Genomic DNA, 72,089 nt, shown 5'->3' on the forward strand with positions numbered 1-72,089 from the left:
GTCTTGGGGGCCTCAAATGCATGCTGCACATGATGGGGGACCCAAATGCATGCCACATGTCATGGGGGCCCCAAATGCATGCCGCATGTCATGTGGCCCCAAGTGCATGACGCATGTCATGGGGCCCCTTGTGCATGCCACATGTCATGAGGGCCCACATGCATGCCACATGTCATGGGGGCCCCAAATGCATGCCGCATGTCATGTGGCCCCAAGTGCATGACGCATGTCATGGGGCCCCTTGTGCATGCCGCATGTCATGAGGGCCCACATGCATGCCACATGTCATGGGGGCACCACATGCATACCGCATGTCATGGGGCTCCACGTGCATACCGCATGTCATGGGGCCCCACGTGCATGACGCATGTTATGGGTGCCCCAAATGCATGCCGCATGTCATGGGGGCCAAAAATGAATGCCACATGTCATGGGGGCCACACGTGCATGACACATGTCATGGGGGCTCCACGTGCATGCCAAATTTCATTGGGGGCCCAAATGCATGCTGCATGTCAGAGGTCACAAATGCATGCTGCATGTCATGGGGCCCCACATGCATGCCCCATGTCTTGGGGGCCTCAAATGCATGCTGCACGTGATGGGGGACCCAAATGCATGGCACATATCATGGTAGCCGACACGCATGCCGCATGTCATGGGGGCCTCAAATACATGCCACATGTCATGGGGGCCCCACATGCATGGTGCATGTCATAGGGGCCCCACATGCATGCCGCATGTCATGGGGCCCCACATGCATGCCGCATGTCATGGGGGCCTCAAATGTATGCTGCATGTCATGGGAGCCCCAAATGCATGCCGCATGTCATGGGGTCCCCACATGCATTCCGCATGTCATGGGGGCTCTACATCCATGCCGCATGTCATGAGGGCACCAAGTGCATGCCGCATGTCATGGGGGCCCCAAATGCATGCCGCATGTCATGGGGGCTTCAAATGCATGCCGCATGTCATGGGGGCCCCAAATGCATGCCACATGTCATGGGGGCCCCAAGAGCATGCCGCGTGACATGGGGGCCCCACGTGCTTGACGCATGTCATGGGGGCCCCACATGCATGCCGCATGTCTTGAGTACCTCAAATGCATTTCGCATGTCGTTTGGGCCCCACATGCATGACGCATGTCATGGTGGCCCCAAATGCATTCTACATATCATGGAGGCCCCACATCCATGCCGCATGTCATGGGGGCCCCAAATGCAAGCCGCCTGTCATGGGGGCCAAAAAAGCATTCCGCATGTCAAGGGGACCCCAAATGCATGCCTCATGTCATGGGGGCCACAAATGCATGCTGCATGTCATGGGGCCCCACATGCATGCCCCATGTCCTGGGGGCCTCAAATGCATGCTGCACGTGATGGGGGACCCAAATGCATGGCACATGTCATGGTAGCCGACACGCATGCCGCATGTCATGGGGGCCTCAAATACGTGCCACATGTCATGGGGGCCCCACATGCATGGTGCATGTGGGGCCCCACATGCATGCCGCATGTCATGGGGCCCCACATGCATGCCGCATGTCATGGGGGCCTCAAATGTATGCTGCATGTCATGGGGGCCCCAAATGCATGCCGCATGTCATGGGGTCCCCACATCCATGTCGCATGTCATTTGGGCCCCACATGCATGACGCATGTCATGGTGGCCCCAAATGCATTCTACATATCATGGAGGCCCCACGTCCATGCCGCATGTCATGGGGGCACCAAATGCATGCTGCGTGTCTTGGGAACCCCAAATGCATGTCGCATGTCATGTGGCCCCACGTGCATGTCGCATGTCATGGGGACCCATGTGCATGCGGAATGTCATGGGGGTACCACGTGCATGCCACATATCATGGGGTCCCCACATGCATGCCTCATGTCATGGGGGCCCCAAATGCAAAGTGCATGTCATGGGGGCCTCACGTGCATACCGCATGTCATGGGGACCCCCAAAGCTTGACTCATGTCATGGGGGCCCCAAATGCATACTGCATGTCATGGGAGCTCCACATGCATGCCGCATGTCATGTGGCCCCACGTGCATGCCGCATGTCATGGGGGACCCAAATGCATACCGCATATCATGGGTGCAACACGTGTATACCGCATATCATGGGGCCCCACGTGCATACCGCATGTCATGGGGGTCACACGTGCATGCCCCATGTCATGGGGGCTCCACATGCATGCCACATGTCATGTAGGCCCAACGTGCATGCCGCATTTCATTGGGGGCCCCAAATGCATGCTGCATGTCAGGGGCCACAAATGCATGCTGCATGTCATGGGGGCCCCAAATATGTGCCACATATCATGGGGGCACCAAATGCATGGGCCATGTCATAGGGGCCCCACATGCATGCTGCATGTCATGTGGTCCCCACTTGCATTCCGAATATCATGGGGGCTCTACATGCATGCCGCATGTCATGGGGGCACCAAGTGCATGCCTCATGTCATCGGGGCCCCAAATGCATCACGCATGTCATGGTGGCTCCAAATGCATGCCGCATGTCATGGGGGCCCCAAATGCATGCCACATGTCATGGGGGCCCCAAGAGCATGCCGCATGACATGGGGGCCCCACGTGCTTGAGGCATGTCATGGGGGCCCAACATGTATGCCGCATGTATTGGGTACGATAAATGCATGTCGCATGTCATTTGGGCCCCACATGCATGAAGCATGTCATGGGGGCCCCAAATGCAAGCCACATGTCATGGGGGCCAAAAAAGCATGCCGCATGTCATAGGGGCCCCAAATGCATTCCGCATGTCATGGGGGCTCCACGTGCATGCCGCATTTCATTGGGGGCCCCAAATGCATGCTGCATGTCTGGGGCCCCAAATGCATGCTGCATGTGATGGGGGCCCCAAATGCATGCAACATGTCATGGTAGCCCCACATGCATGGGCCATGTCAAGGGGCCCCACATGAATGCCGCATGTCATGGGGGCCCCAAATGCATGCCGCATGTCATGGGGGCCCCACATACATGCCGCATGTCATGGGTACCCCAAATGCATGCCACATGTCATGGGGGACCCACGTGCATGCCGCATGTCATGGAAGCCCCACATGCATGCCGCATGTCATGGGGGCCCCACATGCATGCCACATGTCATGGGGGCCCCAAATGCATGCCACATGTCATGGGGGCCCCAAATGCATGCCACATGTCATGGGTGCCCAAAATGCATGTCGCATGTCATGGGTACACCAAATGCATGCCGCATGTCATGTGTACCCCAAATGCATGCCCCATGTCATGAGGGACCCACGTGCATACTGCATGTCATGGGAGCTCCACATGCATGCCGCATGTCATGTGGCCCCACGTGCATGCCACATGTCATGGGGCCCCATGTGCATGCCGAATGTCATGGTGGTACCAATTTCATGCCGCATGTCATGGGGGACACTCATGCATACCGCATGTCATGGGGGCAACACGTGCATACCGCATATCATGGGGCCCCACGTGCATACCGCATGGCATTGGGGCCCAAAATGCATGCCGCATGTCATGTGGCCCCATGTGCATGCCACATGCCATGGGGGCCCACATGCATACCGCATGTCATGGAGTGAACATGTGCATACCGCATATCATGGGCCCCACGTGCATACCGCATGTCATAGGTGCCCCAAATGCATGCCGCATGTCATGGGCCCCATGTGCATGCCACATGTCATGGGGGCCCCAAATGCATGCCACATGTCATGGAGGCCCCAAATGCATACCGCATGTCATGTGGCTCCACGTGCATACCGCATGTCATGGGGCCCCACGTGTATGACGCATGCCATGTGTGCCCCAAATGCATGCCGCATGTCATGGGGGCCAAAAAAGCATGCCGCATGTCATAGGGGCCCCAAATGCATGCCACATGTCATGGGGGCCGCAAGAGCATACCGCATGACATGGGGGCCCCAAGTGCTTGAGGCATGTCATGGGGGCCCAACATGCATGCCGCATGTCTTGGGTACCCCAAATGCATGTCGCATGTCATTTGGGCCCCACATGCATGAAGCATGTCATGGGGGCCCCAAATGCATTCTACATATCATGGAGGCCCCACGTGCATGCCGCATGTCATGGGGGCCCCAAATGCAAGCCACATGTCATGGGGGCCAAAAAAGCATGCCGCATGTCAAAGGGGCCCCAAATGCATTCCGCATGTCAACAGCTGGACCTTTGGATTTTGGAAATGTTTGCGTTTTTTGACCAGATTCGCGTCAGGCGCTCCCACACTCGTCCCGAGGGGACGAGCATCTCCGGAATTTGCGATTAAGCCTCGGCGTCCGCGCTACAGTTTTCTGGCTCTGGAACGCACGCGGTTTGGAGCTGGACGCCGATATTCGGCGTGCTGCACTCCTATCACATGCCGGACGCGCTGTACTTTTTTCGTAACGTTTCGAGATGAAAAGATTTTTCCAAAGAAATCCTCTCTGCCATCTTCTTTAATAGCCAGCTCTCACCTACAATAGCCAGCCCTCACGAAAAAACTTTGCCGCTGGACGACGCAACGCTCGCCATTTTACAGATCCAGCCCGGGAGATGCTCTGCACGCCGCCCCGGGTCGATCCGACGCCATTAAGGCTCCGAAAAAAGGCTTGCAAAAACCTCGTCTGTTCCAGGTCCGAAAAACAAGCCATTTAGCCAGCCCTCACAACATTTCATCACTTGGAAATGACCACCAGATGGCATCTGTGCTTTAAATATCATTCATTACTTGTCAGCCAGAATTCAGCTGCATTTCTGGAAATTGAACACTGGATGGCAGCTGTGCTTTAAAAGCCATTCACTCGTTCATGATAGACCCTCACAGGAAACACACAATAAGGAGATTTTTCACTTATCCTTCGGTGGAAAGGCTGTGATGGGGGGAGGGGATGATGATGTAGCATTTTTGTCTCTGTTGTTTCACTGAGATTAGGACTTTCAATGTGCTGCTGCCTGACCTTGTAAAACACTAACTCTTTTAACACAGATTGTGACCATATAATCAAATGAGAATAAGGAGTTTAATTAAAGGCATTTAAAAAGTTGCAATTTTATTACATCATTATTTAAAAAGACACAAAAATGGCAGCAATAATCACTGGTATTGAGGCCAATAATCACATCCATAGATGGAGCCCATATTTCATATCAAAAATAGGTAAAAGTAAATAGAGCATGTGACCATGTTGTAAAACACTTAAAGTTGTGTAAAAACCGTGGCGTAGGAACGGGCGGTGAAATAAGCGCGCCAAAAAAACTATAAAGTTTAAGGTTTTTTTCCGTAATTCATCAGATGAGCGTGATAACGGACGCTGCACTGAATGGCGGCGCGTAGGAACGGGCGGTGAAATAAGCGCGCCTAAACAACTATAAAGTTTACGTTTTTTTTCCGTAATCCATCAGATGAGCGTGATAACGGTTGCTGTGCTGAACGGCGGCACGTAGGAACGGGCGGTGAAATAAGTGCGCCAAAAAAACTATAAAGTTTACGTTTTTTTTCTGTAATTCATCAGATGAGCGTGATAACGGACGCTGCGCTGAACGGCGAAGCGTAGGAACGGGCGGTGAAATAAGTGCGCCAAAAAAACTATAAAGTTTACGTTTTTTTTCCGTAATTCATCAGATGAGCGTGATAACGGAAGCTGCGCTGAACGGTGGCGCGTAGTAACAGGCGGTGAAATAAGCGTGCCAAAAAACTATAAAGTTTACTTTTTTTCCATAATTCATTAGATGAGCGTGATAACGGAAGCTGCGCTGAACGGCGGCGCGTAGGAACGGGCGGTGAAATAAGCGCGCCAAAAAAACTATAAGGTTTACGTTTTTTTTCCGTAATTCATCAGATGAGCGTGATAACGGAAGGTGCGCTGAACCGCGGCGCGTAGGAACGGGCGGTGAAATAAGCGCGCCAAAGAAACTATAAAGTTTACGTTTTTTTCCATAATTCATTAGATGAGCATGATAACGGAAGCTGTGCTGAACGGCGGCGCGTAGGAAAAGGCAGTGAAATAAGCGCGCCAAAAAAACTATAAAGTTTACGTTTTTTTTCCGTAATTTATCTGATGAGCGTGATAAGGGACGCAGCCCTTAACGGCGGCGTCAGAGCGACTTTTTTTTGTTGCAGATTGAATTTTAAGTGCTTTTGGTATCATCAAACCTGTAGCCAGCTCTCATCCTCATTGAGCTATTCCAAGGGTGAGGGCTGGCTACGGGTCGCCCTGGAGGCACCTGTAGCCAGCTCTCATCCTCATTGAGCTATTCCAAGGGTAAGGGCTGGCTAGGGGTCGCCCTGGAGGCACCTGTAGCCAGCTCTCATCCTCATTGAGCTATTCCAACGGTGAGGGCTGGCTAGGGGTCGCCCTGGAGGCACCTGTAGCCAGCTCTCATCCTCATTGAGCTATTCCAAGGGTGAGGGCTGGCTAGGGGTCGCAATGGAGGCACCTGTAGCCAGCTCTCATCCTCATTGAGCTATTCCAACGGTGAGGGCTGGCTAGGGGTCGCCCTGGAGGCACCTGTAGCCAGCTCTCATCCTCATTGAGCTATTCCAAGGGTGAGGGCTGGCTAGGGGTCGCAATGGAGGCACCTGTAGCCAGCTCTCATCCTCATTGAGCTATTCCAAGGGTGAGGGCTGGCTACGGGTCGCCCTGGAGGCACCTGTAGCCAGCTCTCATCCTCATTGAGCTATTCCAAAGGTGTGGGCTGGTTTCGGGTCGCCCTGGAGGCACCTGTAGCCAGCTCTCATCCTCATTGAGCTATTCCAAGGGTGAGGGCTGGCTACGGGTCGCCCTGGAGGCACCTGTAGCCAGCTCTCATCCTCATTGAGCTATTCCAAGGGTGAGGGCTGGCTAGGGGTCGCCCTGGAGGCACCTGTAGCCAGCTCTCGTCCTCATTGAGCTATTCCAAGGGTGAGGGCTGGCTACGTGTCGCCCTGGAGGCACCTGTAGCCAGCTCTCATCCTCATTGAGCGTGATAACGGACGCTGCGCTGAACGGCGGCGCATAGGAACGGGCGGTGAAATAAGCGCGCCAAAAAAACTATAAAGTTTACGTTTTTTTTCCGTAATTCATCAGATGAGGGTGATAACGGACGCTGCGCTGAACGGCGGCGCGTAGGAACGGGCGGTGAAATAAGCGCGCCAAAAAAACTATAAAATTTACGTTTTTTTTCCGTAATTCTTCAGATGAGCGTGATAACGGAAGCTGCGCTGAACGGCGGCGCGTAGGAACAGGCGGTGAAATAAGCGCGCCAAAAAAGCTATAAAGTGTACGTTTTTTTTCCATAATTCATTAGATGAGCGTGATAACGGAAGCTGCGTTGAACGGCGGCGCGTAGGAACGGGCGGTGAAATAAGCGCGCCAAAAAAACTATAAAGTTTACGTTTTTTTTCCGTAATTCATCAAATGAGCGTGATAACGGACGCTGCACTGAATGGCGGCGTGTAGGAACGGGCGGTGAAATAAGCGCGCCAAAAAACTATAAAGTTTACGTTTTTTTTCCGTAATTCATCAGATGAGCGTGATAAAGGATGCTGTGCTGAACGGCGGCACGTAGGAACGGGCGGTGAAATAAGTGCGCCAAAAAAACGCTAAAGTTTACGTTTTTTTTCTGTAATTTATCAGATGAGCGTGATAACGGACGCAGCCCTTAACGGCGGCGTCAGAGCGACTTTTTTTTGTTGCAGATTGAATTTTAAGTGCTTTTGGTATCATCAAACCTGTAGCCAGCTCTCATCCTCATTGAGCTATTCCAAGGGTGAGGGCTGGCTAAGGGTCGCCCTGGAGGCACCTGTAGCCAGCTCTCATCCTCATTGAGCTGCTCCAAGGGTGAGGGCTGGCTACGGGTCGCCCTGGAGGCACCTGTAGCCAGCTCTCATCCTCATTGAGCGTGATAACGGACGCTGCGCTGAACGGCGGCGCGTAGGAACGGTCGGTGAAATAAGCGCGCCAAAAAAACTATAAAATTTACGTTTTTTTTCCGTAATTCATCAGATGAGCGTGATAACGGAAGCTGCGCTGAACGGCGGCGCGTAGGAACGGGCGGTGAAATAAGCGCGCCAAAAAAGCTATAAAGTGTACGGTTTTTTTCCATAATTCATTAGATGAGCGTGATAACGGAAGCTGCGTTGAACGGCGGCGCGTAGGAACGGGCGGTGAAATAAGCGCGCCAAAAAAACTATAAAGTTTACGTTTTTTTTCCGTAATTCATCAGATGAGCGTGATAACGGACGCTGCGCTGAATGGCGGCACGTAGGAACGGGCGGTGAAATAAGCGCGCCAAAAAAACTATAAAGTTTACGTTATTTTTCCGTAATTCATCAGATGAGCGTGATAACGGATGCTGTGCTGAACGGCGGCACGTAGGAACGGGCGGTGAAATAAATGCGCCAAAAAACGATAAAGTTTACGTTTTTTTTTTGTAATTTATCAGATGAGCGTGATAACGGACGCAGCCCTTAACGGCGGCGTCAGAGCGAATTTTTTTTGTTGCAGATTGAATTTTAAGTGCTTTTGGTATCATCAAACCTGTAGCCAGCTCTCATCCTCATTGAGCTATTCCAAGGGTGAGGGCTGGCTAAGGGTCGCCCTGGAGGCACCTGTAGCCAGCTCTCATCCTCATTGAGCTGCTCCAGGGGTGAGGGCTGGCTACGGGTCGCCCTGGAGGCACCTGTAGCCAGCTCTCATCCTCATTGAGCTGCTCCAGGGGTGAGGGCTGGCTAGGGGTCGCCCTGGAGGCACCTGTAGCCAGCTCTCATCCTCATTGAGCTGCTCCAAGGGTGAGGGCTGGCTAGGGGTCGCCCTGGAGGCACCTGTAGCCAGCTCTCATCCTCATTGAGCTGCTCCAAGGGTGAGGGCTGGCTAGGGGTCGCCCTGAAGGCACCTGTAGCCAGCTCTCATCCTCATTGAGCTGCTCCAAGGGTGAGGGCTGGCTAGGGGTCGCCCTGGAGGCACCTGTAGCCAGCTCTCATCCTCATTGAGCTGCTCCAAGGGTGAGGGCTGGCTAGGGGTCGCCCTGAAGGCACCTGTAGCCAGCTCTCATCCTCATTGAGCTGCTCCAAGGGTGAGGACTGGCTAGGGGTCGCCCTGGAGGCACCTGTAGCCAGCTCTCATCCTCATTGAGCTGCTCCAAGGGTGAGGGCTGGCTAGGGGTCGCCCTGGAGGCACCTGTAGCCAGCTCTCATCCTCATTGAGCTGCTCCAAGGGTGAGGGCTGGCTAGGGGTCGCCCTGGAGGCACCTGTAGCCAGCTCTCATCCTCATTGAGCTGCTCCAAGGGTGAGGGCTGGCTAGGGGTCGCCCTGGAGGCACCTGTAGCCAGCTCTCATCCTCATTGAGCTGCTCCAGGGGTGAGGGCTGGCTAGGGGTCGCCCTGGAGGCACCTGTAGCCAGCTCTCATCCTCATTGAGCTGCTCCAAGGGTGAGGGCTGGCTAGGGGTCGCCCTGGAGGCACCTGTAGCCAACTCTCATCCTCATTGAGCTGCTCCAATGGTGCGGGCTGGCTAGGGGTCGCCCTGGAGGCACCTGTAGCCAGCTCTCATCCTCATTGAGCTGCTCCAAGGGTGAGGGCTGGCTAGGGGTCGCCCTGGAGGCACCTGTAGCCAGCTCTCATCCTCATTGAGCTGCTCCAAGGGTGAGGGCTGGCTAGGGGTCGCCCTGGAGGCACCTGTAGCCAGCTCTCATTCTCATTGAGCTGCTGCAAGGGTGAGGGCTGGCTAGGGGTCGCCCTGGAGGCACCTGTAGCCAGCTCTCATCCTCATTGAGCTGCTCCAAGGGTGAGGGCTGGCTAGGGGTCGCCCTGGAGGCACCTGTAGCCAGCTCTCATCCTCATTGAGCTGCTCCAAGGGTGAGGGCTGGCTAGGGGTCGCCCTGGAGGCACCTGTAGCCAGCTCTCATCCTCATTGAGCTGCTCCAAGGGTGCGGGCTGGCTAGGGGTCGCCCTGGAGGCACCTGTAGCCAGCTCTCATCCTCATTGAGCTGCTCCAAGGGTGCGGGCTGGCTAGGGGTCGCCCTGGAGGCACCTGTAGCCAGCTCTCATCCTCATTGAGCTGCTCCAAGGGTGCGGGCTGGCTAGGGGTCGCCCTGGAGGCACCTGTAGCCAGCTCTCATCCTCATTGAGCTGCTCCAAGGGTGCGGGCTGGCTAGGGGTCGCCCTGGAGGCACCTGTAGCCAGCTCTCATCCTCATTGAGCTGCTCCAAGGGTGCGGGCTGGCTAGGGGTCGCCCTGGAGGCACCTGTAGCCAGCTCTCATCCTCATTGAGCTGCTCCAAGGGTGCGGGCTGGCTAGGGGTCGCACTGGAGGCACCTGTAGCCAGCTCTCATCCTCATTGAGCTGCTCCAAGGGTGAGGGCTGGCTTGGGGTCGCCCTGGAGGCACCTGTAGCCAGCTCTCATCCTCATTGAGCTGCTCCAAGGGTGAGGGCTGGCTAGGGGTCGCCCTGGAGGCACCTGTAGCCAGCTCTCATCCTCATTGAGCTGCTCCAAGGGTGAGGGCTGGCTAGGGGTCGCCCTGGAGGCACCTGTAGCCAGCTCTCATCCTCATTGAGCTGCTCCAAGGGTGAGGGCTGGCTAGGGGTCGCCCTGGAGGCACCTGTAGCCAGCTCCCATCCTCATTGAGCTGCTCCAAGGGTGAGGGCTGGCTAGGGGTCGCCCTGGAGGCACCTGTAGCCAGCTCTCATCCTCATTGAGCTGCTCCAAGGGTGAGGGCTGGCTAGGGGTCGCCCTGGAGGCACCTGTAGCCAGCTCTCATCCTCATTGAGCTGCTCCAAGGGTGAGGGCTGGCTAGGGGTCGCCCTGGAGGCACCTGTAGCCAGCTCTCATCCTCATTGAGCTGCTCCAAGGGTGAGGGCTGGCTAGGGGTCGCCCTGGAGGCACCTGTAGCCAGCTCTCATCCTCATTGAGCTGCTCCAAGGGTGAGGGCTGGCTAGGGGTCGCCCTGGAGGCACCTGTAGCCAGCTCTCATCCTCATTGAGCTATTCCAAGGGTGAGGGCTCGCTATGTGTCGCCCTGGAGGCACCTGTAGCCAGCTCTCATCCTCATTGAGCGTGATAACGGACGCTGCGCTGAACGGCGGCGCATAGGAACGGGCGGTGAAATAAGCGCGCCAAAAAAACTATAAAGTTTACGTTTTATTTCCGTAATTCATCAGATGAGGGTGATAACGAACGCTGCGCTGAACGGCGGCGCGTAGGAACGGGCGGTGAAATAAGCGCGCCAAAAAAACTATAAAATTTACGTTTTTTTTCCGTAATTCATCAGATGAGCGTGATAACGGAAGCTGCGCTGAACGGCGGCGCGTACTAAGCGGCGGTGAAATAAGCGCGCCAAAAAATCTATAAAGTGTAAGTTTTTTTTCCATAATTCATTAGATGAGCGTGATAACGGAAGCTGCGTTGAACGGCGGCGCGTAGGAACGGGCGGTGAAATAAGCGCGCCAAAAAAACTATAAAGTTTACGTTTTTTTTCCGTAATTCATCAGATGAGCGTGATAACGGACGTTGCGCTGAATGGCGGCGCGTAGGAACGGGCGGTGAAATAAGCGCGCCAAAAAAACTATAAAGTTTACGTTTTTTTTCCGTAATTCATCAGATGAGCGTGATAACGGATGCTGTGCTGAACGGCGGCACGTAGGAACGGGCGGTGAAATAAGTGCGCCAAAAAAACGATAAAGTTTACGTTTTTTTTCTGTAATTTATCAGATGAGCGTGATAACGGACGCAGCCCTTAACGGCGGCGTCAGAGCGACTTTTTTTTGTTGCAGATTGAATTTTAAGTGCTTTTGGTATCATCAAACCTGTAGCCAGCTCTCATCCTCATTGAGCTATTCCAAGGGTGAGGGCTGGCTAAGGGTCGCCCTGGAGGCACCTGTAGCCAGCTCTCATCCTCATTGAGCTGCTCCAAGGGTGAGGGCTGGCTACGGGTCGCCCTGGAGGCACCTGTAGCCAGCTCTCATCCTCATTGAGCTGCTCCAAGGGTGAGGGCTGGCTACGGGTCGCCCTGGAGGCACCTGTAGCCAGCTCTCATCCTCATTGAGCTGCTCCAAGGGTGAGGGCTGGCTAGGGGTCGCCCTGGAGGCACCTGTAGCCAGCTCTCATCCTCATTGAGCTGCTCCAAGGGTGAGGGCTGGCTAGGGGTCGCCCTGGAGGCACCTGTAGCCAGCTCTCATCCTCATTGAGCTGCTCCAAGGGTGAGGGCTGGCTAGGGGTCGCCCTGGAGGCACCTGTAGCCAGCTCTCATCCTCATTGAGCTACTCCAAGGGTGAGGGCTGGCTAGGGGTCGCCCTGGAGGCACCTGTAGCCAGCTCTCATCCTCATTGAGCTGCTCCAAGGGTGAGGGCTGGCTAGGGGTCGCCCTGGAGGCACCTGTAGCCAGCTCTCATCCTCATTGAGCTGCTCCAAGGGTGAGGGCTGGCTAGGGGTCGCCCTGGAGGCACCTGTAGCCAGCTCTCATCCTCATTGAGCTGCTCCAAGGGTGAGGGCTGGCTAGGGGTCGCCCTGGAGGCACCTGTAGCCAGCTCTCATCCTCATTGAGCTGCTCCAAGGGTGAGGGCTGGCTAGGGGTCGCCCTGGAGGCACCTGTAGCCAGCTCTCATCCTCATTGAGCTGCTCCAAGGGTGAGGGCTGGCTAGGGGTCGCCCTGGAGGCACCTGTAGCCAGCTCTCATCCTCATTGAGCTGCTCCAAGGGTGAGGGCTGGCTAGGGGTCGCCCTGGAGGCACCTGTAGCCAGCTCTCATCCTCATTGAGCTGCTCCAAGGGTGAGGGCTGGCTAGGGGTCGGCCTGGAGGCACCTGTAGCCAGCTCTCATCCTCATTGAGCTGCTCCAAGGGTGAGGGCTGGCTAGGGGTCGGCCTGGAGGCACCTGTAGCCAGCTCTCATCCTCATTGAGCTGCTCCAAGGGTGAGGGCTGGCTAGGGGTCGCCCTGGAGGCACCTGTAGCCAGCTCTCATCCTCATTGAGCTGCTCCAAGGGTGAGGGCTGGCTAGGGGTCGCCCTGGAGGCACCTGTAGCCAGCTCTCATCCTCATTGAGCTGCTCCAAGGGTGAGGGCTGGCTAGGGGTCGCCCTGGAGGCACCTGTAGCCAGCTCTCATCCTCATTGAGCTATTCCAAGGGTGAGGGCTGGCTACGGGTCGCCCTGGATGTACCTGTAGCCAGCTCTCATCCTCATTGAGCTATTCCAAGGGTGAGGGCTGGCTAGAGGCAGCCGTGGACACACGATAGCCAGCCCTCATGGTGTTTGTGTTATTAAAGAAAAAAAATAAATTTGAGGGCTGGCTAGAGGCAGCCGTGGACACATGATAGCCAGCCCTCATGGTGTTTGTGTTATTAAAGAAAAATAATAAATTTGATGGCTGGCTAGAGGCAGCCGTGGACACACTATATATATATATATATATATATATATATATATATATATATATATATATTCTGCAGTATCTGTGCATTATGAATCGTGATATGTGTTAAAGGGGCCCACTGAGACTTTCGCCTAGGGCCCACATAAACCTGGAGCCGGCCCTGCCCATGTGTGGTGATTATTGATTCCAGTACTAATAGGAATAGCAGGGGCACTAACAGCATGAATGGGGTGTTTATTTATTTGTATTTTGGATATTGTTTCTTCTGGTGTGTGAATATATGGCACTGACCAGTTTAATGCCCTGTATTTGTGTGGTTTTTGCCTTGGATTCTTACATTTTATTATATTGTCTGCTATAGTATATATTTTGTGCTATAGTGCATTACCTCTAATACTGGTGGCGGATTTGCCAGTCAGTATATTAATGTGCAAAATTGATCACCAGGGACAGCCTAAGTGTATATTTGATCTTTACTTGATCTATTACAATCATGTGTTTTTCTGGGATGGATTTTGGAGTAGGTGGGCTTTCCATTAGTGGGTAATTCCACTATATTAACTTTTACTTGTGTTTTCATGAATTGGATTGTGACATTGATTGTATGTATTTATAAAAAATATAATTCATTGTAATTTATTGAAGTATTGTCTAGATTGGGTGATCACTGCACAAGAGCATACCCCTTTTCTTCTTGCCGATGTTTATATATATTTCGTATGCTGCATGTTGATCCCATAGTGATTAGATGGTGCCCTCCATAACTTTGAGTTTGTGACAAAAGTATTCTTGGGGTGATACCTTTATCGACTAACCAGAAAAAAAATATATATATATGCAAGCTTTCAGAGCATTAGAGGCTTCTTCTTCAGGCAACATTACAAATGATTTCATAAGATAAAAGGCACAGCATTGGAGAGATGTTACAAGAAGACATTTGTTCATGAGGTGTAAGTTGCAAAAGGCCTTGGGAATGTTTAATTATCTGGAGGTGTGAATTGTGTCCATGTAGTGAGTCATAAAGCTATGTTTTATCGTTAGTCCTGTTGTCAGTGAATTGAACATCCTTATCAATTTGAATTCCCAAATGTTTCTTTCTCTGTTGCCCTTGAAGTGACCTTTTAGTATCAAAACTTTTAGATTTTTCATACAGTGTCCCCTTCAGTGTCCAATTCAGACCTTCAGATAATTAAACATTCCCAAGGCCTTTCATTCATACAAAAAAACTAATTTGCTCTCCCTAACATATCAGTAGAAGACATCACAACTTACACCTCATGAAGAAATGTCTTGTTGTAACATCTCAAGTCCTTCTGCAGCCTTATCTCAATTGAATTAACATACAAACCAAAGCTTTTTTTTTTTTCTTTTTTCAAATGCTTCCTCAGGGTATATGAGAGCCTACAGTAGTTGGTGTATCTGAGTCTATATTCTGGCTTTTGAAGGAGCAACTTGCTAATTCTTACTATTGCTAGAAAATGGACTCTCCTGGAAATCCAGACCTGTTTCTCTGCAAGATATGCCTGAAGCTCTATAAAAACCTGCGCAGGCATCTAAAGACCGTATGCATGAAAACCCGTCAGGCGGAGATCGACAATGAAATCAAGAATACAAAAAGGAACATGCACAAGGTGGCTGAATCCCTTTCTGTTGTGCCTTATGACAGCCTCGATTTCAAAAACAGCCAATTTACAAGTGCTCAGGACTTCTTCACAGAATTTTTGGAAAGTCGAGGTTGCATCGTGACCGGAAAACCATCTGAAAGGTATGTATATGTTTTTTCATAATATTTCAGGGTTTTCTAGCATTTACCTATTTATTACCTATCCTAATTTTGCACGTAATTTTGTTTTTTACCTATATACATCTTATGCAATATATCTTAGTTGAGTGCTATCAAAATGGCTGAAAGACATGCCAACATAGTGCCAAAAAGTCTACCCCTACCCATCTAAGTAAGCTTCATACTTTATACTTTTATTTTTCTGTTAATCTAGATAGAAAAAAGGCTTGTTTTTTTTCAGTGAGCTAGTGTTACTTTTACCATATATTGTACTGTAAAATTGGGAAAAAATTCTATGTGCGCTTAAATTGCAAAACTGTGCAATTGCACTTTTTAACACTGCGTTCACTACATGGAGTGATGCCTCAGCTCAGCTCAGTATAACTTTGCGGATACCAAAAATGTATACTTTTGCTTTTATCTAAGTGCTGGAGAAAATTCTGAATTTTTTTTTAAAAAAAGTTTTGCACTTTGTGGTCATTTTTTCCAACCTATAGCATTATTTTTTGTGATCCATGTGATGACATTTTTTTGTGGCTAGGAGTGATGTATTCAAAGATATCATTTTTAGGTAGACAGTGTTTTGATCACCCAGTATTGAATTTTATTGGCACATGTGTGTGCATATATATATATATATATATAATTTTTTTTTTTCTTCAATATAATAAAATATAATAACATAATGTAATTACCTTATAATAATGTAAATATAATATGGCATACTATAATAATATATTAATAATATAATTAATACACTATAAAAATATAAAATTGTATCTAATACAAGATAATATACATATAATATAACAATATAATATATTATATTATATTAAATATAATATAATGCTATATTAAATAATATATTACTAATATAATATGATATAATTAAAATGTATATAATCTAATATTGTAAATATAATATAATGTAGTAATAATAGAATTATAGTATGATATAATTACAATATAATAAGAATATCGTTTATGTGACAGCTGGCTACTGATGGTCCTAGATGTCCCTGTAGCTGGCTCTCACTTCTACTCCTAACTCAGATGTCTCAAAGCTCTCCTTTGCTATTGGGTCAAAACTAAGATTGTTGTCACTAGAATGGCCCTACAGGCACCACAATAGTGGTAAAGGGCCTTGACCAACCATCCAAGTCGCCTGCAAAGTTCTATATGTTGATACTCTCAATTATAGAGGAATTAATGCAGATTTTGGGTTTCTTTTTTAGGCCATCCACTGAAGAAGAGGAGCCTATGACACTTCCTCCTGAGGTTGAAGAAGCTAGGTAAGAACTATGCACCAGATTTCTAAAAACATTTGTAACAGCTTTACTATTATTAGTAAAGGAAGCTTATGATGTCAATAATCACCCTAATATATTCTTGCCTCTTTCAGTTCGAATGCCACGATGCCCATGCGGAAAAAACTTGCTGTGGTTGGGTTTCATAAGATGCACAGCTTAAGTTCCTCAATTTTACTGGCTTTTAAAAACTATTTAAAGGGAAAATGTACCGAATCGACCATAACACCGATGGTAAGTGTAATTTTATCATTTTGCGTGTGTTTGAGGAATCCTTACAGATGTGAACCCTGATGCATGATCATTTTTTTAAATTTTAGATACGAATCGTTTCTCGCTTTCTTTATTATGTAAACCCGGAAGACATCTCTGCTGACTTTTTAAAGAACTTGAAGGCCACTAGAGAATATTTTATTTCCTTGGAAAGCTTAAAGACCAATGAAGAAACAATAAAAAAGCATATTAGTCACCTGCGGAGATTTGTAACTTTTGTATGCTCAAAGGACTACCCCTATCTCCTTGACGAAGAAGCAAAAAATGCAGTTGAGCCCTTTAAGGAGACTTTGAGTGTTGTAGTAAAGAGATTAAACAAGAAGCTTGCAAAAGGCAGGAAGAGGGGGTAAGTAGCTCAAGTTTATACTACACCTGCAATTTAAATTTTTACTTTCATGGGGATGTAAAATGCCATAAAAACATCATGGGAAAGGTTGATTATTAGAAAGTCTAGATTTATTTATTACTTGTTCTGCCATGCAAGGTTGGAACAAAGTAATATTTAGCTCTTAGAAGCTCAGGCAAATCCCATATTTCCATTTCAATTGAATTCAAAATATTTTAACTTGCTAAAATGAGTTCATAATCACAAATGCGCAGAGGTTACATCTTCTGGCTCCATTATGGGATCGGTAAAATGGAACCCCTAGATAAAAGAGTTGTCGAATGATGGAAACAAAGAATGCTAAATGTATCTAATGGGCTAACATGCAAAAAAAATAAATAAAAAGAACGAACCTGTAACATAACTCATTTTATCATCCACAGATTGGAATCCACGCCTGTGACTATGGCTGATTGCTGCAAAATTTTGAAAGTGGCAAAGCCTCACGTGACTGATATTTTTACACAGGCAGAAATTAGTAAGATGTTGAGTGATAAGGAGAAGACCCTAGCATGTTATTATCTTCAGGCTGTTATTATCTATAAGCATCTACGTAAGCCATCTGAGGCAAAAAATCTAATGGTAGGTTTAATTTAATTAACCAACTTAGCATATTGCTGACAGATGCTGCTTCACCATATCTTATGTATTTTCAATGTTTTTCTCTTAGTTAAAAGACTGGCTTGAAAGGGAGAAGTTAGATGTTGATGGACAGACCTTAACAGTGGTAAAGACAAAAAAAAATCTTTTGATACTGCAGGAGGAGGATGAGAAGGTAAAATGTTAAAAACATAACTCCTATAAAGCTGTGCTGTAGGTTCTTCAAGGTTTTGCCATTTGCAATCGCATCTTTAACACAGAGTTTCACTTTGACAGAATTTCAATACATATTTCGAAAAGATTAGGACAACTAATTAACCCAAGGATGCAGATACGGTGCCTACATTCTTTGTGTCCTGCAATGGACAACACATCAAGAATCCCGGCAAAGACATGGAGCGCTTCCATAATAAGTTCGTAAAAAATGAGGCCCTCCTTCTCTGCACTACCAAGTATTTAACAAGACTAACAAATGTTTTATCCACAGGTATCAGCTGCCCGTAAAAATATGGGTGATGGCAATAGACGCATACAAAAAGTGGGCTGAAGAATGTCTTTCACAGGTGGAAAGAGACCAGGCCAATGCGTACGTGCACTTTGTGTCCAGACCCGACATGGTGGATAAATCTCCATTTGCTGCAGGGATGTTAATTGTGGCTACACTGAAGGGAGATGAGCAAGCAGGAACCTCTGTGTAAGAGACCTAACTTTATCCCCACAGGCATTCCCAAAATCCATCTTTTTATTGCATGAGACTTAAGTAATTATGCCTTATTGTATATATGATTTCAACCAAATTCTTGGTTAAGTCGTCTAGTAGGTAACAATGCCTTTATCAGTTTTTCCTAACTTAACTGTTTTTTTTTTAACTTCACAGATGTACATTGCCCAAGAGAAGGAGGATCAGGGGAGAAGAGGACTGCGAGGGACAAGCAGATGAGGAAGAGACAGAAGGCGCTGGGTAGGAGAGTGAACAGACACCCTATGATGCCACCACAATTAATTTCTCCACAGTACCATCCACACACAGTATGATGACCCAACTGTGCCTCCCTCCACTACCCTGGTGATGAATGGTGATCCCAGCACAGTATAATCCTCAATTGTGATTCCCATACAGCCCTCCATGCAGTACATGGGGCCTACGTGCAGTATCATGGCCCCTACTATCACTGTACGTCGTATTAATACCCCCACACAGCCTTCCGCACAGTGTGATGGACCCCACGCAGACCTTCACACTGTATATTTGCTGGCATACAATATAGTGGCCCTCAAATAGTCATCCATAAGATATAAAGGCTCCTTCATAGCCATCCACATATTATAATGCCCTCCATAAATTCATTCAAATATTATAATGGCCCCGCATACCTTATGGATGGGAAATGGGCCCTACATAGTAGTTCTCCATATGGTATAATGCACCTCCCATTGCCTTCTATATAGAATAATACTTTCCCATAGTTTTCTGTATATTACAATGCATCACCCATAGTCCTCCATATAACTTATTGTAACCTCCATATAACATATTGCAGCCTTTATGCAATATTATGTAATCTCCATACTACTCAATATATAAAGCAGCCTCTATAGTTCATCATATTGTATAATGTAGGCTCTATAATCCTCCATATAGTATAATGTAGCTTCTTTAATTATCCATATTGCATAATGTAGCCTCTATAATCCTCTGTATAGCATACAGCTTCTATATTCCTTCATATAGCATAATGTAGCATCTGTCATCTTGCATATAGGATAATGTGGCCCTACAGTCCTGTCCTCCATATCATAATGGGGCCCCATAGTTAATGGTTAATATATTTAATTTTGTATTAAGCAAAAAATCATTCTCTAACCAATAATCTATGATTTAAAGCACTATCTGAATCAACAGCATTGGACGTCCAACCTACCTGTCCTAGTAGATGTCCAACGTGGATGGAAGCCCAAACCAAAAAGAGGGGATACAGAGAACATTGCCAGACTTCAAGAAAAGCTAAAATTGCAAACGTGGACAGGCCTAATGATTGTAAATGAACGAGGCAAAGGTGAAGGACTGTGCACAACTCGTGCTTTTAGTAAAGGAGAAGTCATTTGTGACTATCATGGAGTGCTTAGAGAAGGAGCTGAGGCTTGCAAAATACAGGCAACTCTGAACGAGGATGAATGTTATATGTTTTTTTTCTTCATTGGTGAAAAGCAGTGGTGTATTGATGCCAGGGAGGTTCCGTGCAGTTGTCACCCAGACATGCCTTCCACATTTGGGCGAAAAATGAATCATTCTTATAAAAATTACAACGTCAAACCAATCCTTAAATTTATAATTGATGGTAACACGCCATCAATACTATTTCTGGCTAATTGCGATATCAAACCAGGGACAGCGCTTTTGTTCGATTATGGAGTGAAACCTAATGACTATGGAGAAGGTTCAGATATCCCATGGCTGACAACGTGACATTTAAGGTACCATTACACTCTTCAATATCGTGTGCGATATTGCACAAGCGTCAGGTGTTTCACATCGCACACACTATCCTTAATTGATTGTACGTGCGCTGTTACATGCTATATCGTAGATAACGCATGTACAATGTTGCGATGCAGCGCTATTCTGTACCATGCTGCGATTCTGCAAATTCAATGCAAAGTATAGGTGAATCGTATGGTTCCATGCTTCAATGCTGCAGCCTGCACGATGGTTAATTACACGACGATCGTGAGATTTGAGGTCAGGATCTCAAATCAAACAAATAATACTGGATAAATAAATATCCAGTTCTACATGCAGACATGCTATACACATCTACTCCCACTCACACTTAAATGATATCACAGCAGACCTCGGTCATATCAGACCTGCCAACTTATACCACTCTAAGTGCCCAGAAAATGTAATGTTATTATTTATATCAGGCGGAGAGCACCAATCGAACCTAGGGTCACAACAAGGTCCATGAAGACAGGGATGCAGTTGAGGAAAAGGAAACACCCAGGGTAATTGGTCAATATACTCATTCACATTGTCCTTGAACAATAAACATTTCTGTTTTAACATATGTATTCCCCTTCTTTCCTTTAAAGAGATTAAGAAGACGGCAGTGATCAGCTCCCAAGAAAGAATGAGGCGTTTCGGAGACTAAAGTTCCGGTCTTGTTAAAGTTTTTGAATTCATGTTTTATTTGTTTCTTTTCTGTTCTAGGTTGTTCTACAATTCCAGGTGAACGGGGCCCTCGAAGCAATGGGAGAAGATTTTCTTTATTATAAACATTTGTACTGTTTGTATTAGTGTTAAAGGGATTCTGTCACCAGGTTTTAGCCATCTCATCTGAGCGCACCATAATGTGGACACAGAGATCTTTATTCCAGTGATGTATCACTTACTAGGCTGCTCAGTGTAGTTTGCATTAAAACACTGTTAAATCATCTGGAGATTATCATTAGAGCACTACTCCAGTAGTCCAGTCATACTTGGGAGCTGCCAAATCTGCAACAGAGAAAACAGTAATTTTATCAAAATGACAGCAAGGAGCTCAGTAAGTGAAACATTGCTGGATCAGGATTTCTATCTCTACATTATGCTGCTGTCAGATGGGATGTCAAAAACCTGGTGACACAGTCCCTTTAATAACTATTTTAAAGCTAAATATAAATAGTCCTATGGCTATGATGAAACAATTCTGACAACTGTTCAAATGGCACAATCATTTACTACCGTCAGGTTTCTGAGCTGTTTAGTCTAATGCTTTGTCAGTATTACTAGAATCCATAATAATTTAAAGGTCAGGTAGCCATAAAAGTGCTCCTGCCAGTCAGAGCAGTGCAGTCCCTGGAAATCGGGCCTAGGGAAGCAGAATATATTACCATCCCTAACAACGGTAAGCATGACCCCTAGCTGTCCAGCAACCCGACATGTAGAACTGCCTATAAAAATGACCATTTGTCCAGTCAGTGCATCACTCTCTGGTGCCCTTTTACACTGGCACACTGCTTTCTGTCTCTCTCTCTCTTTCTCTCTCCGCAGTGCAATGCTCTCTGGTGCTCCTTCACTCTCTCTCCAGTGCACCACTCTCTGACGTGTTCTCTTTCTCCCTACTGCACCGCTCTCTGGCACTCCTCTGTCTTTATAGTGCACTGCTCTCTTTTGTGCTCTCTCAGTCTCCAGTGCATCACTGGCGCTCGCTTTTGATCTCTCCCCATTGCACCACTCTCTCGCATGCTCTCTCTCTGGTGCTCTCTTTCCGTCCAAAGTGCCTTTTTTTGTCTCTGTGCCTTCACGAGCTTCTCAATCTCTGTCTTTGCCCATCTGTGGCTCTCTATCGGTCTCTGTGCCTCTCTGTCCCTCCCTGTGCTTCTATTTACCTTTTGCATCCCTCTATGTGCCTACCTTTGTCCCTTTGCTCCCTTCTTTGCCTCTATGTGCCTCTTAATGACTCTCTCACGAGCACACCTCTTTCTGTAGGTCAAAGGTAAGAAGCACTACTCAAGTTGCAGCAGAGAAGATGAATTGGTAAGTAACCACAAAGCTACACAGTGTTTAACACTTGTGTATTTTTTAAGAATCTTGTTGGTGTAGGATGCTTCCTGAACATTAAAGTGAATGGTCAGGAAACATCTTTAAGCTACAGGATCCTTGAAAAATATGCAAGTTTTTATGGGATGATTTGTCAGGCTATCAACAATCACACAGGGCCACATGCCCGTCAACAGGGCAATAGCCGACTCCACAAGGCCAATGACCCTTTGCAAAGGGCCAGAGGTCCCTTTCCGCAGGGCCATAGGCATTTCCACAGGGCCATAACCCCCTCCAACTCTCTCCACAGGACCACAGGCTACTACCGGGCCACAGGCTTTTCCACAGTGCCACAAGCCCCATCCAGCTCTCTTCACAGGCAATCATGTTGCACTTTTGCAACAAAAGAGTCAATCTTTGTTGCAGTTGCAGCTCTCTTCACAGGCAATCATGTTGCACTTTTGCAACAAAAGAGTCAATCTTTGTTGCAGTTCGGCAACATTAGAGTCAACCCTGTTGCAGATCGGACACAAAGCTTGAAAATTTAGATGTTTACTGCAGAGAACTTCATAGGCCCCCATCTTACTCCAGAGCCTTCCACAGGCCCCTCCAGCCCGCTCCACAGGCCACAACTCCCTCCAGCTCGCTTTACATCGCCACATGCCCATCTGCGGGGCAACAGACCCCTATGCAGGGTCACAGGCCTTTCCACAGGGCCGCAACCCCTTCAGCTCTCTCCAAAGGACCACTGGCTCCTTCTGCCGGGCCACAAGCCTTTCCACAGGGCCACAATCCCCTCCAATTCCACAGGACAACAGGCTCTCTTTACAGGGCCATAGCTCCCCTCCACAGGGCCAAATGCACTTTCCACATGGCCACAACCCCCTCCAGCTCTCTACACAGAGTCATGGGGCCCGTCTGCAGGGCACAAGCCCCTTCATCAAGGCCAAGGGGCCTTTCTACAGGGCCACTGGCCTTTAAATAGTGCCACAACCTCCTCTGGCTCTCTCAAGAGGGCCACAGGCTCCTTCTACAGGGCAAGGGCCCCCTCCACAAGGCCAAAGGCCCTTTGCAAAGAGCCATAGGTCCATTCCACAGGGCCATAGTCATTTCCATAGGGCCATAACCCCCTCAAGCTCTCTCCACAGAACAACAGGCTCCTTCTACAGGTTTACAGGCATTTATACAGGGCCACAACCGCCTTCACCTCTCTCCACAGGGCCCTTTCACTGTGTCATAGGCTTTTCCATAAGGCCACAACCCCCTCTGTCTCTCTCAAAAAGGACAGAGGCTCCCTTTACAAGGCCACAGCCCCCTCCACAAGTCCAAAGGCCTTTTTCAAAGGGCCACAGGTCCCTTCCACAGAGCCATAGGCATTTCCCCAAGGCAATAACCCCCTCCAGCTCTCTCCACAGGCTCCTTCTACAAGGCTACAACCCTTTTCAGCTCTTTCATCAGGGCCACAGCCTCCTCCACCCCCCTTTAGTCAGTTAAAAGGACTCATTTGAGTGACCTATTGACCATTGGTCAGCTCGAGTAAAGGAACCTGATATAGTATACTGCACTGTTTAATATTCTTTTTTTCTTTACACAGGTTGAATGCTTGCAAAGAAATGTCACCTATGCCATGCTCCTTTATACCAGTTTTCTTGATTGACATGTTATTTTTGGAGCCAAATGAGAAAATTGGGAAATGGAAAGCTCCCCCCTCCTTCCAATCAGTGGATCCGGTCAGGTGCTCAGTGGCGGTAGGCCACCGCCTGAAAGCCAAACATGAAAAAAGGAATGCTGGCACCGGTTTCCATATGATGAATTTTACTTTATTCCATGAAGATCAATACATTAAAAAGAAGGCATCTTTACAGGCAATCCGCCCCATCATGTCATTTTTGGTTTAAGCCTAATTTCTTTCAATAAATAAAATGGAATAAATGTGTCACTTTTTTGCCTCTACTAATAGTTGTGGGGTATTATGACATCACAATAGAATTAATACTTACCCTTTCCGATGCCTTTTAGGGCTATCCGGTGCAGAACCAAGGCCAAATACCAACCGACAGGACCTTCCTGTAACATCATGGAAGGTCCTGTCGCTCAGGACGTGGCCTTGGCTCTGCACCGGATAGACCGAAAAGCGTCTGAAAGGGTAAGTATTAATTCTTTATTATTTTTAATACATCTTGATTTATTTAATTTTGATTTCGTACTGTATAGTAATATATTACAAAATGAAAGGGGGGCTGGCAGACATGTCACAAAGGGGAGGAGGAACAGGATTCTTCATCCTCCTCTGTGACATCACTTCTCCTCCGGGCCGGAAAAAAGCGTGGTGTGTGAACACAGCCTCAGGCTGCGTGCCCACGTAGCGATTTACAAGCGTATATGTTGCGTAATTTACGCAGCGGAAACGCTTGTGAAACACTTGTTAATCCGCACCCCATGGTACTTAGTGGCATTCCGCAATGTTAATGCCCATGCTGCGGATTTTTCCGCAGCGTTTCTGCTGCGCTTAAAAATCCTTTCCACAGGGCCACAACGCCTTCAGCTCTCTCCACAGGACCACAGGCTCCTACTGGGCCACAGGCCTTTCCACAGTGTCACAAGCCCCTCCATCTCTCTCCACAGGCTATCATGTTGCATGTCGTTTACTGCAAAGGACTTCATAGGCCCAAATCTTACTCCAGAGCCTTCCACAGGCCTCTCCAGCCTGCTCCACATGGCCTTTTCCTCAGGCCACAACTCCCTCCAGCTCTCTTTACATCGCCACATGCCCCTCTGCGGGGCCACAGACCCCTATACAGGGTCACAGGCCTTTCCACAGGGCCTCAACCCCTTCAGCTGTCTCCACAGGACCACAGGCTTTTCCACAGCCCACAACTCCTTCCAGCTCTCACCACACGGCCACAGCCCCTTCCACAAGGCTAAAGGGCCTATCCATAGGGCCACAGACCTTTCCACAGGGCCACAACACCCTCCAGCTCTCTCCACAGGAAAAGAAGCTCTCTTTACAGGGCCATAGCTCACCTCCACAGGGCCAAATGCACTTTCCACACGGCCACAACTCCCAACAGCTCTCTCCACAGAGTCACAGGGCCCGTCTGCAGGGCACGAGCCCCCTCTTCAAGGCCAAAAGGCCTTTCTACATGGCCATAGTCATTTCCATAGGGCACGAGCCCCTCCAGCTCTCTCCACAGGGCAACGGACACCTATACAGGGTCAGAGGCCTTTCCACAGGGCCACAACACTTTCAGCTCTCTCCACAGGACCACAGGCTCCTACTGGGCCACAGGCCTTTCCACAGTGCCACAAGCCCCTCCAGCTCTCTCCACAGGCAATCATGTTGCATGTTGTTTACTGCAAAGGACTTCATAGGCTCAAATCTTACTCCAGAGCCTTCCACAGGCCCCTCCAGCCCGCTCCACATGGCCTTTTTCGTCAGGCCACAACTCCCTCCAGCTCTCTTTACATCGCCACATGCCCCTCTGCGGGGCCACAGACCCCTATACAGGGTCACAGGCCTTTCCACAGGGCCTCAACCCCTTCAGCTCTCTCCACAGGACCACTGGCTCCTTCTGCCGGGCCACAAGCATTTCCACAGGGCCACAATCCCCTCCAACTCTTCTCCACAGGACAACAAGCTCTCTTTACAGAGCCATAGCTCCCCTCCACAGGGCCAAATGCACTTTCTGCACGGCCACAGCCCACTTTAGCTCTCTCCACAGAGACACGGGGCCCGTCTGCAGGACACAAGCCCCCTCTTCAAGGCCAAAGGGCCTTTCTACATGGCCATAGTCATTTCCATAGGGCACAAGCCCCTCCAGCACTCTCCACAGGTCAACGGACCCCTATACAGGGTCACAGGCCTTTCCACAGGCCACAACACCTTCAGCTCTCTCCACAGGACCACAGGCTACTACCGGGCCACAGGTCTTTCCACAGTGCCACAAGCACCATCCAGCTCTCTCCACAGGCAATCATGTTGCACTTTTGCAACAAGAGTCAATTTTTGTTGCAGTTCGGCAACATTGGAGTCAACCCTGTTGCAAATCGGACACGAAGATTGAAAATTTAGATGTTTACTGCAAAGGACTTCATAGGCCCCCATCTTACTCCAGAGCCTTCCACAGGCCCCTCCAGCACGCTCCACATGGCCTTTTCCACAGGCCACAACTCCATCCAGCTGTCTTTACATCGCCACATGCCCCTCTGCGGGGCAAGAGACCCCTATACAGGGTCACAGGCCTCTCCACAGGGCCTCAACCCTTTCAGCTCTCTCCACAGGACCACTGGCTCCTTCTGCCGGGCCACAAGCCTTTCCACAGGGCCACAATCCCCTCCAATTCCACAGGACAACAGGCTCTCTTTACAGGGCCATAGCTCCCCTCCACAGGGCCAAATGCACTTTCCACATGGCCACAACCCCCTACAGCTCTCTACACAGAGTCATGGGGCCCGTCTGCAGGGCACAAGCCCCTTCATCAAGGCCAAGGGGCCTTTCTACAGGGCCACTGTCCTTTAAATAGTGCCACAACCTCCTCTGGCTCTCTCAAGAGGGCCACAGGCTCCTTCTACAGGGCAAGGGCCCCCTCCACAAGGCCAAAGGCCCTTTGCAAAGGGCCATAGATCCATTCCACAGGGTCATAGTCATTTCCATAGGGCCATAACCCCCCTCAAGCTCTCTCCACAGAACCGCAGGCTCCTTCTACAGGTTTACAGGCATATACACAGGGCCACATCCGCCTTCACCTCTCTCCACAAGGCGACAGGGCCCTTTCACTGTGTCATAGGCCTTTCCATAAGGCCACAACCCCCTCTGTCTCTCTCAAAAAGGACAGAGGCTCCCTTTGCAAGGCAACAGCCCCCTCCACAAGGCCAAAGGCCTTTTTCAAAGGGCCACAGGTCCCTTTCGCAGGGCCATAGGCATTTCCCCAAGGCAATAACCCCCTCCAGCTCTCTCCAGAGGACCACAGGCTCCATTTACAAGACTACAACCCCTTTGAGCTCTTTCATCAGGGCCACAGCCTCCTCCGCCCCCCTTTAATCAGTTAAAAGGGCTCAATTTAGTGACCACAACACCTTCAGCTCTCTCCACAGGACCACAGGCTCCTACTGAGCCACAGGACTTTCCACAGTGCCACAAGCCCCTCTAGCTCTCTCCACAGGCAATCATGTTGCATGTTTTTTAGTGCAAAGGACTTCATAGGCCCAAATCTTACTCCAGAGCCTTCCACAGGCCCCTCCAGCCGGCTCCACATGGCCTTTTCCTCAGGCCACAACTCCCTCCAGCTCTCTTTACATCGCCACATGCCCCTCTGCGGGGCCACAGACCCCTATACAGGGTCACAGGCCTTTCCACAGGGCCTCAACCCCTTCAGCTCTCTCCACAGGACCACAGGCTTTTCCACAGCCCACAACTCCTTCCAGCTCTCACCACAGGGCCACAGCCCCTTCCACAAGGCTAAAGGGCCTATCCATAGGGCCACAGACCTTTCCACAGGGCCACAACACGCTCCAGCTCTCTCCACAGGACAAGAAGCTCTCTTTACAGGGCCATAGCTCACCTCCACAGGGCCAAATGCACTTTCCACACGGCCACAACTCCCAACAGCCCTCTCCACAGAGTCACAGGGCCCATCTGCAGGGCACAAGCCCCTCTTCAAGGCCAAAAGGCCTTTCTACATGGCCATAGTCATTCCCATAGGGCACGAGCACCTCCAGCTCTCTCCACAGGGCAACGGACCCCTGTACAGGGTCACAGTCCTTTCCACAGGGCCACAACAGCTTCAGCTCTCTCTCCACAGGCAATCATGTTGCATGTTGTTTACTGCAGAGGACTTCATAGGCCCAAACCTTACTCCAGAGCCTTCCACAGGCCCCTCCAGCCCGCTCCACATGGCCTTTTCCTCAGGCCACAACTCCCTCCAGCTGTCTTTACATCGCCACATGCCCCTCTGTGGGGCCACAGACCCCTATACAGGGTCACATGCCTTTCCACAGGGCCTCAACCCCTTCAGCTCTCTCCACAGGACCACTGCCTCCTTCTGCCGGGCTACAAGCCTTTCCACAGGGCCACAATCCCTTCCAACTCTTCTCCACAGGACAACAAGCTCTCTTTACAGGGCCATAGCTCCCCTCCACAGGGCCAAATGCACTTTCTGCATGGCCACAGCCCCCTTTAGCTCTCTCCTCAGAGACACAAGGCCCGTCTGCAGGGCACAAGCCCCCTCTTCAAGGCCAAAAGGACTTTCTACATGGCCATAGTCACTTCCATAGGGCACGAGCCCCTCCAGCTCTCTCCACAGGGCAACGGACCGCTATACAGGGTCACAGGCCTTTCCACAGGGCCACAACACCTTCAGCTCTTCCACAGGACCACAGGCTCCAGCCCGGCCACAGGCCTTTCATCAGTGCTACAAGTCCCTCCAGCTCTCTCCACAGGCAATCATGTTTCATGTTGTTTACCGCAAAAGGACTTCATAGGCCCAAATCTTACTTCAGACCCTTCCACAGGCCCCTCCAGCCCGCTCCACATGGCCTTTTCCGCAGGCCACAACTCCCTCCAGCTCTCTTTACATCGCCACATGCCCCTCTGCGGGGCCACAGACCCCTATACAGGGTCACAGGCCTTTCCACAGGGCCTCAACCCCTTCAGCTCTCTCCACAGGACCACAGGCTTTTCCACAGCCCACAACTCCTTCCAGCTCTCACCACAGGGCCACAGCCCCTTCCACAAGGCTAAAGGGCCTATCCATAGGGCCACAGACATTTCCACAGGGCCACAACACCCTCCAGCTCTCTCCACAGGACAAGAAGCTCTCTTTACAGGGCCATAGCTCACCTCCACAGGGCCAAATGCACTTTCCACACGGCCACAACTCCCAACAGCTCTCTCCACAGAGTCACAAGGCCCGTCTGCAGGGCACAAGCCCCCTCTTCAAGGCCAAAAGGCCTTTCTACATGGCCATAGTCATTTCCATAGGGCACGAGCCCCTCCAGCTCTCTCCACAGGGCAACCGACCCCTATACAGGGTCACAGGCCTTTCCCCAGGGCCACAATCCTCTCCAACTCTTCTCCACACGACAACAAGCTCTCTTTACCGGGCCATAGCACCCCTCCACAGGGCCAAATGCACTTTCTGCATGGCCACAGCCCCCTTTAGCTCTCTCCACATAGACACAAGGCCCGTCTGCAGGGCACAAGCCCCCTCTTCAAGGCCAAAAGGCCTTTCTACATGGCCATAGTCATTTCCATAGGGCACAAGCCCCTCCAGCTCTCTCCACAGGGCAACGGACCCCTATACAGGGTCACAGGCCTTTCCACAGGGCCACAACACTTTCAGCTCTCTCCACAGGACCACAGGCTCCTACTGGGCCACAGGCCTTTCCACAGTGCCACAAGCCCCTCCAGCTCTCTCCACAGGCAATCATGTTGCATGTTGTTTACTGCAAAGGACTTAATAGGCCCAAATCTTACTCCAGAGCCTTCCACAGGCCTTTCCAGCCCACTCCACATGGCCTTTTCCTCAGGCCACAACTCCCTCCAACTCTCTTTACATCGCCACATGCCCCTCTGCGGGGCCACAGACCCCTATACAGAGTCACAGGCCTTTCCACAGGGCCTCAACCCCTTTAGCTGTCTACACAGGACCACAGGCTTTTCCATAGCCCACAACTCCTTCCACCTCTCACCACAGGGCCACAGCCCCTTCCACAAGGCCAAAGGGCCTATCCATAGGGCCACAAACTTTTCCACAATTCCACAACACCCTCCAGCTCTCTCCACAGGACAAGAAGCTCTCTTTACAGGGCCATAGCTCACCTCCACAGTGCCAAATGCACTTTAAACACGGCCACAACTCCCAACAGCCCTCTCCACAGAGTCACAGGGCCCGTCTGCAGGGCACAAGCCCCCTCTTCAAAGCCAAAAGGCCTTTCTGCATGGCCATAGTCATTTCCATAGGGCACGAGCCCCTCAAGCTCTCTCCACAGGGCAACGGACCGCTATACAGGGTCACAGGCCTTTCCACAGGGCGACAACACCTTCAGCTCTCTCCACAGGACCACAGGCTCCTACTGTCACGCTGTCTCTGTATACTGGAGGTAGGGGGCCTAAGCTGACCCTAAGCTGGGGCCCTGACTAATCCCTCAACCTGGAGGTACTGTTAAAGGTACAGAGGTCCAGGCCGCCAGCGTAACCCCTACCTCCTGAAGATCCCTGCACCTCAGTAATCTAGTCCTGAGAAGGACCCCGATCACAACCAAAGGGAACAAGAAATAATATGCCCAAACACAGTATTTAGACGAACGAGACAGTACAAGGGAAAAACCAAAACCACCTTGCATACAAACAACTTCTCAACTACAACAGAGGGAAAACCAACGGGAAAGGAGAAAAATGATAAAGCGAGGAAAGGGAAAAAACACTTCCAAATACACTTATCTCAGCAACTCCAAACACCACGATCCGCTCTGTCAGTCTGAATGAAATGCTTTCACCGACACCTCCCAAACAGACCAGCAGGTATATGAAGGAGTCTCACTACAGAAGTATTGATTGCAGCTGGGCGAGGCTGGACCTCATCTAGCCCAGAGAGAGAGAGAGAATTAACTCCCTCACTGCCGAGAAACACAAAGCACCAACAAGTCAGCTGCGAGAAGTCAGGCTGTGTACTCGTGACGATCTTCGTGGCAACACACCCGTGACACCTACCCGGCAACAGGCTTTTCCACAGTGCTACAAGTCCCTCTAGCTCTCTCCACAGGCATTCATGTTGCATGTTGTTTACCGAAAAAAGGACTTCATAGGCCCAAATCTTACTTCAGACCCTTCCACAGGCCCCTCCAGCCCACACCACATGGCCTTTTCCGCAGGCCACAACTCCCTCCAGCTCTCTTTACATCGCCACATGCCCCTCTGCGGGGCCACAGACCCCTATACAGGGTCACAGGCCTTTCCCCAGGGCCTCAACCCCTTCAGCTCTCTCCACCGGACCACTGGCTCCTTCTGCCGGGCCACAAGCATTTCCACAGGGCCACAATCCCCTCCAACTCTTCTCCACAGGACAACAAGCTCTCTTTACAGAGCCATAGCTCCCCTCCACAGGGCCAAATGCACTTTCTGCACGGCTACAGCCCCCTTTAGCTCTCTCCACAGAGACACAGGGCCCGTCTGCAGGACACAAGCCCCCTCTTCAAGGCCAAAGGGCCTTTCTACTTGGCCATAGTCATTTCCATAGGGCACAAGCCCCTCCAGCTCTCTCCACAGGGCAACGGACCCCTATACAGGGTCACAGGCCTTTCCACAGGGCCACAACACCTTCAGCTCTCTCCACAGGACCACAGGCTCCTACCCGGCCACAGGCTTTTCCACAGTGCTACAAGTCCCTCTAGCTCTCTCCACAGGCAATCATGTTGCATGTTGTTTACCGAAAAAAGGACTTCATAGGCCCAAATCTTACTTCAGACCCTTCCACAGGCCCCTCCAGCCCGCTCCACATGGCCTTTTCCGCAGGCCACAACTCCCTCCAGCTCTCTTTACATCGCCACATGCCCCTCTGCAGGGCCACAGACCCCTATACAGGGTCACAGGCCTTTCCACAGGGCCTCAACCCCTTCAGCTCTCTCCACAGCACCACTGCCTACTTCTGCCGGGCCACAAGCCTTTCCACAGAGCCACAATCCCCTCCAACTCTTCTCCACAGGACAACAAGCTCTCTTTACTGGGCCATAGCTCCCCTCCACAGGGCCAAATGCACTTTCTACACGGCCACAGCACCCTTTAGCTCTCTCCACAGAGACACAAGGCCCATATGCAGGGCACAAGCCCCCTCTTCAAGGCCAAAAGGCCTTTCTACATGGCCATAGTCATTTCCATAGGGCACGAGCACCTCCAGCTCTCTCCACAGGGCAACGGACCCCTATACAGGGTCACAGGCCTTTCCACAGGGCCACAACAGCTTCAGCTCTCTCCACAGGACCACAGGCTCCTACCCGGCCACACGCCTTTCCACAGTGCTACAAGTCCCTCCAGCTCTCTCCACAGGCAATCATGTTGCATGTTGTTTGCCGCAAAAAGACTTCATAGGCCCAAATCTTACTTCAGACCCTTCCACAGGCCCCTCCAGCCCGCTCTACATGGCCTTTTCCGCAGGCCACAACTCCCTCCAGCTCTCTTTACATCGCCACATGCCCCTCTGCGGGGCCACAGACCCCTATACAGGGTCACAGGCCTTTCCACAGCGCCTCAACCCCTTCAGCTCTCTCCACAGGACCACTGGCTCCTTCTGCCGAGCCACAAGCATTTCCACAGGGCCACAATCCGCTCAAACTCTTCTCCACAGGACAACAAGCTAACTTTACAGGGCCATAGCTCCCTTCCTCAAAGCCAGCCCTCATGGTGTTTGTGTTATTAAAGAAAAAAAAAATTTGAGGGCTGGCTAGAGGCAGCCGTGGACACACGATTGCCAGCCCTCATGGTGTTTGTGTTATTAAAAAAAAAATAATAATTTTAGGGCTGGCTAGAGGCAGCCGTGGACACAACATAGCAAGCCCTCATGGTGTTTGTGTTATTAAAGAAAAAAAATAAATTTGAGGGCTGGCTAGAGGCAGCAGTGGACACACGATAGCCAGCCCTCATGGTGTTTGTGTTATTAAAGAAAAAAAATAAATTTGAGGGCTGGCTAGAGGCAGCCGTGGACACACGATAGCCAGCCCTCATGGTGTTTGTGTTATTAAAGAAACTAAATAAATTTGAGGGCTGGCTAGAGGCAGCCGTGGACACACGATAGCCAGCTCTCATGGTCTTTGTGTTATTAAAGAAAAAAAATAAATTTGAGGGCTGGCTAGAGGCAACCGTGGACACACGATAGCCAGCCCACATGGTGTTTGTGTTATTAAAGAAAAAAAATAAATTTAAGGGCTGGCTAGAGGCAGCCGTGGACACACGATAGCCAGCCCTCATGGTGTTTGTGTTATTAAAGAAAATAAATAAATTTGAGGGCTGGCTAGAGGCAACCGTGGACACACGATAGCCAGCCCACATGGTGTTTGTGTTATTAAAGAAAATAAATAAATTTGAGGGCTGGCTAGAGGCAGCCATGGACAAACGATAACCAGCCCTCATGGTGTTTGTGTTATTAAAGAAAAAAAATAAATTTGAGGGCTGGCTAGAGGCAGCCATGGACACATGATAGCCAGCCCACATGGTGTTTGTGTTATTAAAGAAAAAATATAAATTTGATGGCTGGCTAGAGGCAGCCGTGGACACACTATATATATATATATATATATATATATATATATATTATATATATATATATATATATATTTCTGCAGTATCTGTGCATTATGAATCGTGATATGTGTTAAAGGGGCCCACTGAGACTTTCGCTTATGGCCCACAAAAACCTGGAGCCGGCCCTGCCCATGTGTGGTGATTATTGATTCCAGTACTAAAAGGAATAGCAGGGGCACTAACAGCATGAATGGGGTGTTTATTTATTTGTGTTTTGGATATTGTTTCTTCTGGTGTGTGAATATATGGCACTGACCAGTTTAATGCCCTGTATTTGTGTGGTTTTTGCCTTGGATTCTTACATTTTATTATATTGTCTGCTATAGTATATATTTTGTGCTATAGTGCATTACCTCTAATACTGGTGGCGGATTTGCCAGTCAGTATATTAATGTGCAAAATTGATCACCAGGGACAGCCTAAGTGTATATTTGATCTTTACTTGATATATTACAATCATGTGTTTTTCTGGGATGGATTTTGGAGTAGGTGGGCTTTCCATTAGTGGGTAATTCCACTATATTAACTTTTACTTGTGTTTTCATGAATTGGATTGTGACATTGTTTGTATGTATTTATAAAAAATATAATTCATTGTAATTTATTGAAGTATTGTCTGGATTGGGTGATCACTGCACAAGAGCATACCCCTTTTCTTCTTGCCGATGTTTATATATATTTGGTATGCTGCATGTTGATCCCATAGTGATTAGATGGTGCCCTCCATAACTTTGAGTTTGTGACATGGACAGATTTTTCACACTTCTACAATTGAGTTCACTCTCAACTTTTCAGACGTCTGCAGACGGAGTCTCTTATCTTTTCTGTACTACAAGATGTTTTGCTGACAATTGGCCAAATACACAAGTCCTTCTGCAGCCTTATCTCAAATGAAATAACATACAAACCTTAGCTTTTTTTTTTCTTTTTTCAAATGCTTCCTCAGGGCTGGCTGGAGACAGCCATTGGCACATGAGAGCCAGCCCTCGTGGTTTTAATGTTATTAAAAAAAATAAAAAAATTTGAGGGCTGGCTGGTGACAGCCATGGGCACACGATAGCCAGCCTTCATGGTTGCATTTCTTATAAATAAAAATATAAACCTTTAGGGCTGGCTGGCGAGAGCCGTGTGCACGCGGATAGCCAGCCTTCATGGGGGTGTTATATTTATATCCCACCAAGGACAACATCTGAAACGAGTTTGTATGTTCTCCCCGTGTTTGCATGGGTTTCCTCCGGGTTCTCCGGTTTCCTCCCACACTCCAAAGACACACTGATAGGGAATCTAGATTGTGAGCCCCAATGGGGACAGCGACAATAATGTATGTAAAGCGCTGTGGAATATGTAAGCGCTATATAAAAATAAAAATAAGATGATGATAAAAAATATAAACCTTGAGGGCCGGCTGGAGACAGCCGTGGGCACACGATAGCCAGCCCTCATGCTCTTTACAGAGCCATAGCTCCCCTCCACAGGGCCAAATGCACTTTCCACATGGCCACAATCCCCTCCAGCTCTCTCCACAGAGTCACTGGGCCCGTCTGCTGGGCACAAGCCCCTTCATCAAGGCCAAGGGGCCAGTCTACAGGGCCACTGGCCTTTAAATAGGGCCACAACCCCCTCTGGCTCTCTCAACAGGGCCACAGGCTCCTTCTGCAGGGCAACAGCCCCCTCCACAAGGCCAAAGGCCCTTTGCAAAGGGCTATAGGTCCATTCCACAGGGCCATAGTCATTTCCATAGGGCCATAACCCCCCTCAAGCTCTCTCCACAGAACCACAGGCTCCTTCTACAGGTTTACAGGCATTTACACAGGGCCACAACCGCCTTCACCTCTCTCCACAGGGCCCTTTCACTGTGTCATAGGCCTTTCCATAAGGCCACAACCCCCTCTGTCTCTCTTAAAAAGGACAGAGGCTCCCTTTACAAGGCAACAGCCCCCTCCAAAAGGCCAAAGGCCTTTTTCAAGGGGTCATAGTTCCCCTCCGCAGGGCCATAGGCATTTCCCCAAGGCAATAACCCCCTCCAGCTCTCTCCAGAGGACCACAGGCTCCTTCTACAAGGCTACAACCCCTTTCAGCTCTTTCATCAGGGCCACAGCCTCCTCCACCCCCCTTTAATCAGTTAAAAGGGCTCATTTGCGTGACCACAACACCTTCAGCTCTCTCCACAGGACCACAGGCTCCTACCCGGCCACAGGCCTTTCCACAGTGCTACAAGTCCCTCCAGCTCTCTCCACAGGCAATCATGTTGCATGTTGTTTACCGCAAAAGGACTTCATAGGCCCAAATCTTACTTTAGACCTTTCCACAGGCCCCTCCAGCCCGCTCCACATGGCCTTTTCCGCAGGCCACAACTCCCTCCAGCTCTCTTTACATCGCCACATGCCCCTCTGCGGGGCCACAGACCCCTATACAGGGTCACAGGCCACAGGGCCACAATCCCCTCCAACTCTTCTCCACAGGACAACAAGCTCTCTTTACCGGGCCATAGCTCCCCTCCACAGGGCCAAATGCACTTTCTGCACGGCCACAGCCCCCTTTAGCTCTCTCCACAGAGACACAAGGCCCGTCTGCAGGGCACAAGCCCCCTCTTCAAGGCCAAAAGGCTTTTCTACATGGCCATAGTCATTTCCATAGGGCACGAGCCCCTCCAGCTCTCTCCACAGGGCAACAGACCCCTATACAGGGTCACAGGCCTTTCCACAGGGCCACAAGCCCCTCCAGCTCTCTCCACAGGCAATCATGTTGCATGTTGTTTACTGCAAGGGACTTCATAGGCCCAAATCTTACTCCAGAGCATTCCACAGGCCTCTCCAGCCCGCTCCACATGGCCTTTTCCTCAGGCCACAACTCCCTCCAGCTCTCTTTACATCGCCACATGCCCCTCTGCGGGGCCACAGACCCCTATACAGGGTCACAGGCCTTTCCACAGGGCCTCAACCCCTTCAGCTGTCTCCACAGGACCACAGGCTTTTCCACAGCCCACAACTCTTTCCAGCTCTCACCACAGGGCCACAGCCCCTTCCACGAGGCTAAAGTGCCTATCCATAGGGCCACAGACCTTTCCACAGGGCCACAACACCCTCCAGCTCTCTCCACAGGACAAGAAGCTCTCTTTACAGGGCCATAGCTCACCTCCACAGGGCCAATTTCACTTTCCACACGGCCACAACTCCCAACAGCTCTCTCCACAGAGTCACAGGGCCCGTCTGCAGGGCACAAGCGCCCTCTTCAAGGCCAAAAGGCCTTTCTACATGGCTATAGTCATTTCCATAGGGCACGAGCCCCTCCAGCTCTCTCCACAGGGAAACGGACCCCTATACAGGGTCACAGGCCTTTCCACAGGGCCACAACACCTTCAGCTCTCTCCACAGAACCACAGGCTCCTACTGGGCCACAGGCCTTTCCACAGTGCCACAAGCCCCTCCAGCTCTCTCCACAGGCAATCATGTTGCATGTTGTTTACTGCAAAGGACTTCATAGGCTCAAATCTTACTCCAGAGCCTTCCACAGGCCTCCAGCCGGCTCCACATGGCCTTTTCCTCAGGCCACAACTCCCTCCAGCTCTCTTTACATCACCACATGCCCCTCTGCGGGGCCACAGACCCCTATACAGGGTCACAGGCCTTTCCACAGGGCCTCAACCCCTTCAGCTGTCTCCACAGGACCACAGGCTTTTCCACAGCCCACAACTCCTTCCAGCTCTCACCACAGGGCCACAGCCCTTTCCACAAGGCTAAAGGGCCTATCCATAGGGTCACAGACCTTTCCACAGGGCTACAACACCCTCCAGCTCTCTCCACAGGACAAGAAGCTCTCTTTACAGGGCCATAGCTCACCTCCACAGGGCCAAATGCACTTTCCACACGGCCACAACTCCCAACAGCTCTCTCCACAGAGTCACAGGGCCCGTCTGCAGGGCACAAGCCCCCTCTTCAAGGCCAAAAGGCCTTTCTACATGGCCATAGTCATTTCCATAGGGCACGAGCCCCTCCAGCTCTCTCCACAGGGCAACGGACCCCTATACAGGGTCACAGGCCTTTCCACAGGGCCACAACACCTTCAGCTCTCTCCACAGGACCACAGGCTCCTACTGGGCCACAGGCCTTTCCACAGTGCCACAAGCCCCTCCAGCTCTCTCCACAGGCAATCATGTTGCATGTTGTTTACTGAAAAGGACTTCATAGGCCCAAATCTTACTCCAGAGCCTTCCACAGGCCTCTCCAGCCCGCTCCACATGGCCTTTACCTCAGGCCACAACTCCCTCCAGCTCTCTTTACATCGCCACAAGCCCCTCTGCGGGGCCACAGACCCCTATACAGGGTCACAGGCCTTTCCACAGGGCCTCAACCCCTTCAGCTGTCTCCACAGGACCACAGGCTTTTCCACAGTCCACAACTCCTTCCAGCGCTCACCACAGGGCCACAGCCCCTTCCACAAGGCTAAAGGGCCTATCCATAGGGCCACAGACCTTTCCACAGGGCCACAACACCCTCCAGCTCTCTCCACAGGACAAGAAGCTCTCTTTACAGGGCCATAGCTCACCTCCACAGGGCCAAATGCACTTTCCACACGGCCACAACTCCCAACAGCTCTCTCCACAGAGTCACAGGGCCCGTCTGCAGGGAACAAGCCCCCTCTTCAAGGCCAAAAGGCCTTTCTACATGGCCATAGTCATTTCCATAGGGCACGAGCCCCTCCAGCTCTCTCCACAGGGCAATGGACCACTATACAGGGTCAGAGGCCTTTCCACAGGGCCACAACACCTTCAGCTCTCTCCACAGGACCACAGGCTCCTACTGGGCCACAGGCCTTTCCACAGTGCCACAAGCCCCTCCAGCTCTCTCCACAGGCAATCATGTTGCATGTTGTTTACTGTAAAGGACTTCATAGGCCCAAATCTTACTCCAGAGCCTTCCACAGGCCTCTCCAGCCCGCTCCACATGGCCTTTTCCTCAGGCCACAACTCCCTCCAGCTCTCTTTACATCACCACATGCCCCTCTGCGGGGCCACAGACCCCTATACAGGGTCACAGGCCTTTCCACAGGGCCTCAACCCCTTCAGCTGTCTCCACAGGACCACAGGCTTTTCCACAGTCCACAACTCCTTCCAGCGCTCACCACAGGGCCACAGCCCCTTCCACAAGGCTAAAGGGCCTATCCATAGGGCCACAGACCTTTCCACAGGGCCACAACACCCTCCAGCTCTCTCCACAGGACAAGAAGCTCTCTTTACAGGGCCATAGCTCACCTCCACAGGGCCAAATGCACTTTCCACACGGCCACAACTCCCAACAGCTCTCTCCACAGAGTCACAGGGCCCGTCTGCAGGGAACAAGCCCCCTCTTCAAGGCCAAAAGGCCTTTCTACATGGCCATAGTCATTTCCATAGGGCACGAGCCCCTCCAGCTCTCTCCACAGGGCAATGGACCACTATACAGGGTCAGAGGCCTTTCCACAGGGCCACAACACCTTCAGCTCTCTCCACAGGACCACAGGCTCCTACTGGGCCACAGGCCTTTCCACAGTGCCACAAGCCCCTCCAGCTCTCTCCACAGGCAATCATGTTGCATGTTGTTTACTGTAAAGGACTTCATAGGCCCAAATCTTACTCCAGAGCCTTCCACAGGCCTCTCCAGCCCGCTCCACATGGCCTTTTCCTCAGGCCACAACTCCCTCCAGCTCTCTTTACATCGCCACATGCCCCTCTGCGGGGCCACAGACCCCTATACAGGGTCACAGGCCTTTCCACAAGGCCTCAACCCCTTCAGCTGTCTCCACAGGACCACAGGCTTCTCCACAGCCCACAACTCCTTCCAGCTCTCACCACAGGGCCACAGCCCCTTCCACAAGGCTAAAGGGCCTATCCATAGGGCCACAGACCTTCCCACAGGGCCACAAAACCCTCCAGCTCTCTCCACAGGACAAGAAGCTCTCTTTACATTGCCATAGCTCACCTCCACAAGGCCAAATGCACTTTCCACATGGCCACAACTCCCAACAGCTCTCTCCACAGAGTCACAGGGCACGTCTGCAGGGCACAAGCCCCCTCTTCAAGGCCAAAAGGCCTTTCTACATGGCCATAGTCATTTCCATAGGGCACGAGCCCCTCCAGCTCTCTCCACAGGGCAACGGACCCCTATACAGGGTCACAGGCCTTTCCACAGGGCCTCAACCCCTTCAGCTGTCTCCACGGGACCACAGGCTTTTCCACAGCCCACAACTCCTTCCAGCTCTCACCACAGGGCCACAGCCCTTTCCACAAGGCTAAAGGGCCTATCCATAGGGCCACAGGCCTTTCCACAGTGCCACAAGCCCCTCCAGCTCTCTCCACAGACAATCATGTTGCATGTTGTTTACTGCAAAGGACTTCATAGGCCCAAATCTTACTCCAGAGCCTTCCACAGGCCTCTCCAGCCCGCTCCACATGGCCTTTTCCTCAGGCCACAACTCCATCCAGCTGTCTTTACATCGCCACATGCGCCGCTGCGGGGCCACAGACCCCTATACAGGGTCACAGGCCTTTCCACAGGGCCTCAACCCCTTCAGCTCTCTCCACAGCACCATTGCCTACTTCTGCCGGGCCACAAGCTTTTCCACAGAGCCACAATCCCCTCCAACTCTTCTCCACAGGACAACAAGCTCTCTTTACAGGGCCATAGCTCCCCTCCACAGGGCCAAATGCACTTTCTGCACGGCCACAGCCCCCTTTAGCTCTCTCCACAGAGACACAAGGCCCGTATGCAGGGCACAAGCCCCCTCTTCAAGGCCAAAAGGCCTTTCTACATGGCCATAGTCATTTCCATAGGGCACGAGCACCTCCAGCTCTCTCCACAGGGCAACGGACCCCTATACAGGGTCACAGGCCTTTCCACAGGGCCACAACACCTTCAGCTCTCTCCACTGGACCACAGGCTCCTACCCGGCCACACGCCTTTCCACAGTGCTACAAGTCCCTCCAGCTCTCTCCACAGGCAATCATGTTGCATGTTGTTTGCCGCAAAAAGACTTCATAGGCCCAAATCTTACTTCAGACCCTTCCACAGGCCCCACCAGCCCGCTCTACATGGCCTTTTCCGCAGGCCACAACTCCCTCCTGCTCTCTTTACATCGCTACATGCCCCTCTGCGGGGCCACAGACCCCTATACAGGGTCACAGGCCTTTCCACAGGGCCTCAACCCCTTCAGCTCTCTCCACAGTACCACTGGCTCATTCTGCCGAGCCACAAGCATTTCCACAGGGCCACAATCCCCTCAAACTCTTCTCCACAGGACAACAAGCTAACTTTACAGGGCCATAGCTCCCTTCCTCATAGCCAGCCCTCATGGTGTTTGTGTTATTAAAGAAAAAAAAAATTTGAGGGCTGGCTAGAGGCAGCCGTGGACACACGATAGCCAGCCCTCATGGTGTTTGTGTTATTAAAGAAAAAAAAAAATTGAGGGCTGGCTAGAGGCAGCCGTGGACACATGATAGCCAGCCCTCATGGTGTTTGTGTCATAAAAGAAAAAATAATAATTTGAGGGCTGGCTAGAGGCAGCCGTGGACACACGATAGCCAGCCCTCATGGTGTTTGTGTTATTAATGAAAAAAAAATTGGGGGGCTGGCTAGAGGCAGCCGTGGACACACCATAGCAAGCCCTCATGGTGTTTGTGTTATTAAAGAAAAAAAAAATTTAAGGGCTGGCTAGAGGCAGCCGTGGACACACGATAGCCAGCCCTCATCGTGTTTGGTTATTAAAGAAAAAAAATAAATTTGAGGGCTGGCTAGAGGCAGCCGTGGACACACGATAGCCAGCCCTCATGGTGTTTGTGTTATTAAAGAAAAAAAAAATTGGGGGGCTGGCTAGAGGCAGCCGTGTAAACATGATAGTCAGCCCTCATGGTGTTTGTGTTATTAAAGAAAAAAAAATTGGGGGGCTGGCTAGAGGCAGCCGTGGACACACGATAGCCAGCCCTCATGGTGTTTGTGTTATTAAAGAAAAAAAAAAATTGGGGGGCTGGCTAGAGGCAGCCGTGAACACACGATAGCCAGCCCTCATGCTGTTTGTGTTATTAAAGAAAAAAAAAATTGGGGGGCTGGCTAGAGGCAGCCGTGGACACATGATAGCCAGCCCTCATGGTGTTTGTGTTATTAAAGAAAAAAAAAATTGGGGGGCTGGCTAGAGGCAGCCGTGAACACACGATAGCTTTCCCTCATGGTGTTTGTGTTATTAAAGAAAAAAAAAATTGGGGGGCTGGCTAGAGGCAGCCGTGGACACACGATAGCCAGCCCTCATGGTGTTTGTGTTATTAAAGAAAAAAAAAATTGGGGGTCTGGCTAGAGGCAGCCGTGAACACACGATAGCCAGCCCTCATGGTGTTTGTGTTATTAAAGAAAAAAAAAATTGGGGGGCTGGCTAGAGGCAGCCGTGGACACACGATAGCCAGCCCTCATGGTGTTTGTGTTATTAAAGAAAAAAAAAATTGGGGGGCTGGCTAGAGGCAGCCGTGAACACACGATAGCCAGCCCTCATGGTGTTTGTGTTATTAAAGAAAAAAAAATTGGGGGGCTGGCTAGAGGCAGCCGTGGACACACGTTAGCCAGCCCTCATGGTGTTTGTGTTATTAAAGAAAAAAAAAAATTGGGGGGCTGGCTAGAGGCAGCCGTGGACACACGATAGCCAGCCCTCATGGTGTTTGTGTTATTAAAGAAAAAAAAAATTGGGGGGCTGGCTAGAGGCAGCCGTGAACACACAATAGCCAGCCCTCATGGTGTTTGTGTTATTAAAGAAAAAAAAATTGGGGGGCTGGCTAGAGGCAGCCGTGGACACACGATAGCCAGCCCTCATGGTGTTTGTGTTATTAAAGAAAAAAAAAATTGGGGGGCTGGCTAGAGGTAGCCATGGACACACGATAGCCAGCCCTCATGCTGTTTGTGTTATTAAAGAAAAAAAAAAATTGGGGGGCTTGCTAGAGGCAGCCGTGGACACACGATAGCCAGCCCTCATGCTGTTTGTGTTATTAAAGAAAAAAAAAATTGGGGGGCTGGCTAGAGGCAGCCGTGGACAAATGATAGCCAGCCCTCATGGTGTTTGTGTTATTAAAGAAAAAAAAAATTTGAGGGCTGGCTAGAGGCAGCCGTGAACACACGATAGCCAGCCCTCATGGTGTTTGTGTTATTAAAGAAAAAAAAATTGGGGGGCTGGCTAGAGGCAGCCGTGGACACACGATAGCCAGCCCTCATGCTGTTTGTGTTATTAAAGAAAAAAAAAAATTGGGGGGCTTGCTAGAGGCAGCTGTGGACACACGATAGCCAGCCCTCATGCTGTTTGTGTTATTAAAGAAAAAAAAAATTGGGGGGCTGGCTAGAGGCAGCCGTGGACACACGATAGCCAGCCCATATGCTGTTTGTGTTATTAAAGAAAAAATAAATTGGGGGGCTGGCTAGAGGCAGCCGTGGACACATGATAGCCAGCCCTCATGGTGTTTGTGTTATTAAAGAAAAAAAAAAATTTGGGGGCTGGCTAGAGGTAGACGTGAACACAATGCTTCATTTCTGCATCGTGGTTACATAGCCTTAGTGTTATTAAAGCAAAAAAAATTTGAGAGTTGGCTATAGACATTATATGCCCAATATGAGGGCTGGCTGCAGGTAATCCAGGACAACCAGAAGCAAGCTCTCATGCTTGCTTGCACATTAGAAAGAGAAACATCGCCATCTGGTGTTTTTACAATCCTACAATAAAAAATTAAAAAGTTGGACAACATTGCCACCCGGTGGAGTTTTCTCAGAACACACAATGTCAAGAAAAAAGTCAATGAGGGCTGGCTATTGGTCAATCAGGTAAGTGATTTAGCCAGCTCTAATGTTACATTTTTTTTGCATTTTTATTGCGTAGACCCCCTTAGGAGCGATATTTCAGGCCGCAGAGCGTGCAGTTTCGAGCAGAAATTTTGCCTTAACCCTGAAAAAAATTTAGCGCATCCCACCGCGTGCGTAAGTGTCCCAAATGCCAAAAAACAAATTTCCCCCATCAGTCCCTATATATTACTATAGTACAGAAGGTCATACTACCATATTGACTCTTTAATCCAGTTCCAATGTATCAAGGTCAAGCCTGTTGCACAAATGCAACAAATGTTGCATTCCGGCAACAAAAGTCGGCCATCTTGTGTCCCGTTTGCAACAAAAGGTCAACTTTTGTTGTATTCGGCAACATTTCAGGTCAAGCCTGTTGCAAATGGGACACGAAGCCTCTGATTTTGACCAAAGGTGCACCTCATGGGGCTCCACGTGCATACCGCATGTCATGGGGCCCCACGTGCATGTCGCATGTTATGGGTGCCCCAAATGCATGCCGCATGTCATGGGGGCCAAAAATGAATGCCACATGTCATGGGGGCCACACGTGCATGACACATGTCATGGGGGCTCCTCGTGCATGCCACATTTCATTGGGGGCCCAAATGCATGCTACATGTCAGAGGCCACAAATGCATGCTGCATGTCATGGGGCCCCACATGCATGCCCCATGTCTTGGGGGCCTCAAATGCATGCTGCACGTGATGGGGGACCCAAATGCATGGCACATGTCATGGTAGCCGACACGCATGTCATGGGGGCCCCAAATGCGTGCCGCATATCATGGGGGCCCCAAATGCATGCCGCATGTCATAGGGGCCCCACATGCATGGCGCATGTCATGGGGGCCCCCCATTTATACCGCATGTCATGGAGGCCCCAAATGCATGCCGCATGTAATGGGAGCCCCCATGCATGACACATGTCATGGGGGCCCCAAATGAATGTCGCATGTCAAGGGGGCCCCACGTGCATGCCGCATGTCATGGGGGCCCCAAATGCATGCCGCATGTACAGGGGGCCCCACGTGCATGCCACATTTCATGGGGTGCCCAAATGCATGCCGCATGTCATGGGGGCCATAAATGCATGCGGCATGTCATAGGGGCCCCACGTGCATACCACATGTCATGGGGGCCCCAAATGCATGCTGCATGTACTGGGGGGGCCCACGTGCATGCTGCATGTCATGGGGCCCCAAATGAATGCCACATGTCATGGGGGCCCCAAATGCATGCCGCATGTCATGGGGCCCCCAAATGCATGCAGTATGTCTTGGGGCCCACAAATGCATGCCGCATGTCATAGGGGTCCCACATGCATGGCGCATTTCATGGGGGTCCCACATGCATGCGCATGTCATGGGGGCCCCACGTGCATGTCGCATGTCATGGGGCCCCCCAAATGCATGCAGCATGTCTTGGCGCCCTCAAATGCATGCCGCATGTCATAGGGGTCCCACATGCATGCCGCATGTCATGAGGGCCCTGCATGCATGCCGCATGTCATGGTGGCCCCGCAGGCATTCCGCATGTCATGGGGGCCCAAATGCATGCCGCATGTCATAGGGGCCCCACGTGCATGCCGCATGTAATGGGGGATTCAAATGCATGCCTCAAGTCATGGGGGCCCCAAATGCATGCCGCATGTCATGGGGGCCCCATGTGCATGCCACATGTAATGGGGGCCCCAAAAGCATGTGGCATGTCATAGGGGCCCCACGTGCATGCCGCATGTCTTGGGCACCCAAATGCATTCAGCATGTCATAGGGGCCCCACGTGCTTACCACATGTCATGGGGGCCCCAAATGCATGCCGCATGTACTGGGGGCCCCACGTGCATGCCGCATTATATGGGGGATCCAAATGCATGCCGCATGTCATGGGGGCCCCACATGCATGGCGCATTTCATGGGGGCCCCACATGCATGCGCATGTCATGGGGGCACCACATGCATGCCGCATGTCATGGGGCCCAAAAGCTTGCCGCATGTCATGGGGACCATAAATGCATGCCGCATGTCAAGGGGGCCCAACGTGCATGCCGCATGTATTGGGGGCCCCAAATGCATGCCTCAAGTCATGGGGGCCCCAAATGCATGCCGCATGTCACATTGGCCCCAAATGCATGATGCATGTCATGAGGGCCCCATGTGCATACCGCATGTCAAAGGGGCCCCACGTACATGGCACATGTCATCGGTGCCCCACATGCATGCCGCATGTCATTGGGGCCCCAAATGCATGCCGCATGTAATGGGGGCCCCACGTGCATGCTGCATGTCATGGGGGCCCCAAATGCATGCCGCATGTAATGGGGGCCCCACGTGCATGCAGCATGTCATGGGGGCCCCAAATGCATGCAGCATATCATTGGGGCTCCACGTGCATGCCGCATGTAATGGGGCCCCCAAATGCATGCCGCATGTCATGGGGGCCCCATGTGCATGCCACATGTAATGGGGGCCCCAAAAGCATGTGGCATGTCATAGGGGCCCCACGTGCATGCCGCATGTCTTGGGCACCCCAAATGCATGCAGCATGTCATAGGGGCCCCACGTGCATACCACATGTCATGGGGGCCCCAAATGCATGCCGCATGTACTGGGGGCCCCACGTGCATGCCGCATTTCATGTAATGGGGATCCAAATGCATGACGCATGTCATGGGGGTCCTACGTGCATGCCGCATGTCATGGGGGCCCCACATGCATGCCGCATGTCATGGGGCAACCACTTGCATGCAGCATGTAATGGGGGATCCAAATGCATGACGCATGTCATGGGGGTCCCACATGCATACCACATGTCATGGGGGAACCAAATGCATGCCGCATGTCCTGGGGGTCCCACATGCATGACACATTTCATGGTGGACCCAAATGCATGCCGCATGTCACGGGGTCCCCAAATGCATGCTGCATGTCATGAGGGCCCCACATGCGTGCTGCATGTCATGGGGCCCCCAAATGCATGCCGCATGTAATGGGGGCCCCACTTGCATGCCGCATGTCATGGGGGCCCCACGTGCATGTCGCATGTCATGGGGGCCCAAAATGCATGCCGCATGTCATGGGTGCCCCACATGCATGCCGCATGTCATTGGGGCCCCAAATGCATGCCGCATGTAATGGGGGCCCCGCGTGCATGCCGCATGTCACGGGGGCCCCAAATGCATGCCGCATGTCATGGGGGCCCCAAATGCATGCAGCATGTCATTGGGGCCCCCAAATGCATGCAGCATGTCATAGGGGCCCCACGTGCATGGCGCATGTCATGGGGGCCCCACATTCATACCGCATGTCATGGAGGCCCCAAATGCATGCCGCATGTAATGGGAGCCCCCATGCATGCCACATGTCATGGGGGCCCCAAATGAATGTCGCATGTCAAGGGGGCCCCACGTGCATGGCGCATGTCATGGGGGCCCCACATTCATACCGCATGTCATGGAGGCCCCAAATGCATGCCGCATGTAATGGGAGCCCCCATGCATGCCACATGTCATGGGGGCCCCAAATGAATGTCGCATGTCAAGGGGGCCCCACGTGCATGCCGCATGTCATGGGGGCCATAAATGCATGCGGCATGTCATAGGGGCCCCACGTGCATGCCGCATGTCATGGGGCCCCCCAAATGCATGCAGCATGTCTTGGGGCCCACAAATGCATGCCGCATGTCATAGGGGTCCCACATGCATGGCGCATGTCATGGGGGCCCCACATTCATACCGCATGTCATGGAGGCCTCAAATGCATGCCGCATGTAATGGGAGCCCCCATGCATGCCACATGTCATGGGGGCCCCAAATGAATGTCGCATGTCAAGGGGGCCCCAAATGCATGCCGCATGTACAGGGGGCCCCACGTGCATGCCGCATTTCATGGGGGACCCAAATGCATGCCACATGTCATGGGGGCCATACATGCATGCGGCATGTCATAGGCGCCCCACGTGCATACCACATGTCATGGGGGCCCCAAATGCATGCCGCATGTACTGGGTGGGCCCACGTGCATGCTGCATGTCATGGGGCCCCAAATGCATGCCGCATGTCATGGAAGCCCCACGTGCATGCCGCATGTCATGGGGCCCCCCAAATGCATGCAGCATGTCTTGGCGCCCTCAAATGCATGCCGCATGTCATAGGGGTCCCACATGCATGCCACATGTCATGGGGGCCATAAATGCATGCGGCATGTCATAGGGGCCCCACGTGCATACCACATGTCATGGGGGCCCCAAATGCATGCCGCATGTACTGGGTGGGCCCACGTGCATGCTGCATGGCATGGGGGCCCCAAGTGCGTGCCCCATATCATGGGGGCCCCAAATGCATGCAGCATGTCATGGGGGCCCAACGTGCATGCCGCATGTATTGGGGGCCCCAAATGCATGCCGCATGTCTCAGGTATCCCAAATGCATGCAGCATGTTATGCAGGCCCCAAATGCATGCCGCATGTCATGGGGGCCCAAATGCATGACGCATGTCATGGGGGCTCCACGTGCATGCCGCATGTAATGGGGCTCCCAAATTCATGTCGCATGTCATAGGGGCCCCACGTGCATTCCGCATGACATGGGGGCCCCAAATGCATGCCGCATGTCATGGGGGTCCCACGTGCATGCCGCATGTAATGGGGGATTCAAATGCATGCCGCATGTCATGGGGGTCCCACATGCATGCCACATGTCATTGGGGCCCCGCAGGCATTCCGCATGTCATGGGGGACTCACGTGCATTCCGCATGTCATGTGGGCCCCACGTGCATGCTGCATGTCATTGTGGCCCCACGTGCATGCCGCATGTCACGGGGGCCCCGCAGGCATTCCACATGTCATGGGGGCCCCAAATAAATGGCGCATTTCATGGGGACCCCATGTGCATGTCACATGTCTTGGGGCCCACAAATGCATGCCGCATGTCATAGGGGCCCCACATGCATGGCGCATTTCATGGGGGCCCTACATGCATGCCGCATGTCATGGGGGACCCCAATGCATGCCTCAAGTCATGGGGGCCCCAAATGCATGCAGCATGTCATAGGGGCCCCACATGCATGGTGCATGTCATGGGGGCCCCACATGCATGCCTCAAGTCATGGGGGCCCCAAATGCATGCCACATATCATGGGGGCCCCACATGCATGCCGCATATATTGGGGGCCTCAAATGCATGCCGCATGTCATAGGGGTACCACATGCATGGCGCATTTCATGGGGGTCCCACATGCATGCGCATGTCATGGGGGCCCCAAATGCGTGCCGCATGTCATGGAAGCCCCACGTGCATGCCGCATGTCATGGGGCCCCCCAAATGCATGCAGCATGTCTTGGCGCCCTCAAATGCATGCCGCATGTCATAGGGGTCCCACATGCATGCCGCATGGCATGGGGGCCCCAAGTGCGTGCCCCATATCATGGGGGCCCCAAATGCATGCAGCATGTCATGGGGGCCCAACGTGCATGCCGCATGTATTGGGGGCCCCAAATGCATGCCGCATGTCATGGGGGAACCACCTGCATGCCGCATGTCATGGGGGAACCACCTGCATGCCGCATGTAATGGGGGATTCAAATGCATGCCGCATGTCATGGGGGTCCAACATGCATGCTGCATGTCATGGGGGCCCCAAATGCATGCTGCATATCATGGGGGCTCCGCAGGCATGCCGCATGTCATGGGGGCCTCACGTGCATGCTGCATGTATTGGGGGCCCCAACTGCATGCCGCATGTCTCAGGTACCCCAAATGCATGCAGCATGTTATGCAGGCCCCAAATGCATGCCGCATGTCATGGGGGCCCAAATGCATTCCGCATGTCATGTGGGCCCCACGTGCATGCTGCATGTCATTGTGGCCCCACGTGCATGCCGCATGTCACGGGGGCCCCGCAGGCATTCCACATGTCATGGGGGCCCCAAATAAATGCCGCATTTCATGGGGGCCCCACATGCATGCCGCATGTCACGGGGTCCCCGCAGGCATTCCACATGTCATGGGGGCCCCAAATAAATGGCGCATTTCATGGGGACCCCATGTGCATGCCACATGTCTTGGGGCCCACAAATGCATGCCGCATGTCATAGGGGCCCCACATGCATGGCGCATTTCATGGGGGCCCTACATGCATGCCGCATGTCATGGGGGCCCCCAATGCATGCCTCAAGTCATGGGGGCCCCAAATGCATGCAGCATGTCATAGGGGCCCCACATGCATGGTGCATGTCATGGGGGCCCCACATGCATGCCTCAAGTCATGGGGGCCCCAAATGCATGCCACATATCATGGGGGCCCCACATGCATGCCGCATGTCACGGGGTCCCCGCAGGCATTCCACATGTCATGGGGGCCCCAAATAAATGGCGCATTTCATGGGGACCCCATGTGCATGCCACATGTCTTGGGGCCCACAAATGCATGCCGCATGTCATAGGGGCCCCACATGCATGGCGCATTTCATGGGGGCCCTACATGCATGCCGCATGTCATGGGGGCCCCCAATGCATGCCTCAAGTCATGGGGGCCCCAAATGCATGCAGCATGTCATAGGGGCCCCACATGCATGGTGCATGTCATGGGGGCCCCACATGCATGCCTCAAGTCATGGGGGCCCCAAATGCATGCCACATATCATGGGGGCCCCACATGCATGCCGCATATATTGGGGGCCTCAAATGCATGCCGCATGTCATGAGGGCCCCGCATGCATGCCACATGTCATTGGGGCCCCACAGGCATTCCGCATGTCATGGGGGCCTCACGTGCATTCCGCATGTCATGGGGGTCCCACGTGCATGCTGCATGTCATTGGGGCCCCACGTGCTTGCCGCATGTCATGGGGGCCCCACGTGCATGCCTCATGTTACGGGGGCCACGAATGCATGCCGCATGTCATAGGGGCCCCACATGCATGGAGCATGTCATGGGGGCCCCAAATGCATGCCGCATGTCATAGGGGCCCCACGTGCATACCACATGTCATGGGGGCCCCAAATGCATGCCGCATGTCATGGGAGCCCCACATGCATGCCACATGTCATGGGGGCCCCAAATGAATGTCGCATGTCAAGGGGGACCCACGTGCATGACGCATGTCATGGGGACCCACATGCATGCCAAATGTCATGGAGGCCCCCATGACATGCAGCAAGCATTTGGGCCCCACATGCATGCCGCATGCCATGGGGCCCCCAAATGCATGCCGCATGTCATGGGGGCCCCACATGCATGCCGCATGTCATGGGGGCCCAAATGCTTGCCGCTTGTCATGAGGGCCATAAATGCATGCCGCATGTCATGGGAGCCCCACATGCATGCCACATGTCATGGAGGCCCCCATGACATGCGGCAAGCATTTGGGCCCCACATGCATGCCGCATGCCATGGGGCCCCCAAATGCATGCCGCATGTCATGGGGGCCCCAAATGCATGCGGCATGTCATAGGGGCCCCACGTGCATACCACATGTCATGGGGGCCCCAAATGCATGCCGCATGTCATGGGAGCCCCACATGCATGCCACATGTCATGGGGGCCCCAAATGAATGTCACATGTCAAGGGGGACCCACGTGCATGACGCATGTCATGGGGACCCACATGCATGCCAAATGTCATGGAGGCCCCCATGACATGCAGCAAGCATTTGGGCCCCACATGCATGACGCATGCCATGGGGCCCCCAAATGCATGCCGCATGTCATGGGGGCCCCACATGCATGCCGCATGTCATGGGGGCCCAAATGCTTGCCGCTTGTCATGAGGGCCATAAATGCATGCCGCATGTCATGGGAGCCCCACATGCATGCCACATGTCATGGAGGCCCCGATGACATGCGGCAAGCATTTGGGCCCCAAATGCATGCCGCATGTCATGGGGGCCCAAATGCATGACGCATGTCATGGGGGCTCCACGTGCATGCCGCATGTAATGTGGCTCCCAAATTCATGTCGCATGTCATAGGGGCCCCACGTGCATTCCGCATGTCATGGGGGCCCCAAATGCATGCCACATGTCATGGGGCCCAACGTGCATGCCGCATGTAATGGAGGATTCAAATGCATGCCGCATGTCATGGGGGTCCCACATGCATGCCACATGTCATTGGGGCCCCGCAGGCATTCCGCATGTCATGGGGGCCCCAAATGCATGCCTCAAGTCATGGGGGCCCCAAATGCATGCAGCATGTCATAGGGGCCCCACATGCATGGTGCATGTCATGGGGGCCCCACATGCATGCCTCAAGTCATGGGGGCCCCAAATGCATGCCACATACCATGGGGGCCCCACATGCATGCCGCATATATTGGGGGCCTCAAATGCATGCCGCATGTCATGAGGGCCCCGCATGCATGCCGCATGTCATTGGGGCCCCGCAGGCATTCCGCATGTCATGGGGGCCTCACGTGCATGCCGCATGTCATTGGGGCCCCGCAGGCATTCCACATGTCATGGGGGCCTCACGTGCATTCCGCATGTCATGGGGGTCCCACGTGCATGCTGCATGTCATTGGGGCCCCACGTGCTTGCCGCATGTCATGGGGGCCCCATGTGCATGCCTCATGTTACGGGGGACACGAATGCATGCCGCATGTCATAGGGGCCCCACATCCATGGAGCATGTCATGGGGGCCCCAAATGCATGCGGCATGTCATAGGGGCCCCACGTGCATACCACATGTCATGGGGGCCCCAAATGCATGCCACATATCATGGGAGCCCCACATGCATGCCACATGTCATGGGGGCCCCAAATGAATGTCGCATGTCAAGGGGGCCCCACGTGCATGACGCATGTCATGGGGACCCACATGCATGCCGCATGTCATGGAGGCCCCCATGACATGCGGCAAGCATTTGGGCTCCACATGCATGTCGTATGTCATGGGGGCCCAAATGCTTGCCGCATGTCATGAGGGCCATAAATGCATGCCGCATGTCATGAGAGCCCCACATGCATGCCACATGTCTTGGAGGCCCCCATGACATGCGGCAAGCATTTGGGCCCCACATGCATGCCGCATGTCATGGGGCCCCCAAATGCATGCCGCATGTCATGGGGGCCCCATGTGCATGCCACATGTCTTGGGGCCCACAAATGCATGCCGCATGTCATAGGGGCCCCACATGCATGGCGCATTTCATGGGGGCCCTACATGCATGCCGCATGTCATGGGGGCCCCAAATGCATGCCTCAAGTCATGGGGGCCCCAAATTCACGCAGCATGTCATAGGGGCCCCACATGCATGCCTCAAGTCATGGGGGCACCAAATGCATGCCACATATCATGGGGCCCCCACATGCATGCCGCATATATTGGGGGCCTCAATTGCATGCCGCATGTCATGAGGGCCCCGCATGCATGCCGCATGTCATTGGGGCCCCGTAGGCATTCCGCATGTCATGGGGGCCTCACGTGCATTCCGCATGTCATGGGGGTCCCACGTACATGCTTCATGTCATTGGGGCCCCACGTGCTTGCCGCTTGTCATGGGGGCCCCACGTGCATGCCTCATGTTACGGGGGCCACGAATGCATGCCGCATGTCATAGGGGCCCCACGTGCATACCACATGTCAAGGGGGCCCCACGTGCATGACGCATGTCATGGGGACCCACATGCATGCCGCATGTCATGGAGGCCCCCATGACATGCGGCATGCATTTGGGGGCCCCACATGCATGCCGCATGTCATGGGGGCCCAAATGCTTGCCGCATGTCATGAGGGCCATAAATGCATGCCGCATGTCATGGGAGCCCCACATGCATGCCAAATGTCATGGGCCCCCCAAATGCATGCCGCATGTCATGGGGGCCACACGTGCATGGCGCATTTCATGAGGGCCCAAATGCATGCCGCATGTCAAGAGGCCATAAATGCATGTCGCATGTCATGGATGCCCAAAGTGCATGCCTCATGTCACGGGGGCCCCGCAGGCATTCCACATGTCATGGGGCCCCAAATGAATGTCGCATGTCAAGGGGGCCCCACGTGCATAACGCATGTCATGGGGACCCACATGCATGCCGCATGTCATGGAGGCCCCCATGACATGCGGCATGCATTTGGGGGCCCCACATGCATGCCGCATGTCATGGGGGCCCAAATGCTTGCCGCATGTCATGAGGGCCATAAATGCATGCCGCATGTCATGGGAGCCCCACATGCATGCCAAATGTCATGGGGCCCCCAAATGCATGCCGCATGTCATGGGGGCCACACGTGCATGGCGCATTTCATGAGGGCCCAAATGCATGCCGCATGTCAAGAGGCCATAAATGCATGTCGCATGTCATGGATGCCCAAAGTGCATGCCTCATGTCACGGGGGCCCCGCAGGCATTCCACATGTCATGGGGCCCCAAATAAATGCCGCATTTCATGGGGGCCCCACAAGCATGCCACATGTCATGGGGGCCCCAAATGAATGTCGCATGTCAAGGGGGCCCCACGTGCATGACGCATGTCATGGGGCCCCACATGCATGCCGCATGTCATGGGGGGCCAAATGCTTGCCGCATGTCATGAGGGCCATAAATGCATGCCGCATGTCATGGGAGCCCCACATGCATGCCACATGTCATGGGGGCCCCAAATGAATGTCGCATGTCAAGGGGGCCCCACGTGCATGCCACATGTCATGGGGGCCCCAAATGAATGTCGCATGTCAAGTGGGCCCCACGTGCATGCCGCATGTCATGGGGGCCCCAAATGCATGCCGCATGTCATGGGGGCCCCAAATGCATGCCACATGTCATGGGGCCCCCCAAATGCATGCAGCATGTCTTGGGGCCCACAAATGCATGCCGCATGTCATAGGGGTCCCACATGCATGGCGCATTTCATGGGGGTCCCACATGCATGGCGCATTTCATGGGGCCCCCAAATGCATGCCGCATGTAATGGGAGCCCCCATGCATGCCACATGTCATGGGGGCCCCAAATGAATGTCGCATGTCAAGGGGGCCCCACGTGCATGCCGCATGTCATGGGGGCCCCAAATGCATGCCGCATGTACAGGGGGCCCCACATGCATGGAGCATGTCATTGGGGCCCCACATGCATGCCGCATGTCATGGGGGCCCCACGTGCATACTGCATGTCATGGGGGCCCCAAATGCATGCTGCATGTCATGGGGGCCCCAAATGCATGCCGCATGTAATGGGGGATTCAAATGCATGCCGCATGTCATGGGGGTCCCACATGCATGCCTCATGTCATGGGGGCCCCAAATGCATGCTGCATATCATGGGGGCCCCGCAGGCATTCCGCATGTCATGGGGCCTCACGTGCATGCCGCATGTCATGGGGGCCTCACATGCATGCCGCATGTATTGGGGGCCCCAACTGCATGACGCATGTCTCAGGTACCCCAAATGCATGCAGCATGTTATGCAGGCCCCAAATGCATGCCGCATGTCATGGGGGCCCAAATGCATGACGCATGTCATGGGGGCTCCACGTGCATGCCGCATGTAATGGGGCTCCCAAATTCATGTCGCATGTCGTAGGGGCCCCACTTGCATTCCGCATGACATGGGGGTCGCAAATGCATGCCGCATGTCATGGGGGCCCCACGTGCATGCCGCATGTAATGGGGGATTCAAATGCATGCCGCATGTCATGGGGGTCCCACATGCATGCCACATGTCATTGGGGCCCCGCAGGCATTCCGCATGTCATGGGGGACTCACGTGCATTCCGCATGTCATGTGGGCCCCACGTGCATGCTGCATGTCATTGTGGCACAATGTGCATGCCGCATGTCACGGGGGCCCCGCAGGCATTCCACATGTCATGGGGGCCCCAAATAAATGCCGCATTTCATGGGGGCCCCACATGCATGCCGCATGTCACGGGGTCCCCGCAGGCATTCAACATTTCATGGGGGCCCCAAATAAATGCCGCATTTCATGGGGACCCCATGTGCATGCCACATGTCTTGGGGCCCACAAATGCATGCCGCATGTCATAGGGGCCCCACATGCATGGCGCATTTCATGGGGGCCCCAAATGCGTGCCACATATCATGGGGGCCCCAAATGCATGCAGCATGTCATGGGGGCCCCACGTGCATGCCACATGTCATTGGGGGCCCACATGCATGCCGCATGTCATGGGGCCCCACTTGCATGCAGCATGTAATGGGGATCCAAATGCATGACGCATGTCATGGGGGTCCCACGTGCATGCCGCATGTCATGGGGGCACCACTTGCATGCAGCATGTAATGGGGGATCCAAATGCATGACGCATGTCATGGGGGTCCCACATGCATACCACATGTCATGGGGAAACCAAATGCATGCCGCATGTCCTGGGGGCCCCACATGCATGACACATTTCATGGGGGACCCAAATGCATGCCGCATGTATTGGGGGCCCCAAATTCATGCCGCATATAATGAGGGCCCTGCATGCATGCCGCATGTCATGGGTGCCCCGCAGGCATTCCGCATGTCATGGGGGGCCCAAATGCATGCCGCATGTCATGGGGTCCCCACATGCATGCCGCATGTCATGGGGGCTCAAATGCTTGCAGCATGTCATAGGGCGATAAATGCATGCCGCATGTCATGTGAGCCCAACAAGCATGCCGCATGTATTGGGGGCCCCAAATTCATGCAGCATGTCATAGGGGCCCCACATGCATGGTGCATTTCATGGGGGCCCCACTTGCATGCAGCATGTAATGGGGGATCCAAATGCATGCTGCACGTCATGGGGGCCCCACATGCATGCCGCATGTCATGGGGGCCCCCGCAGGCATTCCACATGCCATGGGGGCCCCAAATAAATGCAGCATTTCATGGGGGCCCCACGTGCATGCTGCATGTCATGGGGCCCCCCAAATGGATGCCGAATGTCATAGGGGCCCCACATGCATGCCGCATATCTTGGGGCCCACAAATGCATGCCGCATGTCATGGGTGCCCCACATGCATGCCGCATGTCATTGGGGCCCCAAATGCATGCCGCATGTAATGGGGGCCCCACGTGCATGCCACATGTCATGGGGGCCCCACATTCATACCGCATGTCATGGAGGCCCCACATGCATGCCGCATGTAATGGGAGCCCCCATGCATGCCACATGTCATGGGGGCGCCAAATGAATGTCGCATGTCAAGGGGGCCCCACGTGCATGCCGCATGTCATGGGGGCCATAAATGCATGCGGCATGTCATAGGGGCCCCACGTGCATACCACATGTCATGGGGGCCCCAAATGCATGCCGCATGTACTGGGGGCCCCACGTGCATGCTGCATGTCATGGGGCCCCAAATGCATGCCGCATGTCATGGGGCCCCCCAAATGCATGCAGCATGTCTTGGGGCCCACAAATGCATGCCACATGTCATAGGGGTCCCACATGCATGGCACATTTCATGGGGGTCCCACATGCATGCGCATGTCATGGGGGCCCCACGTGCATGCCGCTTGTCATGGGGCTCCATGTGCATGCCGCATGTCATGGGGGCCCCGCATGCATGCCGCATGTCATGGGGGTCCCACATGCATGCCACATGTCATGGGGGCCCCAAATGCATGCCGCCTGTCATGGGGGCCTCACATGCATGCTGCATATCATGGGGGCCCCACGTGCAGGCCGCTTGTCATGGGGCTCCATGTTCATGCCGCATGTCATGGGGGCCCCAAATGCATGCCTCAAGTCATGGGGGCCCCAAATGCATGCCGCATATCATGGGGGCCTCACGTGCATGCCGCATTTATTGGGGGCCCAAAATTCATGCCGCATGTCATAGGGGCTCCGCGTGCCTGGTGCATGTCATTGGTGCCCCACATGCATGCCGCATGTCTTGGGGCCCACAAATGCATGCCACATGTCATAGGGGCCCCACGTGCATGCTGCATGTCATGGGGGCCCCAAATGCATGCCTCATGTCATGGGGGGCCCAAATGCATGCCGCATATCATGGGGCCCCCTAAATGCATGCAGCATGTCTTGGGGCCCACAAATGCATGCCGCATGTCATATGGGCCCCACATGCATGGCGCATTTCATGGAGGCCCCACATGCATGCGCATGTCATGGGGGCCCCAAATGTGTGCCGCATATCATGGGGGCCCCAAATGCATGCAGCATGTCATGGGGGCCCCACGTGCATGCCGCATGTCATGGGGGCCCCACTTGCATGCAGCATGTAATGGGGATCCAAATGCATGACGCATGTCATGGGGGTCCCACATGCATGCCTGTATGTCATGGGGACCCAAAATGCATGGCTCAAGTCATGGGGGCCCCCAAATGCATGCCGCATATCAAGGGGGCCACAAATGCATGCAGCATGTCATGGGGTCCCCATGTGCATGTCACATGTCATTGGGCTCCCCAAATGCATGGGGGCCCCCAAATGCATGCGCATGTCATGGGGGCCCCAAATGCATGCCGCATATCATGGGGGCCCCAAATGCATGCAGCATGTCATGGGGCCCCACGTGCATGCCGCATATCATTGGGGGCCACATGCATGCCGCATGTCATGGGAGCCCCACATGAATGTCGAATGTCAAGGGGGCCCAACGTGCATGCCGCATGTATTGGGGGCCCCAAATTCATGCCGCATGTCATGAGGGCCCTGCATGCATGCCGCATGTCATGGGGGCCCCGCAGGCATTCCGCATGTCATGGGGGCCCAAATGCATGCCGCATGTCATAGGGGCCCCACGTGCATGCCGCATGTAATGGGGGATTCAAATGCATGCCTCAAGTCATGGGGGCCCCAAATGCATGCCGCATGTCATGGGGGCCCCATGTGCATGCCACATGTAATGGGGGCCCCAAAAGCATGTGGCATGTCATAGGGGCCCCACGTGCATGCCGCATGTCTTGGGCACCCCAAATGCATGCAGCATGTCATAGGGGCCCCACGTGCATACCACATGTCATGGGGGCCCCAAATGCATGCCGCATGTACTGGGGGCCCCACGTGCATGCCGCATTTCATGGGGGACCCAAATGCATGCCGCATGTAATGGGGGCCCCACATGCATGGCGCATTTCATGGGGGCCCCACATGCATGCGCATGTCATGGGGGCACCACATGCATGCCGCATGTCATGGGCCCCAAAAGCTTGCCGCATGTCATGGGGACCATAAATGCATGCCGCATGTATTGGGGGCCCAACGTGCATGCCGCATGTATTGGGGGCCCCAAATGCATGCCTCAAGTCATGGGGGCCCCAAATGCATGCCGCATATCATGGGGGTCCCACATGCATGCCGCATATCATGGGGGTCCCACATGCATGCCGCATGTCATGTGGGCCCCAAATGCATGCCGCATGTCACATTGGCCCCAAATGCATGATGCATGTCATGAGGGCCCCATGTGCATACCGCATGTCATAGGGGCCCCACGTACATGGCACATGTCATCGGTGCCCCAAATGCATGCCGCATGTCATGGGGGCCCCATGTGCATGCCACATGTAATGGGGGCCCCAAAAGCATGTGGCATGTCATAGGGGCCGCACGTGCATGCCGCATGTCTTGGGCACCCCAAATGCATGCAGCATGTCATAGGGGCCCCACGTGCATACCACATGTCATGGGGGCCCCAAATGCATGCCGCATGTACTGGGGGCCCCACGTGCATGCCGCATTTCATGTAATGGGGATCCAAATGCATGACGCATGTCATGGGGGTCCTACGTGCATGCCGCATGTCATGGGGGCCCCACATGCATGCCGCATGTCATGGGGGAACCACTTGCATGCAGCATGTAATGGGGGATCCAAATGCATGACGCATATCATGGGGGTCCCACATGCATACCACATGTCATGGGGGAACCAAATGCATGCCGCATGTCCTGGGGGACCCACATGCATGACACATTTCATGGGGGACCCAAATGCATGCCGCATGTCACGGGGTCCCCAAATGCATGCTGCATGTCATGAGGGCCCCACATGCGTGCTGCATGTCATGGGGCCCCCAAATGCATGCCGCATGTAATGGGGGCCCCACTTGCATGCCGCATGTCATGGGGGCCCCACGTGCATGTCGCATGTCATGGGGGCCCAAAATGCATGCCGCATGTCATGAGGGTGCCGCATGCATGCCGCATGTCTTGGGGCCCACAAATGCATGCCGCATGTCATGGGTGCCCCACATGCATGCCGCATGTCATTGGGGCCCCAAATGCATGCCGCATGTAATGGGGGCCCCGCGTGCATGCCGCATGTCACGGGGACCCCAAATGCATGCCGCATGTCATGGGGGCCCCAAATGCATGCAGCATGTCATTGGGGCCCCCAAATGCATGCAGCATGTCATAGGGGCCCCACGTGCATGGCGCATGTCATGGGGGCCCCACATTCATACCGCATGTCATGGAGGCCCCAAATGCATGCCGCATGTAATGGGAGCCCCCATGCATGCCACATGTCATGGGGGCCCCAAATGAATGTCGCATGTCAAGGGGGCCCCACGTGCATGCCGCATGTCATGGGGGCCATAAATGCATGCGGCATGTCATAGGGGCCCCACGTGCATGCCGCATGTCATGGGGCCCCCCAAATGCATGCAGCATGTCTTGGGGCCCACAAATGCATGCCACATGTCATAGGGGTACCACATGCATGGCGCATTTCATGGGGGTCCCACATGCATGCGCATGTCATGGGGGCCCCAAATGTGTGCCGCATATCATGGGGGCCCCAAATGCATGCCGCATGTCATAGTGGCCCCACATGCATGGCGCATGTCATGGGGGCCCCACATTCATACCGCATGTCATGGAGGCCCCAAATGCATGCCGCATGTAATGGGAGCCCCCATGCATGCCACATGTCATGGGGGCCCCAAATGAATGTCGCATGTCAAGGGGGCCCCAAATGCATGCCGCATGTACAGGGGGCCCCACGTGCATGCCGCATTTCATGGGGGACCCAAATGCATGCCACATGTCATGGGGGCCATACATGCATGCGGCATGTCATAGGCGCCCCACGTGCATACCACATGTCATGGGGGCCCCAAATGCATGCCGCATGTACTGGGTGGGCCCACGTGCATGCTGCATGTCATGGGGCCCCAAATGCATGCCGCATGTCATGGAAGCCCCACGTGCATGCCGCATGTCATGGGGCCCCCCAAATGCATGCAGCATGTCTTGGCACCCTCAAATGCATGCGGCATGTCATAGGGGCCCCACGTGCATACCACATGTCATGGGGGCCCCAAATGCATGCCGCATGTACTGGGTGGGCCCACGTGCATGCTGCATGGCATGGGGGCCCCAAGTGCGTGCCCCATATCATGGGGGCCCCAAATGCATGCAGCATGTCATGGGGGCCCAACGTGCATGCCGCATGTATTGGGGGCCCCAAATGCATGCCGCATGTCATGGGGGAACCACCTGCATGCCGCATGTCATGGGGGAACCACCTGCATGCCACATGTCATTGGGGCCCCGCAGGCATTCCGCATGTCATGGGGGACTCACGTGCATTCCGCATGTCATGTGGGCCCCACATGCATGCTGCATGTCATTGTGGCCCCACGTGCATGCCGCATGTCACGGGGGCCCCGCAGGCATTCCACATGTCATGGGGGCCCCAAATAAATGCCGCATTTCATGGGGGCCCCACATGCATGCCGCATGTCACGGGGTCCCCGCAGGCATTCGCATGTCATGGGGGCCCCAAATAAATGGCGCATTTCATGGGGACCCCATGTGCATGCCACATGTCTTGGGGCCCACAAATGCATGCCGCATGTCATAGGGGCCCCACATGCATGGCGCATTTCATGGGGGCCCTACATGCATGCCGCATGTCATGGGGGACCCCAATGCATGCCTCAAGTCATGGGGGCCCCAAATGCATGCAGCATGTCATAGGGGCCCCACATGCATGGTGCATGTCATGGGGGCCCCACATGCATGCCTCAAGTCATGGGGGCCCCAAATGCATGCCACATATCATGGGGGCCCCACATGCATGCCGCATATATTGGGGGCCTCAAATGCATGCCGCATGTCATAGGGGTACCACATGCATGGCGCATTTCATGGGGGTCCCACATGCATGCGCATGTCATGGGGGCCCCAAATGCGTGCCGCATATCATGGGGGCCCCAAATGCATGCCGCATGTCATAGTGGCCCCACATGCATGGCGCATGTCATGGGGGCCCCACATTCATACCGCATGTCATGGAGGCCCCAAATGCATGCCGCATGTAATGGGAGCCCCCATGCATGCCACATGTCATGGGGGCCCCAAATGAATGTCGCATGTCAAGGGGGCCCCAAATGCATGCCGCATGTACAGGGGGCCCCACGTGCATGCCGCATTTCATGGGGGACCCAAATGCATGCCACATGTCATGGGGGCCATAAATGCATGCGGCATGTCATAGGGGCCCCACGTGCATACCACATGTCATGGGGGCCCCAAATGCATGCCGCATGTACTGGGTGGGCCCACGTGCATGCTGCATGTCATGGGGCCCCAAATGCATGCCGCATGTCATGGAAGCCCCACGTGCATGCCGCATGTCATGGGGCCCCCCAAATGCATGCAGCATGTCTTGGCGCCCTCAAATGCATGCCGCATTTCATAGGGGTCCCACATGCATGCCGCATGGCATGGGGGCCCCAAGTGCGTGCCCCATATCATGGGGGCCCCAAATGCATGCAGCATGTCATGGGGGCCCAACGTGCATGCCACATGTATTGGGGGCCCCAAATGCATGCCGCATGTCATGGGGGAACCACCTGCATGCCGCACGTCATGGGGGAACCACCTGCATGCCGCATGTAATGGGGGATTCAAATGCATGCCGCATGTCATGGGGGTCCCACATGCATGCTGCATGTCATGGGGGCCCCAAATGCATGCCGCATATCATGGGGGCCCCGCAGGCATGCCGCATGTCATGGGGGCCTCACGTGCATGCTGCATGTATTGGGGGCCCCAACTGCATGCCGCATGTCTCAGGTACCCCAAATGCATGCAGCATGTTATGCAGGCCCCAAATGCATGCCGCATGTCATGGGGGCCCAAATGCATTCCGCATGTCATGTGGGCCCCACGTGCATGCTGCATGTCATTGTGGCCCCACGTGCATGCCGCATGTCACGGGGGCCCCGCAGGCATTCCACATGTCATGGGGGCCCCAAATAAATGCCGCATTTCATGGGGGCCCCACATGCATGCCGCATGTCACGGGGTCCCCGCAGGCATTCCACATGTCATGGGGGCCCCAAATAAATGGCGCATTTCATGGGGACCCCATGTGCATGCCACATGTCTTGGGGCCCACAAATGCATGCCACATGTCATAGGGGCCCCACATGCATGGCGCATTTCAAGGGGGCCCTACATGCATGCCGCATGTCATGGGGGCCCCCAATGCATGCCTCAAGTCATGGGGGCCCCAAATGCATGCAGCATGTCATAGGGGCCCCACATGCATGGTGCATGTCATGGGGGCCCCACATGCATGCCTCAAGTCATGGGGGCCCCAAATGCATGCCACATATCATGGGGGCCCCACATGCATGCCGCATATATTGGGGGCCTCAAATGCATGCCGCATGTCATGAGGGCCCCGCATGCATGCCATATGTCATTGGGGCCCCGCAGGCATTCCGCATGTCATGGGGGCCTCACGTGCATTCCGCATGTCATGGGGGTCCCACGTGCATGCTGCATGTCATTGGGGCCCCACGTGCTTGCCGCATGTCATGGGGGCCCCACGTGCATGCCTCATGTTACGGGGGCCACGAATGCATGCCGCATGTCAAAGGGGCCCCACATGCATGGAGCATGTCATGGGGGCCCCAAATGCATGCCGCATGTCATAGGGGCCCCACGTGCATACCACATGTCATGGGGGCCCCAAATGCATGCCGCATGTCATGGGAGCCCCACATGCATGCCGCATGCCATGGGGCCCCCAAATGCATGCCACATGTCATGGGGGCCCCACATGCATGCCGCATGTCATGGGGGCCCAAATGCTTGCCGCTTGTCATGAGGGCCATAAATGCATGCCGCATGTCATGGGAGCCCCACATGCATGCCACATGTCATGGAGGCCCCCATGACATGCGGCAAGCATTTGGGCCCCACATGCATGCCGCATGCCATGGGGCCCCCAAATGCATGCCGCATGTCATGGGGGCCCCAAATGCATGCGGCATGTCATAGGGGCCCCACGTGCATATCACATGTCATGGAGGCCCCCATGACATGCAGCAAGCATTTGGGCCCCACATGCATGACGCATGCCATGGGGCCCCCAAATGCATGCCGCATGTCATGGGGGCCCCACATGCATGCCGCATGTCATGGGGGCCCAAATGCTTGCCGCTTGTCATGAGGGCCATAAATGCATGCCGCATGTCATGGGAGCCCCACATGCATGCCACATGTCATGGAGGCCCCGATGACATGCGGCAAGCATTTGGGCCCCAAATGCATGCCGCATGTCATGGGGGCCCAAATGCATGACGCATGTCATGGGGGCTCCACGTGCATGCCGCATGTAATGTGGCTCCCAAATTCATGTCGCATGTCATAGGGGCCCCACGTGCATTCCGCATGTCATGGGGGCCCCAAATGCATGCCGCATGTCATGGGGCCCAACGTGCATGCCGCATGTAATGGAGGATTCAAATGCATGCCGCATGTCATGGGGGTCCCACATGCATGCCACATGTCATTGGGGCCCCGCAGGCATTCCGCATGTCATGGGGGCCCCAAATGCATGCCTCAAGTCATGGGGGCCCCAAATGCATGCAGCATGTCATAGGGGCCCCACATGCATGGTGCATGTCATGGGGGCCCCACATGCATGCCTCAAGTCATGGGGGCCCCAAATGCATGCCACATACCATGGGGGCCCCACATGCATGCCGCATATATTGGGGGCCTCAAATGCATGCCGCATGTCATGAGGGCCCCGCATGCATGCCGCATGTCATTGGGGCCCCGCAGGCATTCCGCATGTCATGGGGGCATCACGTGCATGCCGCATGTCATTGGGGCCCCGCAGGCATTCCGCATGTCATGGGGGCCTCACGTGCATTCCGCATGTCATGGGGGTCCCACGTGCATGCTGCATGTCATTGGGGCCCCACGTGCTTGCCGCATGTCATGGGGGCCCCACGTGCATGCCTCATGTTACGGGGACACGAATGCATGCCGCATGTCATAGGGGCCCCACATCCATGGAGCATGTCATGGGGGCCCCAAATGCATGCGGCATGTCATAGGGGCCCCACGTGCATACCACATGTCATGGGGGCCCCAAATGCATGCCACATGTCATGGGAGCCCCACATGCATGCCACATGTCATGGGGGCCCCAAATGAATCTCGCATGTCAAGGGGGCCCCACGTGCATGACGCATGTCATGGGGACCCACATGCATGCCGCATGTCATGGAGGCCCCCATGACATGCGGCAAGCATTTGGGCTCCACATGCTTGCCGCATGTCATGAGGGCCATAAATGCATGCCGCATGTCATGGGAGCCCCACATGCATGCCACGTGTCTTGGAGGCCCCCATGACATGCGGCAAGCATTTGGGCCCCACATGCATGCCGCATGTCATGGGGCCCCCAAATGCATGCCGCATGTCATGGGGGCCCCATGTGCATGCCACATGTCTTGGGGCCCACAAATGCATGCCGCATGTCATAGGGGCCCCACATGCATTGAGCATTTCATGGGGGCCCTACATGCATGCCGCATGTCATGGGGGCCCCAAATGCATGCCTCAAGTCATGGGGGCCCCAAATGCACGCAGCATGTCATAGGGGCCCCACATGCATGGTGCATGTCATGGGGGCCCCACATGCATGCCTCAAGTCATGGGGGCACCAAATGCATGCCACATATCATGGGGCCCCCACATGCATGCCGCATATATTGGGGGCCTCAATTGCATGCCGCATGTCATGAGGGCCCCGCATGCATGCCGCATGTCATTGGGGCCCCGTAGGCATTCCGCATGTCATGGGGGCCTCACGTGCATTCCGCATGTCATGGGGGTCCCACGTACATGCTTCATGTCATTGGGGCCCCACGTGCTTGCCGCTTGTCATGGGGGCCCCACGTGCATGCCTCATGTTACGGGGGCCACGAATGCATGCCGCATGTCATAGGGGCCCCACGTGCATACCACATGTCATGGGGGCCCCAAATGCATGCCGCATGTCATGGTTGCCCCAAATGAATGTAGCATGTCAAGGGGGCCCCACGTGCATGACGCATGTAATGGGGACCCACATGCATGCCGCATGTCATGGGAGCCCCACATGCATGCCAAATGTCATGGGGCCCCCAAATGCATGCCGCATGTCATGGGGGCCACACGTGCATGGCGCATTTCATGAGGGCCCAAATGCATGCCGCATGTCAAGAGGCCATAAATGCATGTCGCATATCATGGGGGCCCCAAATGCATGCCGCATGTCATAGTGGCCCCACATGCATGGCGCATGTCATGGGGGCCCCACATTCATACCGCATGTCATGGAGGCCCCAAATGCATGCCGCATGTAATGGGAGCCCCCATGCATGCCACATGTCATGGGGGCCCCAAATGAATGTCGCATGTCAAGGGGGCCCCAAATGCATGCCGCATGTACAGGGGGCCCCACGTGCATGCCGCATTTCATGGGGGACCCAAATGCATGCCACATGTCATGGGGGCCATACATGCATGCGGCATGTCATAGGCGCCCCACGTGCATACCACATGTCATGGGGGCCCCAAATGCATGCCGCATGTACTGGGTGGGCCCACGTGCATGCTGCATGTCATGGGGCCCCAAATGCATGCCGCATGTCATGGAAGCCCCACGTGCATGCCGCATGTCATGGGGCCCCCCAAATGCATGCAGCATGTCTTGGCGCCCTCAAATGCATGCGGCATGTCATAGGGGCCCCACGTGCATACCACATGTCATGGGGGCCCCAAATGCATGCCGCATGTACTGGGTGGGCCCACGTGCATGCTGCATGGCATGGGGGCCCCAAGTGCGTGCCCCATATCATGGGGGCCCCAAATGCATGCAGCATGTCATGGGGGCCCAACGTGCATGCCGCATGTATTGGGGGCCCCAAATGCATGCCGCATGTCATGGGGGAACCACCTGCATGCCGCATGTCATGGGGGAACCACCTGCATGCCGCATGTCATGGGGGAACCACCTGCATGCCGCATGTAATGGGGGATTCAAATGCATGCCGCATATCATGGGGGCCCCGCAGGCATGCCGCATGTCATGGGGGCCTCACGTGCATGCTGCATGTATTGGGGGCCCCAACTGCATGCCGCATGTCTCAGGTACCCCAAATGCATGCAGCATGTTATGCAGGCCCCAAATGCATGCCGCATGTCATGGGGGCCCAAATGCATGACGCATGTCATGGGGGCTCCACGTGCATGCCGCATGTAATGGGGCTCCCAAATTCATGTCGCATGTCATAGGGGCCCCACGTGCATTCCGCATGACATGGGGGCCCCAAATGCATGCCGCATGTCATGGGGGCCCCACGTGCATGCCGCATGTAATGGGGGATTCAAATGCATGCCGCATGTCATGGGGGTCCCACATGCATGCCACATGTCATTGGGGCCCCGCAGGCATTCCGCATGTCATGGGGGACTCACGTGCATTCCGCATGTCATGTGGGCCCCACATGCATGCTGCATGTCATTGTGGCCCCACGTGCATGCCGCATGTCACGGGGCCCCCGCAGGCATTCCACATGTCATGGGGGCCCCAAATAAATGCCGCATTTCATGGGGGCCCCACATGCATGCCGCATGTCACGGGGTCCCCGCAGGCATTCGCATGTCATGGGGGCCCCAAATAAATGGCGCATTTCATGGGGACCCCATGTGCATGCCACATGTCTTGGGGCCCACAAATGCATGCCGCATGTCATAGGGGCCCCACATGCATGGCGCATTTCATGGGGGCCCTACATGCATGCCGCATGTCATGGGGGACCCCAATGCATGCCTCAAGTCATGGGGGCCCCAAATGCATGCAGCATGTCATAGGGGCCCCACATGCATGGTGCATGTCATGGGGGCCCCACATGCATGCCTCAAGTCATGGGGGCCCCAAATGCATGCCACATATCATGGGGGCCCCACATGCATGCCGCATATATTGGGGGCCTCAAATGCATGCCGCATGTCATAGGGGTACCACATGCATGGCGCATTTCATGGGGGTCCCACATGCATGCGCATGTCATGGGGGCCCCAAATGCGTGCCGCATATCATGGGGGCCCCAAATGCATGCCGCATGTCATAGTGGCCCCACATGCATGGCGCATGTCATGGGGGCCCCACATTCATACCGCATGTCATGGAGGCCCCAAATGCATGCCGCATGTAATGGGAGCCCCCATGCATGCCACATGTCATGGGGGCCCCAAATGAATGTCGCATGTCAAGGGGGCCCCAAATGCATGCCGCATGTACAGGGGGCCCCACGTGCATGCCGCATTTCATGGGGGACCCAAATGCATGCCGCATGTACTGGGTGGGACCACGTGCATGCTGCCCCAAATGCATGCCGCATGTCATGGAAGCCCCACGTGCATGCCGCATGTCATGGGGCCCCCCAAATGCATGCAGCATGTCTTGGCGCCCTCAAATGCATGCCGCATGTCATAGGGGTCCCACATGCATGCCGCATGGCATGGGGGCCCCAAGTGCGTGCCCCATATCATGGGGGCCCCAAATGCATGCAGCATGTCATGGGGGCCCAACGTGCATGCCACATGTATTGGGGGCCCCAAATGCATGCCGCATGTCATGGGGGAACCACCTGCATGCCGCATGTCATGGGGGAACCACCTGCATGCCGCATGTAATGGGGGATTCAAATGCATGCCGCATGTCATGGGGGTCCCACATGCATGCTGCATGTCATGGGGGCCCCAAATGCATGCCGCATGTCAAGGGGGACCCACGTGCATGACGCATGTCATGGGGACCCACATGCATGCCAAATGTCATGGAGGCCCCCATGACATGCAGCAAGCATTTGGGCCCCACATGCATGACGCATGCCATGGGGCCCCCAAATGCATGCCGCATGTCATGGGGGCCCCACATGCATGCCGCATGTCATGGGGGCCCAAATGCTTGCCGCTTGTCATGAGGGCCATAAATGCATGCCGCATGTCATGGGAGCCCCACATGCATGCCACATGTCATGGAGGCCCCGATGACATGCGGCAAGCATTTGGGCCCCAATTGCATGCCGCATGTCATGGGGGCCCAAATGCATGACGCATGTCATGGGGGCTCCACGTGCATGCCGCATGTAATGTGGCTCCCAAATTCATGTCGCATGTCATAGGGGCCCCACGTGCATTCCGCATGTCATGGGGGCCCCAAATGCATGCCACATGTCATGGGGCCCAACGTGCATGCCGCATGTAATGGAGGATTCAAATGCATGCCGCATGTCATGGGGGTCCCACATGCATGCCACATGTCATTGGGGCCCCGCAGGCATTCCGCATGTCATGGGGGCCCCAAATGCATGCCTCAAGTCATGGGGGCCCCAAATGCATGCAGCATGTCATAGGGGCCCCACATGCATGGTGCATGTCATGGGGGCCCCACATGCATGCCTCAAGTCATGGGGGCCCCAAATGCATGCCACATACCATGGGGGCCCCACATGCATGCCGCATATATTGGGGGCCTCAAATGCATGCCGCATGTCATGAGGGCCCCGCATGCATGCCGCATGTCATTGGGGCCCCGCAGGCATTCCGCATGTCATGGGGGCCTCACGTGCATGCCGCATGTCATTGGGGCCCCGCAGGCATTCCGCATGTCATGGGGGCCTCACGTGCATTCCGCATGTCATGGGGGTTCCACGTGCATGCTGCATGTCATTGGGGCCCCACGTGCTTGCCGCATGTCATGGGGGCCCCACGTGCATGCCTCATGTTACGGGGGACACGAATGCATGCCACATGTCATAGGGGCCCCACATCCATGGAGCATGTCATGGGGGCCCCAAATGCATGCGGCATGTCATAGGGGCCCCACGTGCATACCACATGTCATGGGGGCCCCAAATGCATGCCACATATCATGGGAGCCCCACGTGCATGACGCATGTCATGGGGACCCACATGCATGCCGCATGTCATGGAGGCCCCCATGACATGCGGCAAGCATTTGGGCTCCACATGCATGCCGTATGTCATGGGGGCCCAAATGCTTTCCGCATGTCATGAGGGCCATAAATGCATGCCGCATGTCATGGGAGCCCCACATGCATGCCACATGTCTTGGAGGCCCCCATGACATGCGGCAAGCATTTGGGCCCCACATGCATGCCGCATGTCATGGGGCCCCCAAATGCATGCCGCATGTCATGGGGGCCCCATGTGCATGCCACATGTCTTGGGGCCCACAAATGCATGCCGCATGTCATAGGGGCCCCACATGCATGGCGCATTTCATTGGGGCCCTACATGCATGCCGCATGTCATGGGGGCCCCAAATGCATGCCTCAAGTCATGGGGGCCCCAAATTCACGCAGCATGTCATAGGGGCCCCACATGCATGGTGCATGTCATGGGGGCCCCACATGCATGCCTCAAGTCATGGGGGCACCAAATGCATGCCACATATCATGGGGCCCCCACATGCATGCCGCATATATTGGGGGCCTCAATTGCATGCCGCATGTCATGAGGTCCCCGCATGCATGCCGCATGTCATTGGGGCCCCGTAGGCATTCCGCATGTCATGGGGGCCTCACGTGCATTCCGCATGTCATGGGGGTCCCACGTACATGCTTCATGTCATTGGGGCCCCACGTGCTTGCCGCTTGTCATGGGGGCCCCACGTGCATGCCTCATGTTACGGGGGCCACGAATGCATGCCGCATGTCATAGGGGCCCCACGTGCATACCACATGTCAAGGGGGCCCCATGTGCATGACGCATGTCATGGGGACCCACATGCATGCCGCATGTCATGGAGGCCCCCATGACATGCGGCATGCATTTGGGGGCCCCACATGCATGCCGCATGTCATGGGGGCCCAAATGCTTGCCGCATGTCATGAGGGCCATAAATGCATGCCGCATGTCATGGGAGCCCCACATGCATGCCAAATGTCATGGGGCCCCCAAATGCATGCCGCATGTCATGGGGGCCACACGTGCATGGCGCATTTCATGAGGGCCCAAATGCATGCCGCATGTCAAGAGGCCATAAATGCATGTCGCATGTCATGGATGCCCAAAGTGCATGCCTCATGTCACGGGGGCCCCGCAGGCATTCCACATGTCATGGGGCCCCAAATGAATGTCGCATGTCAAGGGGGCCCCACGTGCATGACGCATGTCATGGGGACCCACATGCATGCCGCATGTCATGGAGGCCCCCATGACATGCGGCATGCATTTGGGGGCCCCACATGCATGCCGCATGTCATGGGGGCCCAAATGCTTGCCGCATGTCATGAGGGCCATAAATGCATGCCGCATGTCATGGGAGCCCCACATGCATGCCAAATGTCATGGGGCCCCCAAATGCATGCCGCATGTCATGGGGGCCACACGTGCATGGCGCATTTCATGAGGGCCCAAATGCATGCCGCATGTCAAGAGGCCATAAATGCATGTCGCATGTCATGGATGCCCAAAGTGCATGCCTCATGTCACGGGGGCCCCGCAGGCATTCCACATGTCATGGGGCCCCAAATAAATGCCGCATTTCATGGGGGCCCCACATGCATGCCACATGTCATGGGGGCCCCAAATGAATGTCGCATGTCAAGGGGGCCCCACGTGCATGACGCATGTCATGGGGCCCCACATGCATGCCACATGTCATGGGGGCCCCAAATGAATGTCGCATGTCAAGGGGGCCCCACGTGCATGCCACATGTCATGGGGGCCCCAAATGAATGTCGCATGTCAAGTGGGCCCCACGTGCATGCCGCATGTCATGGGGGCCCCAAATGCATGCCGCATGTCATGGGGGCCCCAAATGCATGCCGCATGTCATGGGGCCCCCCAAATGCATGCAGCATGTCTTGGGGCCCACAAATGCATGCCGCATGTCATAGGGGTCCCACATGCATGGCGCATTTCATGGGGGTCCCACATGCATGGCACATTTCATGGGGCCCCCAAATGCATGCTGCATGTCATAGGGGCCCCACATGCATGGCGCATGTCATGGGGGCCCCACATTCTTACCGCATGTCATGGAGGTCCCAAATGCATGCCGCATGTAATGGGAGCCCCCATGCATGCCACATGTCATGGGGGCCCCAAATGAATGTCGCATGTCAAGGGGGCCCCACGTGCATGCCGCATGTCATGGGGGCCCCAAATGCATGCCGCATGTACAGGGGCCCCCACATGCATGCCGCATGTCATTGGGGCCCCACGTGCATACTGCATGTCATGGGGGCCCCAAATGCATGCTGCATGTCATGGGGGCCCCAAATGCATGCCGCATGTAATGGGGGATTCAAATGCATGCCGCATGTCGTGGGGGTCCCACATGCATGCCTCATGTCATGGGGGCCCCAAATGCATGCTGCATATCATGGGGGCCCCGCAGGCATTCCGCATGTCACGGGGTCCCCGCAGGCATTCGCATGTCATGGGGGCCCCAAATAAATGGCGCATTTCATGGGGACCCCATGTGCAT

This window comes from Phyllobates terribilis, unplaced genomic scaffold, assembly GCF_046119375.1.
Source record: "Phyllobates terribilis strain yellow unplaced genomic scaffold, ASM4611937v1 Scaffold_4__5_contigs__length_816908805, whole genome shotgun sequence".
In the NCBI taxonomy this organism is placed as follows: Eukaryota; Metazoa; Chordata; class Amphibia; order Anura; family Dendrobatidae; genus Phyllobates; species Phyllobates terribilis.